Below are 72089 nucleotides of genomic sequence, written 5' to 3'. Positions count from 1 at the left end.
GCCCTGGCTATCCCCTACCCTGGCACTTCAAGTCTCTGTGAGGCTAGGCACTGCATCTCCCACAAGGCAGCCCAGCTAGAAGAACATATTTCACATACAGGCAATATCTTTTGGGCTAGCCACTGCTCCAGTTGTTTGGGACTCACATGAAGACCAAACTGCACATCTGCTACATATGTGTTGGGAGGCCTAGGTCCATCTGTTGTATGCTCTTTGGTTGGTGGTTCAGAGTCTGAGATACCCAAGAGTTCAGGTTACTTGACTGTGTTGGTTTTCCTGTCAAATTCCTATTCCCTTAGCAGCCTGCAATCCTTCCTGATATTTTTCTCTAAGAATTCCCAAGCTCCATCAATAGATACAGGTTTTATTATTGTTTCCTCAAAAGGTTCTCATGGGAACCTTAGATACATATCTCAATTAGCTGCTGTCTTAGGCTTAAGAGACATCATGACCAAGGCAATTCCTATAAAGGAAAACATTTAACTGTGGCTGGTTTATATTTTCAGAAGTCTAGTCCATTATCATCATGGTGGGAAACATGGCAGCATGCAGGCAGACGTGGTGCTTGAAGAGTCAAGAGTTCTGCATCTTGATCTGCAGGCAGCAGAAGGGAACTGGCTACCACACTGGTGTACCCTGGGCATGCACAACCTCAAACTTCTGCCTCCACAGTGACACACTTCCTCAATAAGGTCACACTTCCTTCAATAAGGCCACATCTCTTAATAGTGCCACTCCCTATGGGCCAAACATGAACACACATGCGTTTATAGGGGTCATTCCTATTCAAACCACTACAGATGCTATTAGAGAAAACTGGATTTTGAGAGCTAAGTGTGACTTGGGGTTAGTAGACAATAGCCATTGTATGTTGACTTCATTTACATTCCAAAGACATGAAAAGTATTGATAAGTGGATAGGCATCAGATGTACCACGTTCAACATATGTTTTTCATAGTAACTGAGGTTCTTGGTTAGTGGCCATGAATTTAGTATACGCAGAGACTTGTAACTTCTATTATATTGGTAAATAGTCATGTACTGCTTGACATCACCAAGAAGCTGGCACTTGAAGAAGGGTTTCCACCCTCCATCTCAAACCCAAGCAGTTTTGTTTCAAAGTGTCCTTCAAAGTCCTTTCTCAAGCAATGGACTGCCTCTTCCTAACACTGTGATAGGGAGGAGAGAAAACTGTCCTTGAGAAAAGACAGAAGGTGAAGCATCTCCAACAGAGGCCACTATTATTTTATCCCATGATATAATAGTGCCTATCATGGAAATAAGGAACTAGAAGCCCATCTCTGGGCAGCTCATTCATAGAGACACTAATCTGTTAGAAACTCCATCTGACTCCCTCAGCTCCTTCCCTTGGTTTCTGCTGGATGTTGCCAGTGTCTGATTTGATGATGTTATCTCTATTGCTCCTATTCTTTCACTTGGAAATCTCACCTGAGGAGACATTTTGTTCTGCCTGAGACTCTGCTGGGAACTCCAGTTGATTGTCTCAGTGGGGCTTCTTCAGAAAATTTCTGCTGGATATTTGTAATCCTTGATTTGGTGGTGTTATTCTTTGTTTGCTTTCTCATTTGGTTTGCTCCAGTGGTCTCTCCTCGATGTTTGTTTGTTTGTTTGTTTGTTTGTTTGTTTGTTTGTTTGTTGAGGCAGGGTCTCCCTATGTAGCCTTGGCTGTCCTGGACCTCTCTGTAAACCAGGTAGCCTTGAAATCTTTAAGATCCTCTTGCCTCTGCCTCTCAAGTGCGGGAATTAAAGCCATTTGCCATCATGGTCTGGTTTCTACTGGATACTTTACATATCCATTTGGTGATGTTTTGCTAGGTATTTGTTGCTCGCTATTTATTCTTTTATTTTGAATGTTATATACTACATAAATTCAGTCATTCCAAACTTAAAATATAGCTATCCTAAGGAATCACAAAGAATGAAATCAATTAGGAATTGATTAAAAGGCTAATTTGGATTCAGTAACTCTGAGGTAGGGTGTGTATTTTAACCAGTTCCTAGATGATGGATTCCTAACCCATATAGCAGCTTCCATTGCCCAGGGTGAACACCCAAAAGTAGACTAATGCTGGTAAAGATAGCAATGATAAGAACTATTGCAGCCCCTCTGAAAAGTCTAGAAAGTCTGAGAGAAGTTAAAGTAGGGCCGGCTTCAATTCTACAAAGGGGTTATATTTTCAGAAATTCATTTTTTTATACTAGAAGGCACAATTCAGTTCATATGCAAAGGATAGGAGTTGTGCTTTTGTGTTATTTCCTTAAGAAATTATCCCATCTTTCTTGTAGTAGAAACCATGTCTTATCAGTTTTGAGCCTAATTAATAAGCTTGGTGTGTTACAATGTAGTCCTGTACAGATTTGCAAGGCAAATTCTCTGGCAAGAAAGGACTGATGAAACTCTGCCCACTTCATCTATACAGCATCTCCAAGCCCATTAGTTCTCATTTTCCCAAACCCCAATGACTAAGTGAAGCATAAATTGTGACACTTTTCTTTAACTTCTTCATTTGTCAAATTAGGGGCGATATAAGGCATTCTCTGAGGTGTCTTCCAATGTTAATACTCTGTGCTCCTGAGAGAGTATCACCCTCTCTACATTACAGTCTGTGGATTAGCAAAGTTGTCTTTTCTGACACAGTAGTAGACTGCTTACAAAGACTTCAGACTTTCTTTCTTTCTTTCTTTCTTTCTTTTAATTTTTTAATGTATTCGCTCATATATCACATCCCAACTACAAATTCCCCTCCCTCCCATACCCCCAATCTTTTCACTTCACCTCCTCTTTCTTCCATTCTCCCGCTTCATGCACCATCAGAAAAGAGCAGGCCTTCCAGCAATCAACAAAATCTGGCATAGCAAGCTATAATAAGGCCAGGCACATATACTCACATCAAGGCTGGATGAAGCAACCCAGTAGGAAGAAAGGGGGTCCCAAAGACAGGGAAAAGAGTCAGAGACAACCCTTGCTCCCACTGTTAGGAATCCCACAAGAACACTGAGCTACACACCCATAAGTTAAATGTAGAAATCCATACAGGCTCCTTGATCTATGTGAGACCTCATGAGTTCCCTTCACAGATTCTGTGGGCTATGTTCTCATGGTGTCCCTAACCCCTCTGATTATTGAAAAATTTCCTCCCCTTCCTCTGCAGGACTCCATGAGCTCCACCTAATATTTGGCTGTGGAATTCTGCATCTGTTCCCATCAGTTGTCGGATGAAGTCTCTGATCACTCTGATGACTAATATGCTAAGCTCTGACCCCAACACTTCCTGCAGGCATAAAAAAACTGTAGGTCAGAGAATTTTTGTGGATAAGTTGGTGTCCCAATCCCTCCACTTGAGGCTAGCCTGGTTATAGAGGATGGCCAGTTCAGGCTTCCTGTCACCCACTCCTAGGAGTCTTCCCTAGAATCAGCTCATAGAATCCATAAGGTTTCCATTGCTTTGGATGAAGCTCTGAATGATTAAAGTAGAACAACCTTACTGTCAGTTAACATTGCATTGCGTGGATATCCCAAAAGACTTTAGCTGGGTTACCAGCGCATATTACCAATAGAACCCAGGGACACAAGCACTACTTTAGAAATAGTTATGAGATGGAAGTAATGACACTTCCATAAAGCATTTACAACTTAACTGTGGATTGTACACACCATAGTAGCAAGAGGGTGGAATGAGTGGCAGAGAAATACAGAAGATGAAGGAACTTCCTTTCAAATGAACTCGAAGGCCTACTCTCTGGAAGGCCCCTGGATATGGTGACCAGTGTGTCCTCAGATACTACTACAAAAGCCCATGCTCAACAAAACTGGAAAATCTGGATGAAATGGACATTTTCTAAACAAATACCAGGTACCAAAGTTCAATCAGGATCAGATAAAACATCTAAACAGTTCCATAACTTCGAAAGAAATTGAAGCAATCACTCAAAGTCTGACGATAAAAAAAAAAAAAAAAAAAAAAAAAAGCCCAGGACCAGATGGATTTAGTGCGGAATTCTATCAGACTTCAAAGAAGACCTGATACCAATACTCTTCAAACTATTCCACAAAGTAGAAACAGAAGGAACACTACCCAATTTGTTCTTTGAAGCCACAATTATGCTTATACCTAAACCACATAAAGCCCCAACAAAGAAAGAGAATTTCTGACCAATTTCCCTTATGAATAACAAAGCAAAAAGCTCAATAAAATTCTCACAAACCGAATCCAGAAACACATCAAAATGATCTTTCACCATGATCAAGTAGACTTCATCCCAGGGATACAGGATGGTTCAATATACAGAAATCCATCAATATAATCCACTATATAAACAAACTAAAATAAAAAAATCGCATGATCATCTCATTAGATGCTGAGAAAGCATTTGACAAAATTCAACACATCTTGATGATAATAGTTTTGTAAAGATCAGGAATTCAAGGCCCATACTTAAACATAGTAAAAGCAATATACAGCAAACCAGTAGCTAACATCAAACTAAATGGAGAGAAACTTGAAGCAATCCTACTAAAATCAGGGACTAGAAAAGGCTGCACACTCCCTACCTTTTAAATATAGTACTTGAAGTCCTAGACAGAGAAATTAGACAACAAAAAATGTCAAAAGAATACAAATTGGAAAGGAAGAAATCAAAATACCACTATTTGTAGATGATGTGATAGTATGCTTAAGTGACCCCAAAAGTTCCACCAGAGAACTACTAAACCTCATAAACACCTTCAGCAAAGTGGCTGGATGTAAAATTAACTGAAACAAATCAGTAGCCTTCCTCTACTCAAAGGATAAACAGGGTGAGAAAGAAATTAGGAAAAGGACATCCTTCAGAACAGTCACAAATAATATAAAATACCTTGGTGTGACTCTAACAAAGAAGGGGAAAATCTGTATGAAAAGAACTTCAAGTCTCTGAAGAAAGAAATCAAAGATCTCAGAAGATGGAAAGATCGTCCATGCTCATGGATTGTCAGTCCTAATATAATAAAAATGGCCATTTTGCCAAGAACAATCTACAGATTCAATGCAATTCCCATCAAAATTCCAACTCAATTCTTCTTAGAGTTAGAAAGAGCAATTTGCAAAATCATTTGTAATAACAAAAAACCCAGGATTGTGAAAAATATTCTCAACAATAAAATAACTTCTGGGGGAATCACCATCCCTGACCTCAAGCAGTATTACAGAGCTATACTGATAAAAACCTGTATGGTATTTGTACAGAGACAGGCAGGTAGATTAATGGAATAGAATTGAAGACCCAGAAATGAACCCACACACCTATGGTTACTTGGTCTTTGACAAAGGAGCTAAAACCATCCAGTGGAAAAAAAACATATTTTCAACAAATCGTGCTGGTTCAACTAAAGGTCAGCATGTAGAAGAATACAAATCAATCCATTCTTATCTCCTTGTACAAAGCTCAAGTCCAAATGGATCAAGGACTTCCATATAAAACCAGATACACTGAAACTAATAGAAGAAGAAGTGGGAAAGAGACTTGAACACATGGACACAGGAGAAAATTGGTGAACAGAACACCAATGGCTTAGCATCTAAGATCAACAACTGATAAATGGGACCTCATAAAGTTGAAAAGCTTCTGTAAGGCAAAGGACACTGTCACTAGGACAAAGCAGCAACCAACAGATTTGGAAAAGATCTTTACCATTCCTATATCAGATAGAGGGCTAATATCCAAAATATACAAAGAACTCAATAAGTTAGACTCCAGATAACCAAATGGGGTACAGAGCTAAACAAACAATTCTCAACTGAGGAATATCGGATGGCCAAGAAGCACCTAAAGAAATGTTCAACATCTTTAGTCATAGGGAAATGCAAATCAAAACAACCCTGAGATTTCACCTCACAGCAGTTGGAATGGCTAAGATCAAAAAGTCAGGTGACAACAGATGCTGGCGAGGATGTGGAGAAAGTAACACTCCTCCATTGGTGGAGTTGTACACTGGGACAACCACTCTGGAAATCAATTTAGAAGTTCCTCAGAAAATTGGACATACTACTACCTGAGAACCCTGCTCTACCACTCCTGGGCATATACCCTAAAGATGCTCCAACATACAACAAAGACATGTTCCACCAAATTCATGGCAGCCTTATTTATAACAACCAGAAGCTGTAAAGAACCCAAATATCCTTCAACAAAGAAATAGATACAGAAAATATGGTACATTTCCCCAATGAAGTACTACTCTGGTATTAAAAACAATGACTTCATGAAATTCTTAGGCAAATGGATGGAACTAGAAAATATCATCCTGAGTAAGGTAACCCAGTCACAAAAGAACACACATTGTATGCACTCACTAATTAGTGGATATTAGCTGCAAAGCTCGGATTAACCAAGATACAATTCACAGACCATATGAAGCTCAAGAAGAAGGAAGACCAAAATATGAATGCTTCAGACCTTCTTGGAAGGGGGAATAAAATACTCATGAGAGGAAATACGGGGACAAAGAGTGGAGCAGAGACTGAAGGAAAGGCCATCCAGAGACTGCCCCATCTGGGGATCCATCCCATATGTAGCCACCAAACTCAGCCACTATTGCTGATGCTAAGAAATACTTGCTGATAGGATCCTGATATAGATGTCTCCCGAGATGCTCTGCCAGAGCCTTACTGATACAAATGAGGATGCTTGCAGCTAACCTTGGGCCTGAGCACGGGGACCCCAATGGTGGAATTAGAGAAATGACTGAAGGAGCTAAAGGGGTTTGCAACTCCATAGAAAAACAATAATATCAACCAACCAACCCCCCTCCCCGAGCTCCCAGGGACTATACCACCAACAAAAGAGTACACATGGAGGGGGACCCATGGCTCTAGCTGCATATGTGGCAGAGGATGGCATTGTCCAGCAACAATTGGAGGAAAGCCCTTGGTCATGTGAAGCCTCATTTCCCCAGTGTAGGGGAATGCCAGGGTGTTGAGGTTGGAGTTGGTGTGTGGGAGGGGGAGGGGGAATGGGAGAGGGAGCAACTGGGAAAGGTGATAACATTTGTAATGTAAATACATAAAATACCCAATAAAATATACAAATAATAAAAAACAAGAGATTTGCTGACTACATATGATAGGCACCTCTAGATTGACCTCTTTTTGCCAGAGCACCAGGCTCATGTGGGCCATATTTATACACACTGTGACTATGCCATTACTCTGCTGGCAACTTTCTGGCATTATCCATTTTCTGTTACCAAGAATACAGATTTATATAGAAAATCGATTTATTACATCTGTGGAGGACCAAAGTTTAAGGAGCCAGGACTGGTGATCATCTTCCCTCCCTCCCTCTCCTCCTGCCCCCTCTCTTTCTCCCCTCTTCCACCCCCCCACCCCCATGGTCCTAGCTGACCTGAAACTCATTAAGTTCCCAAGGCGGACCTCTGTCTCTGCCTTTCAAGTGCTAACATTACAGGCATTCTTTTGCCACTATGCCCAGATAGCTTTCTTTATGGCAGTTCAGGGTATCATGTGTCAAGATACAGGTGCAGTGTGTGTGTGTGTGTGTGTGTGTGTGTGTGTGTGTGTGTGTGTAGTGTAGGGAATGTGGGATGGTATGTATGTGTGTTTCTTTTAGCTTCAGTTTTAAATTCTATTTGATTTTTAAATTTTCTATAGATTTATATAAGAATCATATTGCCTGCAATCATGCCCTCCCTTTTCTCACCCCTCCCTCCTCTCTTTTGTTCTCCTTATATCACTTCCACTTTCATTTTGCATGTACATGTATGTCTCTGTATATGACTTAAAACCCAGAAACTTCAAATGAGAGGAAATATATGATATTTGCTTTCTGATTCTTCCCCTCCTTCTATAAAGCCATCAGGATAATCATGGGGGCCTTATTTAATCCTCATCATCTGAAGAGCCCACCCCTAAATATCATAGTTGGATTAAATTTGATCCTCTTGTTACCTCACACCAGGGTCTGCAGCTCAAGAATGAAGCCCTAGGAGATAATCAAACCATACCCAGCCATAGCTATTGTTGACTATTTTAAATATTTCAAAAGACTTTATCACTGTGGAAACCATTGCAGACACACATTTCAGATAAGTGAGTTGGTGACAAAGGGTGAAAGAATTAGGTTTTTATTATTGGCTCTGTAGAAATGAATAAAACAGTTGATGAACTAAATGTTAGATATCTTTGGAAATATCACTTTATCTGCTAATTTTTCTTCACAACCAGCCATTGGCTAGATGGAAAGAAAGAAGAGCAAAACCCAGGAGAGCAATGTGTTAACTATGTTGCATCTTTAGCTAGATTTCCTCACTTTGATTCATAAGGATCCCCCTGCCTCACCCCCAACACACCTAAATTGTAATCTCTTGCATAATATTATATCTTCATTGTACAAAATAATAGGAGTCATTCTCATTCACATTTGCCTTTTCTTTTTAATGCAGGTTTTAAAAAAATTATTTGAGAGTTTCACATAACAAATTTTGACTACTTTCATTCCCCTCTCTCAACTTTTCAAAGACCTGCCCCCACCACCAAGACAAGCTTATGTCCTTTAAAAATATAAATCCCATAAAGTCCTGTTTATTCTGCCCAAATATTCTTAGATATGTGGTCTTCCACTGGACCACAGTGAAATTACTAGGGCCTATACTCACAGAGAAAACTGGCTCTCCTTCAGCAGCTAATGATCGTCAATACCTCCTTGGCTAGGGGTGGGACTTCATGGCCACCTCTGCACTCCATGCTGTGGTCTGTTGTAAGCCATGAATTTTAAGAGTTCTTCTGTCTCATATTATCTAGGATAATTCCAGAAAACGAGGATCCTTAAAGCTGAGCATCCACATCTTAAGGAGAACAATTTGGAAGAATTGTCACCATTATAAAACCATCTACTCCTTGTTTCTACAAATCTACATTCTAGAATTTTTCCTACAAAGACACTTTTACATGCACGAAATTACAAATATGTTTGTTATTTATCATGTCATTGCCGATGATAGCAAAATATTGCTCAAATGAGAGTGGGTAAACAAATGTGGCTGTGCTATGTAAGTGTAGTTAAGGATGAGGAACCATTTTAGTCACTGGTAGGGAAAGAACTTCAAGATAAGGTGTGTCATGTGTAAACACATGGGCATAGCAACCAATAGGCTACCATTTCTGATAACTGAGGATGGAATATTTGAAAGCATTTTGTAATTTCTCTGTCTGTGTGTAAACACTGCAGGAAACATATAAAGAAACTCATAACACATCAACCATGATCACCCACTTCAGGGTTAGGGAGATAAATATTGAGCATCATGAGACATTGATCGTTGAATAACTTTGCACTGGATATCATTTTCCATGCCTTTAGAGTTCTGAACAGTGAGACAGATTGGGGAGCATCAGAGCAAACCAATGTCTTCTGGACATAAGGGGCCCACTGTACTTACAAACTCATATCAGTGGTGGTTGCCTGACAAGGCCTATATAAGACCAAGACAGTCAACCTTCTAGCATGGAGGGAGAAGAGGTTCGTAAGCATCCTCCCTTAACTGAGGAGCTATGGACACTTGATGGTTTCTGGGGGAGGTATAATTGATTTTCTTTAAGGGTGTAATTCCTGGTAGGTCAATCATGTTCCACCAGATGTTCAGGATTATATGGACAGCACAAATTAGGAATCAATGAGTTATTTAAATGAAGAAAGAAGAGAAGAAAAAAGAAGGAGGGGAAGGAGGAGGAGGAGGAGGAGGAGGAGGAGGAGGAGGAGGAGTTTGGAGTTCAGAGCCCCACCTGGAGATCCAGACCATATACATACAGCCACCAAACCTAGACAATATTACTGATGCCAAGAAGTGTTTGCTGACAGGAGCCTGATATACCTTTCTCCTGAGAGGCTCTGTCAGAGCATGGCAAATACAGAGGCGAATGCTCACAGCCAACTATTAAACTGAGAATGGGGTCTCCATTGGAGGAGTTAGAGAAAGGCCTGAAGGAGCTGAAGGGATTTGCAACCCCATAAGAACAATACCAACCAACCAGAAATCCCAGGGACTAAACTACCATCCAAAGAATATGCATGGACAGATCCATGGCTCCAGCTGCAAATGTAGCAGAGAATGGGCTTGTTGGGCACTAGTGGGAGGAAAAGCCCTCGGTCCTGCCAAGGGTCCACTCCTTAGTGTAAGGGAATGTCAGGGCAGGGAGACAGAAAGGGGAGGGTGATTGGGTGGGGAAACTCCCTCATAGAAGAAGGGGAGGCGGGATGGGATAGGGGGTTTGTGGACGAGAAACTGGGAAAGGAGATAACATTTGAAATGTAAATAAAAAATATCCAATTGAAAGAAGAAGAAAAAAAACCTATATGAAGTTGTGGGTGCATAGGGAGGTCAGGGTGGGTTTGAAGAGGATGGGTAAAGGAAGAATAAGATCAAAATGCATGTGTGAAATTTTCAAAGTCTTAATAAAATACATTTAAATATTAAGTGTATAAGAAAAAATTCAATAAAATTCTAGTTATGGGGAATTACCTGGAATGCTTACTTTTTTAATGTAGTGTTCATCTCAATAAAATATTAGAAACTCTGTATTTTGCAACAAATCAGCCGGATTGATTCTGATGTAAGTTGGAGGAGCCAGCAATCTACAGGGCAGGGCTGGTGAGATGCTTCTGTAGGTAAAAGGTTCTTGCTACTAAGCCATAGAACTGAATTTGATCCCCAGGACCCACAGGGCAGGGGAAGAAACTGACTCCCGTGAATTGTTGTCTGGTCTTCTGCATGCATGCCTTGGTGTAAAGTCCCCCTAAATAATAATAATAATAATAATAATAATAATAATAATAATAATAATAACAATAATGATAAACCTGTATTAATAATAATAAAAGGGACTCAGAGCCACAGAGTGCAGTCATGCAACAGCTATTTTTATTGAACATTGGATACATGCACTTGTCCAGTTCATAAATTATGCTCTATTATGTCACAAAATAAGAGTAACCACTTATCGTCTAACACTTTGAATGGTTTTCTACGCCAGAGTCAAGATACTGTCACAGAGAGCACATATGATGGGAGAGTAGCATTGGAAAATTTTCTGGAAAAATCCAAATCAATCACAGAGCATACTCTCTACCAAGTGAGCTTCACCCGGTCACACAGTTACACACATGGCAAAGTTAAAAGGATCTGAGTCTGTTGTGTTGTGTTGTGAACTTCTTCAACATGAATCATTAATCCTAAGAGTCCAGACAAAACCAAACTATGACATTATTTACATTAAATCACACATCTGGAACTCATTCTGAGTTATTTAACCCAGAGTGTATTTTTCAAAGCAATAAATATTTATGCTAATATTAACAAGTTCAATTATAATTTACATAACATGTGTCTAGTATTTAAAACAAAACATAAAATAACACTAAAGGAACTTGTACTATGTAGCTTCACAACTCACTGGACTGTGTCATCTCAAACCTTGTATATCATTGTCATAAGCATATCAATGTCAATAGCTAAGGCCAAGGTAAAGAAAACCTTGAATTCTACAGTGTGTCTTCAATATTGAGGTCCTGTGTTATACTGAAAAAAAATTCAAGCTTGTCTGGGAGTTAATGAAGTCTTGAATATATGAAGTTTTATCATCCATTAAAACGATTCTCTTAAGAAATCATAAAGTTATGAAAGTCTCGCTATGTTCTATTATTCTGGGAGTGAATTTTGAATTTGGGGAAATATAAATCTTACCTTCTAGAAATGTGGAACTCAGGGAGAGTAGGAGAGACAGTGGGATCTGGGATTCTAGCAGAGCATCCAGAGCTATGCATCTCAGCTACTGATTCATATTTGAGTTCCTGGCCAGGTTCCTTAGTCCACAATGTATTGTTCTATTAGAGGCCATTCATGGAGCCTATGCCTCCAGGCTTCTAGAAATCAACAATTGCCATATCTTATTCATTTAGTGAGGAAGCTGGTGAGTGAGTAAATGGCTCTGCCTCTGTCCTGATATCCCTTCTCCAGTGAACCCTGCCATCAAAGAAGGCTACATTGTGAATCCTTGGGTCCTCTTCTCTGACTTTGTTGCTGAGTCTTTTATCATTGAGTTGGTTTTTGTTGCTATTTTGAAAGGATTCCTCATTGTGTAGCCTTGGCTGGCCTGGAACTTACAGCAGTTCTTAGGCACCAGCCTCTTGATGGCTGTGATTACAACCATGTGATTCAGTTGGTGCTTGCAACTGAAGTATATCTGTGGATTGGGATGAGGGTGTGAGCTCAGGGACTTCCCTGCTTCATCAATTTGCAATGCACCTTAGCCTTGGCTCTCAGTGAGTCCTTTACCTGTGTGCTTTGATTCCCTTTCAGTCTATCACTAGTTCAGGTCTTTGGGCAATATCTAGAGTACCGAAAGAGCTTTGCAATAAGTCCTGTGAACTTCATCTCTCACGCAGTCTGGATTTGGGAAGTGATACTGGGTGGAAGAAAAGTTCTGGCCTATATGTACATCCTGCTACTTGACTCTTTCATATAACCTTAGGATTATTAAGTAATGGTCTTGACCAGGTTCATATATGAATGCGTGGTGACATTACATTCCTTGTCTTCCATCACATTCAAAGCCACAGGACCTCATTCAGATGTTGGATAAATGTTACACATCTCATGACCATCGTTTCCCCCCAAGTATCTTGTCCTGTGTCTCTGCCTTCCACTTCCTTATAACATAGGAAGTTATTCCCACTTCTATTCAGCCAAGAATAACCTTACTGACTCTTTTATATCAAGGTAAGTAGACTCTGTCCTGGAAACCAGGGAAGCAATGATTGTCATTTTCACAGAATGAGCCACAAAGACTAAAGCATAGTTAATTCAGATTAGAGCAAATGGAAATCAGATTAAATTGCTGTGTGGATGAAGCAGGTTTTCTGTAGCTCTGATTTGGACAGCTCATGTTTCAGTCCCATGGTTCCATGGGCATTTTAATTCAGTGCTAGATGGTCATAAGCAAGTGAATTTAATACCTTCTAAATTCCCACAGTAAAGGATTGGCTCTTTGGCCAGTGGGAAAACCTTCAGTTTAATGAGGTAATGAGTGTGAGAATACTTTATAGACCATGAACATGAGGTAAATGCAATATTCTTTTGAATTAATCATGGATCGTAATAGTATAACCCAAGGTTTCTAAATTGAACACATGCGCAACCTTGAAACTTTATGAAAATATTTGAACTCCATCCAGTGCATTTCTAACATAAGAGGAAAATTTGTTCTTTGTGTGCTATTTGTTGACTGCTCTAGATAGATATTCTTCTGGAGCATACACTTGATCCTCCTTTATCTGATAAAGGATATCTTTGAAGGCCCAAATGATATTGTAAAACTTCTTCTTATTTCCTTTGTGGGGGGGGGAGGGTGGTTATGTGTGGGGCATGCATGTGCCATGGAATATGTGTGGAAGTCAGAAGAGAACTTGCAGGATAGTTCTCTCCTTTTACCACATGGGTTCTTTAGGTGGAACCCACATTGTCTGGCTTGGTGGTAAGTGTCTTTACCAGTTGAGCTATCTCTCGGATCCTGAAGGCCAAAGGCAGAGTAATAATGGAGCAATGTTTAACATGTTGTGTCTGTATGCTGTGGTAGAGGGGTGGCTGGGAGAAACAGTAATCCAGACACAGAAGAAAGCAGAGCCTAGGGTGGTTGTGTTGTCATTGAATAACATGTGTGTGCATGCAAACGGGGAGAGAGAGAGGAAGAGAGAGAAGAGAGAGTGAGAGAGATTGGTCCCATAAAAGTAAAGAATGTCTGCTTCCTTTTAGCTCTTAATTAATCCCATGAAATTGGGGCCACAGATAGATAAATTTTGTAAAATATTCTCTGTTCTTCCCAGAACGCCAGGCCTAATTCTAATCCATTTTCTAACAACAGCTTCTTCCTAATATGGATGGGAAGAGAGAATATGGCAGGAAAGTGTCTCTCTCCCCATTTTACCAAGATTCAAGGTACACTGTTCATTCAGTTCTCATACAGTCAGGTCTTCAGAGCAACTGTTTTTATCTGGCTTCAGGGGAAAGTGACTTAGCCACCTTTTAGCCAACGGATGAGGGTGCCATTCAACATGTCATTCTCCAAACAAAGATAATCCCTTTTCCTAGAAGCCATCTGACACATGCTGGGGCTCAGAAACCAATAATTAACTGTTCTTTTTGCAGAAACGAGAACTTTATAACCCAAGTTGCCCCATGTCCTATAGTCAAGCTCATTTATTTCTACTCACTGTGCACTTTCATAACAAGACAAGGTTGCTTCATCTGTAGCAGCTTTTGAGTAGTTTCCCTATGGACTATCCATCCTCCAAGATGAAGAACCAAATTATTAGTGGGGCAAAGACGCCTTGCTAATGAGGCAGAAAGCTAGATTCAGCAGGGAAGAGCAGCCAGAAGAACTGGGTTGAGCCATTCACATTTATGAGGAATCATAAAATCATCAGCAGGGAGGGACTTTGTCTGCACTAAGCAGGGACAATCATCTCGCTGTAGAATATCACTCCCAATGGCAGCTGGACCTTCCCTGCCAGCAGCAGCCCTTCCTTGGTGGGGAGACTGCTTTGTTTATTGCTTAATCTATCACTCTTGAGCTGCCCGCCTCAGGGAGTCTCAATTTAAGATAGATTGAAAGGTAGTATCTGTCAATTGAATAAACACAGATGGTTTTCCACAGCAAAAATTGATTCTTTTTCCTTCGCCAAAGACTTAAGTGCTAAACGTGATTATCTTTGGAAGCCAGGCATGAAATGTCTCGGTTCCAGTCCCTGTGTGTTCTGCCCTGGCAAAGAAGGGACGCCACATGGGTCTCAGGTTTTTCATCTGATTTTAGGTTCTTGATTTTAAAATAAAACTTCAGCTTCCTTAGAGAAGAGATGGGCCAATTACATTTTTCCTAATGAGAAGGTCTAGCTCAACCCATTATTTAATTCACTATATGTTTTATCAGTTTTGGTCACTGGCTGACAAAAACTCCCTCCAATTATTTGATTTACAACTCACAAGGAAGTAACAAGATTTGCCTTAGGATACATAGCAATACCCAGACCTTGATCTTCTCACTGTTTGTCTAGTAGCTAGTAAAGAGACACACGGTCTGTGCCCTGATGTTGACTGAAGGAGACAGGAAGCTGTACCCTGTTCCTAAATCATCTCTAGAAGCAGGTATAGCAGAGATGCTAAAACAACTACCTTAAGTTCCATATTCCAGAATTTTAGACATCCAGAATGCTGTCTATGTTAGCAATTGTCTAGGAACAGAGCCATTTGTGTTCAAGGGTTTTGAAGGATTGAATCAAAAGAGCAAAGTTGGTCTCAAGGTTTGTTGGACCCACAGTTGTTTCAAGAAAGCAGGTATATGAAAAGCTGAAGGAGAATGAAGAGCAAGAATTCCCTTTGACTAGTGAGAAGACCAGGCCACACATTTTCTTATGTATCCTTCAGCTCTAACTATAAAACACTGCAAGTTCATGGAACTTCATTAATATGAATGATGCCAAGAAATCCCCAAGTAGCAGAACAACCTAGCCTATTTTGTTCTGCCACATGAGTGAGCTGGAGCATGGAAGAATGGTTGGGGTAGAGGGGTCTCTAAAATTTTGTGGTTGTAAAAGAAGCAGAAGTGTATTAACTGTTAAGGGCTGGGGCACACACATGCTCTCAGGACAGAACTAGAGGAGATGAGGAAGCTTAGAGAACCTTAGCAAGAGAAGGGACGTAGCTCTCTCTTCTCATTCCTGGAAAAAGGAGCCTAGATGGGGAAACCAGATACCAAAGTCATATAGATAAAAGTGGGGTTAGGGTAGTAAGACATCGTGGTTCTTTACCTCCAGTCTGTCTTGTTTTTCAAAGAGTGCAATGTAGTTAGGAACTACAACGAAATCCAGCGTTTATAGTACAGAAAAGCCCAGAAAAAGTGAGAGTGGAGAGGTTTTTGACCCAACTGTAACCACAGATCTTTACACCGCCTTAGTCCTAATGCCTAAAGCTCCCTTGCCAGCCAGTACTGGTCCACGTCAAACAACAGAAGGCCTCCTTTCATGTGCTGTGTGCTTGCTGTTTATATCCCACCCAAGCAGAGAGAGCTTGAAGTAAAATTGCCTTAGGATTTAAGGGATACATACTAGGAGACACTTGGACATCTTGGATTTAGAGTCAAGTGGGTCCTCATATTCACAGTCTGTCAGGATTGGCCCATATTTGAGTTCAGAAACAGTGAAAGCAGGATTTTTCAAATAAGACAAGCCCAACTATACTACAGAGCCACTTCTATGACTTTACAATGAGATGGAGCCATTAGTCCAGTCTTTTTTTGCTGCATGTGGGCTATTTCACACACATTTTTAAGCGGAAACAGATATGTACCCTTTATGGTCAGTTCAACAATTTAAGATTTCTGTGGCTTTTTTTAAACATATGTTCAGACACAATGTCACATTAGTAAAATTATATTAATTTTCTTTGTGGAGGGAAACTATATATTCAATATAAACATGATTTAATTTCTTCACAGAAAAATTTATCTTTCTTGTATTGAGGCTACTGCAAAGACAGTTAATCCTAAGCAAATACACTTGATTTAAAACATGTACATCAAGAATAAATGTCATCCTTTACACATTTGTAATAGTTACTACTTTGATAAAATGAACATTTTTCTCACAAAAATGATCTCTCTTCTATGGTAGGATGACACTATAGTGGTCAAAATTGGGTTAACAAGAATCAGAATTTCTATGAAATAAGAAATACGAGAATAAGTCATTGCTCCTTTGCTGTACATGGATCATTTGGTTGTATTATGCCTTAACATTTTCTATTGAGTGTTTCTTCTGTGTCCTCAGCAACATCTTTGAAAAAGTCAATATTTAGAGGCTTATTTTATATTACACCAGCTTCCAATGTTATAAATGAAGTCCATTCCTCACACATGGGACTCTTTTTTAGAGTTGGCTTTTCATTTTAGGAATGTAAATAAAAGTTGTCCCTTGGTTTACATATTATAGATATTTCTGGGGGAAAAGAGCTAAGCCATATTTTGAAAGCAATCAGCTTCTGTTTAAAGAAAATAATTCACAAAGCAGATAGCCAATGCATGGTTTCTCTGCTCTCTGTGTTCATATAATTTCTAAGACTTAATTGATCATACTTGCTTAGCAGGGCTTGGTGCTTTGAATATTTTCCAACTTGTTCCTTGTTTTTTAAAGGAAGATTTGATCTCCATCAGAAGAAGTCCTCACAAGTTGAGGCGGAAAATGAACCGTGATGGCTTACTTTGAGATACAATGGTGATTGATTCATTTGGACATCTCTCTCACCAATCGATATCACTCAGCCTCCTGAAGGGTCTTTGGAAGGTATAGAGACAACAATCAATTTCAGGGATCCTAGATATCTGTAGAATAGTACCAGGAGTTCCTTAAGAGTCGAGGCTGAAGGTTTGTCTAGACATACCCCTCATGGCAGATATTTCCGTTGATGAGGCTGAAGGTAGCTGAGGGGTTGGTGCTCTTGAAGGAGGTCATGCAGGTGGTACTTCTGCCTGTGCTGTGAGACCTGTTCAACAGGCTGGGCTGGCAGCAGAGAAGTTGAGTGTTGAACTGCTTCCTGAAGCTCTTGCTCAGCAGATACAGGGCAAAGGGGTTCACACAGGAGTTGGTGAAGGCCAGGAGGCGGGCACAGATGCTGGTGATAAAGTGGAGCATGGAGGTGTCCACCTCAGAGTAGTGGTAGGAACGGTACAGGTAGATGACATGATTGGGGAGCCAGCAGAAGGCGAAGAGGCCCACAAACACCAGTACTGTCTTGGCAAGCCGCTTCCGGGATTCGATCTGAGCAGGAAAAGAGGCAGAAAGGGGGGCGGCGGTGTTAAAGATAGATGACACAGAGAGAGAGAGAAATGGGTGAGGGAGCAGGGCCACAGAAAGAGTGTAATTGGAGCTGATGATAATGAGAGAGGGGGAAGAGACAAAGACAGAGACAGGCAAGACAGACAGACATATACAGCAAGGCAGGGGGGGGGAGAGAGAGAGAGAGAGAGAGAGAGAGAGAGAGAGAGAGAGAGAGAGAGAGAGAGAGAGAAGAAGAAGCAAAAAAGACTCAGAAACACACAGATTGACAAGGTGGGAAGCAGAAACCTGTGAGGCAAAATAGTTAGAACATACTGCGGAGAACAGATCTTTAAACAAAGTTGATTACATGCTTGAATGGACTGCACAATGAAATTCTAGTAAGTGCCCTCTTTTTCCTCCAGAGAGCATTGAGGCAGTTTATCAGCCATTCTCCTTCATGCCTTTCTTTGCTCTACAGTTAATTATTTCTTATCCCTTCTGATGCTCGAAACAGCAGCCAGCTTTATTCTTCCTCATTGGCCAAGCTGAGATAAGCCTATATTATTATTTTTTAATCTCTAGCTATTTCTGGATGACACGGTCAGGAAGGTGATTGTGCGAAGTGGAGTGAACATCTCTTTTTGCACTTCATTCCCTTTGTGACTTCAGGGGGGACTTCTTTCTCCTTAAACAATTTGGGGTACGGTGAGTATTTGCTTACTGACAGGCTTTTCAAATAGGCAGCCAATTGCATCGTCAACTGCCATTTCTCCTTCGTAGGAAAAGAACTTTGAAAAGGGAGCTCTCTAAATGGGGTCATCTATTCAATTCCATGGAGTTGGAGGTCTTTTTGTTCTATCATTAAATATATTAAAGATCTACATGTAGGTAGCGGGAGGCAAAACAAACTGCCTGGGTTTGGAGAGATGGCTTACAGAGGGCCTGAGTTCAGTTTCCAGCACCCACATGGGTGTAAGGCTAGTCTCATGGGATTTGGTGCCCTCTTCTGACTTTTGTGGGTACCAGTCATGTTGGTGGTATACATACATTGCAAGTAAATACTCACATAAAATTAAAATGCATGAATCTTTTAAAAATTAAAAATACTGACAAGGAAAGAAAAGCCAGCACCCTTAGTTTCTACTCTTTCTTCCTCTAGGATTAAATTGCAGAGGTTTATGGAAGATAGGGGGAAGGATAATATATTGGGGTATCCTGCATGCTGTGACACACTCTCATAATTTTCCACTAACATTACAAAATAGAAGCTATTGCTGGTATAACAATGATAAGAAAATTAAGGTCTCAAGAGGAGAAATCAAATCTGGATTAGAGCCATCATTCTGTAAACCTTTCTCTTTTCCATTGATAGATATTCCTCACGCATAGAGAGGGATTTCATGGAGACACTGTTTTTCCAGCATGCCATGTCCTTTGACCTTAGTCGCCTCTCTATCTGTCCCTCCAGCACGAGCCTTTCCTAACCAGATACTCCCTTTTCTTTCACCTAGTCTCAGTTTTCTGCTTCCTCTGTTTATCTGTGTGCTAACTCTCTTCCTGGACAAACAAAGCGTTTGGAAAAAAAGAAGCATCTATAGAACGCATTGCAGTCCCTCAAATTATTTTCCTCACAGTTCTGGGGAACTGAACCCAGGGCCTTGTGTATGCTAGGCAAGTGCCCTATCAATGAAGGAAACCTTAATGAAGAAGCATCACCCACCTCCTAGAATGTCAAAGTCAAGCGATGGGGCCACTTCTACGCCGTGTTTGTCACTAAGATTCAAAATTAATGCAAGGTGCCAATTGCATAAGGAGGAAAATAAATCTATAGGAAGCACCCACCTGCTTCTTGACATGTATATTTCCTTCCACAGGAAGATTGTAGGCACTCTGAATCAGATTTCGGGCAATGAAGTAGTAGTAGACAGAGATGATCGACAGTGGGATAATGTAAAAGACCAGAAAGGAAGCCATGGAGTGGATTTTAGGGTGCAGCTCATTGGAGTGTGGGTAGGGGGCACAACTAATGAAGGTTTGGTTGGTATCTTTCACATGAAAGGGGTGAAGGTCCGAAAATACAGCCTCTGGGATGGCCAACAGCATAGAGACGATCCAGATTAAGGCAGCTTTGAGACAGATCTTCATCAGGGCATGGGATGCCTGGATATCCATTGGCCTGACGATGGCTTTGTACCTATGGCAGCAAAAAAGAGAATGATTCTCTGTAAGTTGTTAGACATCATTATGGATGATAGCGAAGAAGCTGGTTCCAGGGTGTGGCAAGTAGCCTGCTGAGGTGCAAAATTTAAGGAGGTGCTCTCCCTTAAGTTCCTGAAAATGTTCACTCTGAATTCTCATGATCCCCAAAGTGAGTACCTTCTGAAATTTGGCACTCTAAGCATGTTCCTTGCCGCATTCTGGTTGCTCTATAATGCCTTATGAAGTAACATTCTATTCTTTTGCCTTTCCCCCTTTTGTCTATCCTTTCTCTCTCTTTTGAGTTTAGAGGTCTAAATAATTTTATGTACATTTCCCCTATTTTCTTTGTTTAAATTTTTATATAATGCAATTTATATCATTTTCTTTTCTCCCTTCCCTCCAACCATGTAACCCCCTCTCATGTGTGCACACATGCACATGCCCACACACATACACACACACACACACACACACACACATTTAAATATATAAGAGAATGTGCTGAGTCCATTTAGTGTTACTTGTATGTATATAACTTGAGTGCTGACCACTTGGCATTGAATAACCAATTAGGTGAAGTTTTCCCTAGGGGAGTCTATCCTCCACCCCCAGTATTCCTTAGATGCTTGGAGTTCTTTGTCTATGTGTGGGCTCCCATGAGATTTCCTCTTTAAAAATTATACATATTTATTTATTGTATACAATATTACATTTCAAAATATGTATACATTATATAAAGGCTAGATTGAGTAATTAGCATATGCATTATTTCACAGTTATCTGGTTTTGTTTCTGTGAAGCCAATTAAAAATGACTCAGTGATTTTCAAGTATATGATACATTGTTAACAACTGCAGTCACTGTGCAGCACAATTCACACTGTCTCTTGATTTTAAATTCTCAGAAAAGCTGATGTTCCTTTCATTTTTCTTAATAAATTTCAGAAATGAAAAACAAAGCAAATTGCTACCTAAATAGAGAGATGGAGACAACGAGCTTGTTTTTATTTTGTAAAATCTTCATGTTTGAATATTCACACCCAGTTCTAGGAATCTGAAGTCATTAGACATTTTCAATATTTCTCTTCTTTCTTCCAAAGAATGAGAATGAATAAACCATTGAGAATGCTATACACAAACGGAGGCCAGTAATTAACGAACTAATCTTTGCTTCAGCTTCTTACCCTCTTCCTTCTTTCTTAGACCCCTACTGCTTTGTGTCGTACTTCAACCTTACTGCCTTGGGTTGAAGACTCTGGGAAACCAACACAGGTCTGAAGTCAAAGGTACAAAGGTTTATTGGGGGTGGATACCCGAGCTAAACCAGCTGATGGACTATTTACTCAGGTAAAAGAGTTTCTTTTTCTCTCAAACATTTATCCAGAAAATATAGCTAGTTAATGATTGACGATGAAAAGGTTTTACTGTCAAAGAAATGATCAGAGCAGCTGTGCTTGAACTCTGGAAAAGATAAACAAAGTCGACAGACTGGAAGGTAAAGAGAATGAAGTAGACCAGAGAAACAGAGCCGATATGGTTCTGTGTCATACAGGGTCCTTGTATTCTGCTCTGTGAGCTACATTTGAATATGTAGTCTCATGTTATAATCTGAAGTGTTCTCTCATTGCCTTTTCTCTTGAATTACTTTGAGTGGGTTCTGTTCTTTGTGACCAAAAGAGCCTTAAATGAGACATTTGACAATAATGGCCATTTGAAGTTGTCACTATATCTATTTCCAGGATTGCTTCCCATGTGTCATTTCCAAACCCTTAAAAGAGTAAGCTACCTCTTTAAATTGTACTCAAGGGATAGGTACCCAAGTGCTTATGTCTCTCCATTGTACCTCTGCTTCCCTCTTTCTCTTCGTGCTCTATCCCACAGTCTCCATACATGTGAAGCCAATCCTTCTGTATCCCAGCTTAAGTGTCATCTTCAAGATTTTGCAGGCAAATTGATGCCTTAAACTGTCCCATTCATTCTCCCAATCTATCTAAAATTTTGATAGGGTTATCAGCTCTTATCATAACTATGCACTGTCTTTAGATAATTACCTAAGATCTAGGGTACTGAGGATTAACCATTAACCCAAGACTTTACTCATGTAAGCTACACAAGCTCTGTATAAAACACTAGATTTCTTTTTAATTTTCATTTTGAGGCAGTCCCTATAAATTTCCTAGGTTTGTCTTGAACATTGTGTAGCTCAGGTAGGCTTGGAATTTTGCAACTCTCCTACCTCTGCCTCCACCCCCATTTTTATTGGATATTTCCTTTACATACATTTCAAATATTATACCCCTTCCCAGTTTCCCCTCCAGAAACTTCCCATTCCATCCCCCACCCCTGCCACTCCAATGGTGCTTCTCCCTACCCACTCCCTCCAGCCTCCCCACCCTTGCATTCCCCTACACTAGGGCATCAAGCCTCCACAGGACCAAGGGCCTTTCCTCACACTGATGCCCAACAAGGCCATCCTTTGAAAGCTATATAGGCTGCAGCACCCAGCCAGACTTTAATTTATTGTTTGCTAATGTTTTATTGGAATGACTTTTCTATTTGATTTTTTTTTAAATCAGCTTTCTGAGGTCTGAAGATTCTGGCTTCTCTCCATTTTTTTCTATATCATGTAGAATGTTTCAAGTCTTCCTTTTGTACATGGTTAAGTAGGAACTCAGCAAATACTTGCTATTGGTTGCCAAATATAACTTCCAGAAGATTCTTTTATTACCACATTCTCACAAGTGGGGGCCGGGCTTCATTATTACACACATAGTAAGACTCATTCTTCTCTACATGGGCAAATTTACTTTGCGCAAGACAATTCTTTTCACTGCTCAAAATACCTGGGCTTCATTTTTCTGGTACCAACATTGGAATGGGAGAAGGATGGTCTTCACAAAATTAATGTGTCAAAGACTCAAACTGATTGGCTCCTGAGTCCAAGATTGGAAACCTTTGTCTGCAGAAAGGCATGGCATTTATTCAAATGGTCTTTTGTTTCATTATTTTATTCAAATAGTTCAGGCCTTGCTTGTCTATAATTACCTACCATAGTCAGTAGGAATTGTTGAATATCAACCCTTTAAAACTCCCAATACAAACCAAATGTTCATTCTACAGGGAAGATTGGTCTAGAAGAAAACAAAATGAGCAAACTATTCTCTGAGCTAATTGACACGTTGCATGCATTTAAATGAGAATCCTCCTGATAAACATTGACAAAACTCCAAAAGCCTGGATTTATATTCCCTTGAGAATAGCACCTATAATCCCCTTGAAGAAATGAGAGGCTGTCATTAATTGACTTGTAAGATGCCTGCAACCAAGAGCACAGAGCAATGGAATCTTTACAATTTTTTTCATAGAATATATTCTGATAATGCATTTCCTTCCCTCAACACCTCCCAAATCCTCTTCACATCCCCCTTTGAACCATTTTAGCAAACAACTTAGTGGTCCTTGAAGCAGATCCAACTGTTATGTTTTAAATATGTGATTCCTTACTGTTATCCTTTCCTAATTTTTCTTCAGGTGGTCCTTTCCATCCCATCTTAATATACTGACTCATAACATAGATTTGTGATCAAAACAGAATCCCCAGTGACATGGATGGATGGTGGGAGGGGTTGAGGTTAAAAAAGAAAAGGACACAAAGAAGCAAATTGGAGAAGAATGGAGAAGGAAGTAGGAAATAGGAAAAAAGTTGGGTAACTGGAGATGAAATAAAGAATAGTCTGACTTGGAGGTGGATAGTAGAGAGTGAGGAGGGGACAAAATTTTGTAAGGTGGGAGAGAGGAGGAAAAAGGAGAATCAAGATGGAGAAAGATGACCCAGATCTGGGTGGTCTTGAATGGCCAAGGTAACTGGGATGGATTTCTGTAGACAAATTTATCTTATCTAGTTGGGCAGTTTATATCCTTATCAATTAGTTATAAGTTCATTTCATTGTGTGGATGAATTGCCAATAGAGAATTTAACATGTAAATGTAATTGCTCAATTACAAGTTTCTGGAACTTTGATTTTACTGGGCTAAAGAGGACAGTGTGTGAAAGAAATGGCTGAGAGGCAGTTGGAGCATGCGGATCTGGTTCTGTTGCCTGCGTGCAGGGCTCGCAGAACAAGTTCTCTCTCTCTCTCTCTCTCTCTCTCTCTCTCTCTCTCTCTCTCTCTCTCTCTCTCTGTGTGTGTGTGTGTGTGTGTGTGTGTGTGTGTGATTCATGGTAACTACCACCTAGGTGACTGCATGGAGATAGCTGGTAGTGGGCAGCTTGTGTACAGAATGGCAGAGTAACAGCCAGAGCAAGCAGATTCGGCTCACAGGAACTGATAGAAAATGTTCCTTTTTAAATTTTGACTGCAACACTGATTTTTTAATATGACTCTATTGTTCTGTCATACCCTCACCAATGTATTCACCTGGAATTTGTCAGTGTGCCTTGCTGCCCCTAAGGAAGCTAGCATCAGAGCAGTAAGTAATTGAAGGGGAATTGTACACTTAGAGGAAAAGTACCTGTGTTCTTTTCTCAAGAATTGTTAAAGTGTGAGCAAGGTTGTCACTCAAAAAGTAGTAACTCTCAGTGAAACACGACTCCACCATGTGAAATACATACCTTCCAAGCAAGCTATAGGCGTTAGGAGCACATGGCTGAAGATTCTGAATATTTGCACACTTGATACAATTGTATACCTTGTTTCCCTATCCAAGGCTTGTTAGAAGTGATATGAACAAAGAAAAGTTGAGCATAGGGTTGAGGTCAATCTTTCTTCCCTACTGTAGAAGTACCAAAGAAGATTTTCATTCACATTAAACAAAAGATGATGAATGAAATGACACAAGGACGCACTCAGCTTCAAATACACAGTAAAGGCACTCCTCATGTGCTAGTTGGGAACACCACTCACTTGGTACAGAAAAATATGAACATGCACCTGTGTTATTTTATTTATAAATAATATACATGTACAGTAAGAAAACGTTAAATTTATACCCACTTTGAAACATAGATAGTCTTGAACTGTACATCTGAAGTAGAAAATGTATAACAGGAACCTCAAATACATTATGATGCCAGTCAGAAGGAAGTCTTGGAGTATAAGGGATTTGTATATATGAACATAGAAAGCACATTGAAGAGTCTTCCTAGGACAGTTTTAGCAATAAAATTAGAGCGGTGGTAATACATAATTCACTGAATTTAAAGCTATTCATAAATCTATACCATTTTTATTATTTGTTTTTTGTTTTGTTTTATGTGTACGAGTGCACGAGTTTATGTGCCCCATGTGCATGTGAGAGCCTGTAGAGACCAGAAGACAGTGTCAGAGTCCCTGGAGCTGCAATTTACAGGCAGCTATAAGCTACCAGACATAAGACCCAACTCAGTTCTCTATAAAAAGCGTTGCCTGAATGAAACATATTTGCAGCCTTTCTTTGAAAAATAATGAACAAAAGAAACAAAGGCCAGCTCATAAAGCAGAAATATGTCTAGATGATGCCCATTTGTAACCATTTGTAATCATTGATTTAGGTGAAAGTAGTAAAGCCATTCATTGGGTTAGAGGTTTGGGAGTGACAGGATATTCACACAATGTGCTCACCAAGTTACAAGTGGGAATTTTTTTCCTTTTTGAAAGATGAATCTGGAAGTTAACCCATAATATATCAAATGTAAGGGCAATTATTCCTTTCAACAGAGAAGGCACATGATACAATGCTTATGGCACTCTCAGAGGTCCAGAAAATACTTTATTGTATTTAAAAGTTTGAAAAATAAGACTGATCTCATTTTTTATATATACACCAATGCACTCATGAAACTAAATCTTCGATTTGCAATCCTCCTGTCTCAGGCCCTGAAGTAGGTCCTGAATCATCAGATTGGCTACATGTATGATCAGTATTCTTGGTCAAACCATTTAGCCAGAATCTAAACGTTGCAAGGGGAGGTAAAACAAAATTCTGGCACATTTTAGAAGATCATGTTCATTGCAACTATAACTAAATGGCAAGAACCTACTGCTAAAGAGACCACATACTTTGTCGCAGAATATAGAGAAATAAAGCTTGACATTTTCTCCATATTGCCTAGTTTTCTACTGCCAGAGATGACAATGTAGGCCACTTGGATGAGGTGGAGTAGGAGCAAAATCATTAGAAGAATTACCCAGCATTGAACCCTGTATGGCACAGTAACCTGGCAGACAAGAAGCCCCCACCTGTGCAATAATGCAATGACTGTCACAGAGGTAACCAGCCCTTTTATGATTGAGTTCGAGGATTGCTCCACAGAAAGGATTCATGCCTGATACTATAAACCTGGTCAGTAGTTGATGGTTGGGAAGATCATGCACCCAAGAGAATGTATTACTCTTTTAAATAGATGTGTCAAACTACCATCTAAATATGTTTGAGGCTGGAGAGATGGCTCTGCAATTAAGAGCACTCACTGCCCTTACAAAGGACCAGGTTTGTTTTCCAGCACTCATATGTCAGGTTACAACTGTCTATAATTCCAGGTCCAGGAGATCCAGTTCCATGGGTACTTGGCACACAAGCAGTGTACATGCAGACAAAACACTCAGACGCATAAAATAAAAATAAATAAATCATTAACCATGTATTTACATTTATATCCATAGGTCTGTGCTGCTTTCAATCTTGGTCAGTAAAACTTCTTTTTTCAGTGGGTTGCACTCCATGCAGAGACTTATAACTGACAAAAGGGTTTGGAACAACTGTTGGATGTTCAGCTCTAAATGGGTCATCTATGTTAACTTCCACGTTCAAGTCTCAAGGGACATCTCAGAAGGTTTAAATAATATAGGTAGAGAATGCCGTGAAATGCTGACTTCTGGATATGAGATGGCTGTTGCACTCATGAACTCATAGAAGTTGTGGTGATTGGTGCAGGATCAAGCCAATCAAAATCAGGAGAATTAAGAGTTCAAACTTGGAGACACGTTAGGAGTGCATGGGGCACAGGGGCCACAGGGCGGCCTAGGACAAGACCCTGCTGGACTCCATCTGTGCCCAGAGCTGGGGTTGTCTCACAGCCATAGGACACAAAACTTGCCCACAGAGAGCCAGCCTGCCAGGAGTGCTCTCCCTCCTAGGCCTTCATCCCCCAGATAGGACCCCACTTTCTCTCCATTGACTGTCCAAGGAGAAACCTGCTGGAAGCGCACAGGGTTCAAGAGCCACCAGGCAGCCTGGGACAAGACCCTTCTGGTCTCCATCTGTGCCCAGGGCTGTTCTCAGACAAAAAACATGCCCTGAGAGAGCTGGTCTCCCAGGAGCACTCTCACTCCTAAGATTACAGCCTCACAGGTTCACAGACCCAAAGGAAGGACAAGCTCCAGTCAGAGACAGCAAGACCAACTAACATCAGAGATGGCCAGATGGCAAGAGGCAAGCACGAGAACATAAGCAACAGCAACTAAGACTACTTGGCACCATCGGAACCTAGTTCTCCCACCACAGCTAATACTGGATATCACAACACACCGGAAAAGTAAGATTTGGATTTAAAATCACATCTCATGATTGTAATAGAGAACTTTAAGAAGGACATAAATAAATCCCTTAAAGAAATACAAGTCAACACAGGGAAATGAGTAGAAGCCCTTAAAGAGGAAACACAAAAATCCATTAAAGAATTACAGGAAAACAACCAAACAGTTGAAGGAATTGAACAAAACCATCCAGGATCTAAAAATGGAAATAGAAACAATAAAGAACGCACAAAGGAAGACAACCCTAGAGATAGAAAACCTAGGAAAGAGATCAGGAGACATAGATACAAGCATCACCAACAGAATACAAGAGATAGAAGAGAGAATCTCAGAGGCAGAAGATACCATAGAAAACATCGACACAACTGTAAAGATAATGTAAAATGCAAAAAGTTCCTAACACAAAACATCAAGGAAATCCAGAATACAATGAGAAGACCAAACCTAAGAATAATAGGTATAGAAAAGAGCAAAGATCCCCAACTTAAAGGGCCAGTAAACATCTTCAACAAAATTATAGAAGAAAACTTGCCTAACCTAAGGAAAGAGAGGCCCATGAATATATATGAAGACTGCAGAACTCCAAATAGATTGGACCAGAAAAGAAATTCCTCCCATCATATAATAGTCAAAACACAAAATGCACTAAACAAAGAAAGAATATTAAAAGCAATAAGGGGAAAAGGTCAAGAAACATATAAAGGCAGACCTATCAGAATTACACCAGTCTTCTCACCAGAGACTATGACTGCTAGAAGATCCTGGACAGATGTCATACAGACCCTAAGAGAACACAAATGCCAGCTGAGGTTTCTATATCCAGCAAAATTCTCAATAAACATAGATGGTGAGACCTAGATATTACATGACAAAACCAAATTTATACAATATCTTTCCACGAATCCAGCCCTACAAAGGGTAATAGATGGAAACCTCCAACACAAAGAGGGAAACGACACCCTAGCAAAGGTGAGAAACCCAAAAGAAGATAGCCACGAAAACAATTCCACCTCTAACAACAAAAATAACAGGAAACAACAACCACTATTCCTTAATATCTCTTAACATCAATGGACTCGATTCACCAATAAAAAGACAGAGACTAACATACTGGATATGTGAACAGTACCAAGCATTTTGCTGCATATAGGAAATGCACGTCAGTTACAAAGACAGACACTAACTCAGAGTAAAAGGCTGGAAAAAAGTTTCCAAGTAAATGGTCCCAATAAACAAGCTGGAGTAGCAATTCTAATATCAAATGAAATCGACTTTCTATCAAAAGTTATCCAAAAAGATAAGGAAGGACACTTCATACTCATCAAAATAAAAAAAAAATCTACCAAGATGAACTCTCAGTTCTGAACATCTATGCTCCAAATGCAAGAGGACTCACATTCATAAAAGAAACTTCATTAGAGCTCAAAGCACACATTGCACCACAGACAAAAATAGTAGGAGACTTCAACACTCCACTCTCATTAATGGGCAGATCATGGAAACAGAAACTAAACAGAGATGCAGTGAAAGTAACAGACATTATAAAACAAATGGATTTAACAGATATCTATAGGACATTTCATCCTAAAACAAAAGAATATACGTTCTTTTCAACACCTCATGGTAATTCTCCAAAACTGACCATATAAATGGTAACAAAACAGGCCTCAATAGATAAAAGACTGAAATATCTCATGCATCCTGTCAGATCACCATGGACTAATAAGGCTAGTCTTCAACAACAACAACAACAACAACAACAACAACAACAACAACAACAACAACAACAGCCAAACAAAAGAAAGCCTACATACACATGGAAGCTGAACAATGCTCTATTCAATGACTACTTGATCAAGGAAGAAATAGAGAAAGAAATTACTTTTTAGAATTTAATGAAAAAGAAGGAACGACATACCCAAACATATGGGATACAATGAAAGCAGTGCCGAGAGGAAAGCTCATAGCTCTGAGTGCCTCCAAAAAGAAACAGGAGAGAGCATACACTAACATCGTGACAGCACACCTGAAAGCTCTAGAACAAAAAGAAGCAAGTACACCCAGGAGGAGTAGAAGGCAGGAAATAATCAAACTAAGACCTGAAATCAACCAAGCAGAAACAAAAAGGACTATACGAAGAATCAACAAAACCAGGAGCTGGTTCTTTCAGAAAATCAACAAGATAGATAAACCCTTAGACAGACTAACCGGAGGGCACAGAGACAGTATCCAAATTAACAAAATCAGAAATGAAAAGGGAGACATAACAACAGAAACTGAGGAAATTCAAAAATTTATCAGGTCTTGCTACCAAAGCCTATGTGCAACAAAACTGGAGTATCTGGGCGAAAAGGATAATTTTCTAGACAGATACCAGGCACCAAAGTTAAATCAGAATCAGATAAACCATATAAACAGTCCCATAACCTATAAAGAAATAAAAGCAGTCACTAAAAGTCTTCCAATCAAAAAACATCCAGGACCAGATGTGTTTACAGCAGAATTCTATTAGATCTTCAAAGAAGACCTAATACCAATAATCTTCAAACTATTCCATAAAATAGAAAGAACACTGCCCAATTCATTCTTTGAAACCACAATTATGCTTATACCTAAACCAAAGACCCAACAAAGAAAGAGAACTTCAGACCAATTTCCCTCACGAATATTAATGCAAATATCCTCAGTAAAAGTTTTGCAAACCGAATTCAAGACTATATCAAAAGGATCACTCACCATGGCCAAGTAGGCTTCATTCCAGGGATGCAAGAATGGGACAATATATGGAAATCCATCAATATAGTCCGCTATATAAAAAAAAAACTCAAGGAAATAAAAAACGGATGATCATTTCATTAGAAGCTGAGAACCATTTGACAAATCTCAACACCTCTTCATGACTAAAGTGTTGGAAAGATCAGAAATTTAAGGCCCATAACTAAACATAGTAAAAGCAATATATAGTAAACCAGTAGCCAACATCAAACTAACTGGAGAGAAACTTGAAGCAACCCCACTAAAATCGGGGACTAGACAAGGCTGCCCACCATCTTCCTACCTATTCAGTATAGTACTTGAAGTCTTAGCCAGAGCAATTAGACAAAAAGAGGGAAAATGGATACAGATGGGAAATGAAGAAGTCAAAATATCACTATTTGCAAATAATATGATAGTATACTTAAGTGACCACAAAATACCACCAGGGAACTCCTACAGCTGATAAGTTAAAGAAAGTGGCTGGATGTAAAATTAACTCAACAAATCAGTAGCCTTTGTCTACTCAAAGGATAAAAAGGCTGAGAAAGAAATTAGGGAAATGATACCCTTCAAAATAGACACAAATAATATTAAATACCTTGGTGTGACTTTGACCTAGCTAGAGAAAGATCTGTATGACAAGAACTTCAAGTCTCTGAAGAAAGAAATTGAAGATCTCAGAAAGTGGAAAGATCTCCCATGCTCATGGGTTGACAGGATTAATATAGTAAAACTGGCCATCTTGCCAAAAGCGATCTACAGATTCAATGCAATCCCCATCAAAATTCCAACTCAATTCGTCCTAGAATTAGGAAGAGCAATTTGCAAATTCATTTGGAAAAGCAAAAAACTCAGGATAGCAAAAACTATTCTGAACAATAAAAGAACTTCGAGGGGAGACAGCATCCCTGACCTCAAGCAGTATTACAGAGCAATCATGATAAAAACTGTATTGTATTGGTACAGAGACAGGTAGGTAGATGAGTGAAATAGAATCAAAGACCCAGAAATGAACCCACATACCTATGGTCACTTGATTTTGACAAAGGAGCTCAAAGTATCCAATGGAAAAAAGACAGCATTTTCAACAAATAATGCTTGTTCAACTGGAGATCAGCATGTGAACAATACACATTGACCCATTCTTATCTCCTTGTACACAGCTTAAGCCCAAGTGGATCAAAGACCTCCACATAAAACCAGCTACACGGGAACTAATAGAAAAGGAAGTGGGGAAGACCCGTGAACACATGGGCACTGGGGAAAATTTCCTGAAGAGAACACCAATGGCTTATGCTCTAAGATCAAGAATCGACAAATGGGACCTCATAAAATTGCAAAGCTTCTGTAAGGCAAAGGATACTGTCAATAGGACAAAATGGCAACCAACAGATTGGGAAAGGATCTTTACCAATCCTACATCCAATAGAGGGCTAATATCTAATATATTCAATGAACTCAAAAAGTTACTCATCAGAGAATCAAATAGCCCTATTTAAAAATGGGGCACAGAGCTAAACAAAGAATTCTCAACTGAGGAATACCAAATGGCAAAGAAGCACCTAAAGGTATGTTCAACATCCTTAGTAATCAGGGAAATGCAAATCAAAACAAATCTGAGATTTCACCTTATAGCAGTCAGAATGGCTAAGATCAAACTCAGGTGACAGTAGATGCTGGTGAGGATGTGGAGAAATAGGAATGCTCCTCCTTTATTGCTGGGATTGCAAGCTGATACAACCATTCTAGAAATCAGTCTGGCACTTCCTCAGAAAATTGGACATAGTGCCACCTGAGGACCTGGCTATAGCACTCCTGGGCATACACCCAAAAGATGCTCAAACATATAACAAGGACACATACTCCTATGTTCATAGCAGCCATATTTATAAATGGCCAGAATCTGGAAAGAACCCAGATGTCCTTCAACAGGGGAATGGATACAGAAAATGTGGGGTATTTATATAATGGAGTAGTAATCATCTATTAAAAATAATGACTACATGAAATTCTCAGGCAAATGGATGGAACTAGAAATTATCAGTCTGGAGAGGTAACCCACTCACAAAAGAATTCATATGGTATGCACTCATTGATAATTGGATATTAGCCCAAATGCTTGGAATACCTAAGAAAAAATTCACAGATCATATGAAGCTCAAGAAGAAGGAAGACCAACATGAGGATGCTTCCTTCTTTTTTAGAAGGGAGAACAAAATACTCATATGAGAAAATACAGGGACAAGGAGTGGAGCAGAGACTGAAGGAAAGGTCAACCAGAGACTGCCCCACCTGGGGATCCATCCCATATGCAGTCACCAAACCCAGTCACTATTGCTGATGCCAAGAAGTGCTTGCTGACAGGATCCTGATATGGATGTCTTCTGAGAGGCTCTGCCAAAGCCCTACTGATACAGATGAAAATGGTTGCAGCTAACCATTGGACTGAACAAGGGGACCTCAATGGAGGAGTTAGAGAAAAGACTGAAGGAACTGAAGGGGTTTGCAACACCACAGGAAGAACAACAATATCAACATACCAAATCCCACAAGAGCTCCCAGGGACTAAACCATCAACCAATGAGTACATATTGAATGACACATCACTCTAGCCACATACGTAGCAGAGGATAACATTGTCCAGCATCAATAGGAGGAAAAGCCCTTGGTCCAGTGAAGACTCATTGCCCCAATTTAGGGTAATGCCAGGGCGTTGAGTTTGGAGTGCTTTGGTGGGAGTGGGAGCATCCTCATAGAAATAGGGGGAGGAATGAGGATGTATGGGGGGAGGGGATAACATTTGAAATGAAAATACATAAATTATCCAAAAAAATACAATTTTTAAAAAAGGAAGACAAGACATGAAGTGGGTGGGGGATTTTTAGGGAGGGCCTAAAGGGAGTTGTGTGGAAATCTGGGGATGGATACAATCAGGATACACTGTATGCATGTATAAAATTGCCACACATCAAATTTGAAATATTCTTAAAATAGCACTGTTATTGCTATGAAAATAATCAAGACCAAAGAAAATTTTATCTTGAAGGTGATGAAAGAGATATAAAACATGTAATGCATAAGTCTTTATTTGATCTGTAATTATTAAAAAGTAGCTATAAAAGACTTTTAAAGGACAATTGGACACATTTTAATTATGCATTAAATATTAGATGTTATTAAAGAACTATTTTTAATTTTTTTCAACATGATACAATTGAGTATGTAGAAGATTGTCCTTGCTCAGAGGAAAAATGATGAAATTCACAGGAGTAAAAGCTTAAGGTGTTTCCTTTTCAAAGCTCAACAAAACAGAATACAGGAAACAAATGTAAGTACGCGTGCTCATAGTCACATGCTACACGGCAAAGCCAAACTCAAGGAAACAGTTACTATTGAATGAAGTGGGTATTTTAAAATATACATTTTTAGAAATTATCTAAGAGTAGAGAAAAGGGGTAAAATAATGCGTGAGGTTTGAATGAGGATGGCTCCCATCGGCTCTCATATTTGAATGGTTCGTCCACAGTTGGTGGAATTGTTTGGGAAGAATTAGGAGGTGTGGCCTTTTGGGAGGAGATGTGTCGCTGGGAGCAAGCTTTGAGGTTTCAAAAGCCCACACCAATTACCTCTCCTCTTTCTTTCTCATGGTTATTGTCTTAACATGTAAGCTCTCAACTATGGCTTCAGCACCATGCATGCCTGCAGGCCTGCTGTCATACTCCCTGACATGATGATCAAGGACTCATCCTCTGAAACTATAAACCTAATAACTCTTTCTTCTATAAGTGGCCTTGCCCCTGGTGTTTCTTCACAATAATAAAAAAGTATCTAAGACATAATGTCATATATTTTATTTTATATCATTAAAGAAAAAACCTTTGCCATATGCACAACATTATTAAATTATAATTAAAACATGATTGAATGCTTTATATCTGCTCAACACCTACACCAAGAGCAAGGGATAGTCAATGCTCTCTTGGGTTTGTGATTTTAATATCATCTACAACCAGTGAGGTTTTGTTGTGTACTTTTTTGTTTTGTCGGGACTATTTTTAAGCCACTTGCTCATTTGAGGAGGCTAGTTTAATTAAAGCTAGATTATATAAAATACACATCAGTTTATAGTGGCTGGATATGAACTGAGAGATCAGGGAAGAGTGCAGCTGCCATTGTGAATGAGGGCACTGTTTCTGATGCCTAAAGGACACTTAGTAAGGGATACTGGGATAGAGCAAACAGGGAGTGAACCTCAGTTTGAACACTAATGTTTAATTCACCCTTCCATTTAAATAGAAGCCAATATAAATAGATGTCTTGATACTTTCCTCTCTTACCCATTAGACAGGTCTCAACTCCCTCTCCAGGCGGCTGATCTCCACTTTGGCATCCATTGTCCCACGTGAAAGTTCCCACAGATGAAATTAAGGTTTTAGTGGACTTCCTAGGAGTCTTCAGCAGAGATCTTCCCAGTTTGGGGAGAAGCAGGTTTTAAGGGTCATGGTCCATGTTGTGCAATGTAATTGGACTTTTGATTTTTCTCGAAGAGACCAAGAAACAAATTGTGTTTGCAGGCAGAACCCTTGTATACCCTGTACAATTCTAAAGTGGTTTATCTGGGGGCTGCAATTTCTCCATCTGATCCTCTCCTAGTGTGCACCCAGTATATCCTGGAGAACATAGCTAGGTTTGGAGGTAGGGATGCCTTCTATTTGCTACACAGAACAATGGAAGTCAGTGTGTTCACCGTCTGCTATGGGAAGAAGGCTGTTTCCCAGCAAAGAAATTTTTAAAATCTCTCCATTGTTTGGGAGCAAGGGCAAATATATCTACAAGGCCATATATCTACCTATTTACTTTCTGCTTCAAAGTCTTGCTTTGCATATACCACGTGGGAATTTTTTAAAATGTGTATCTGTATCTGTGTGAATTTCTGTGTATGTGTTCATCTGTGTACATAGTATGTAGAGGTCAGAGACACATGTCCATGTCTCCCTCAGTAGCTTTCCACCTTGTGACTTAAGACAGAATCTCTCACTAAATCTGGAGCTTAATAATTGAGCTAGACTGGCCAACTAGAAAGGCCAGGGGATCCTGTCTCTGCTACCCTAAGTACTGGAATTACAGGTACAGGAAGTCATGCTTGGGGTCCTGAATGTGAGTACTGGGGATTTGACTCATATCAAGCCATCTCCCCAGCCTCCATTAGTATCTTTGCGTGTGTGTGTGTGTGTGTGTGTGTGTGTGTGTGTGTGTGTGTGTGTTTAGATTTCTGAGGAATATAATATTTGTATATGGGTTTTGATTAGATTGACTCAATAAGGAATCACCACCACCATAATAGCTGAAGCTTGTGAGCTACTTGCTATGGATCGGGCACTTGTGCTATGATTGATTGGGCTATGCTTTGATTAAATGATCATGTTTTGTCCACACACCAATCTTGGAGGGCAGACACCAATATTAATGTTCTTTAACAGCTGAGTAAACTGAGGTTCAGTAACTTACCTAAGTCCACCAATGTTAAACATTAGTATCGAAATTTGAGCCTTTTCAAGATGACTCCTAAGAATATCATTAGGCCAGATAGCTTCTTAATCTGATGTTGCTGTGTTGACCATCAGACCTGGGACTCGAGTGTGCGTGCATGCGTGCGTGCGTGCATGCACGCAGGCGCACACACACACAGAGAGAGAGAGAGAGAGAGAGAGAGAGAGAGAGAGAGAGAGAGAGAGAGAGACAGAGACAGAGAGAGAGACAGAGACAGAGACAGAGAGACAGAGACAGAGACAGAGACAGAGAGACAGAGACAGAGACAGAGACAGAGAGACAGAGAGGGAGAGACCCATATGTCCTAAGGCTTAGAGTGAACTCTGAGATCTCTTCTATATTTAGAAGCTCCAGGGCCCAAAAGGGTCGTCTGAGTGAGAGCTTGGAGTAAGGTTTAAAAAGAAAAAGGCATTGGCATCAGTGAAGAACCAGAAGCCTCCAGGCTAGAATGCACCTGGGATGATGCCAGGAATATTTCAGAAAGAAAGATATTGATTCTGAGAGATGAGGCTGAGTGTGTAGCTCAGCTGTGAAGCACCTGCATAGCACATGCAAGGCCTTAAGTTCAATTCTCAAAACTATAAAACAACAGCAACACAGCCCTCTGATTCTAGGCTATAAGAGCTGTCAAATCTTAGGGATAAAGTGGAACTAGAGAAGTACTCAGTTATCAGACATCTTATAATGCTTTCTCATAAGGAATTGGACACCGACTGAACCTTGGGCCAAAAATGAGTTTCATCAAGATGATCTAATTCCAGAGTTCAATGCTAATCTTATAAGGGAGCCTGTCAGAAGGGGTATAAGCAGGCTGAAATATTGCCCTTGCCTTGGTTATGTTTAAAGTGACAAAGGAAAGCAGTTATCCAGTTAAACTTCAATAGGTACGCAAGCATCTTGGCACAAGCTGTTCATGGATCATTTTTCAAAAACTTTATGGAGGGATGAACATATATTTAGATCTTGTTACACTTCTCAAGAGTTTATGAGCCCCAGAGTTGGATGAACATTTCCAGATTTCATTTGCACACATAGAGAAATCACTGTACCTTGCAGCCTAGAAAATTCACAGAACAAGACAAAGTCTGAAGACAAAGTTCACCCGTGTTCTAGGGTAGAATAGATCACTGATTCTGGGTCATAGATTGTCTTCAAAACTGGTCATTCATCCCCATACAGGTTCAGAGGGGAGATTGGGATTAAGTCACCAGAAAGGCCTGGGAGAGCATGGAAAGTGAGACAGGAAGGGAAGAAACAAGGACCCCTGAGAGTGTCAGGAACAGGTTGCAGAACTGGGCCAGCCAAGAACAAAGTGACAGCACTTACCCACCAGTCCCTAACCCTCTTTGAGCCCTATGGGCTGAGAATTGCATAGGGTGTTCATTCTGGGATGGCCACAGCCTGCCCCAAACCTCCCTTAGGCTCAGTAATTAGCTTTACTCTAAGAAGAAAAGCCTACGTCATCCAGGGCACACCAGGGAACACAGCCACCACCTACAGCATAAATTCTTCTCCTGGTCAATTTAGTTTATTTCACATATATTTAAACATTGAAATACCACAGACAGTGTTTAGTTTTAAATACATTTCATATTATAGGGCTAAAAATAGAATTTCTAAATTACCTTAATAAAATGTCTTTCAACTTCTTTTCCAAAACAAGATGCATTGAAGGTCAAAACTACCATCATGGCTCACTGTATCTAATTATAAACGTTTATATATTTAAATACACTTTGATGAGAAGGTTGAGAAATAATAAGGGGGTGACCAGCTTTGTAACTTCTTAGGTTGGCATTGTTTATGGTGAGGAGGTATAAGTTTGTAAGGAAGAGGTCTAAGGCAAGGACAGAAGCAAGATGACGCCTAGGAACACTAGACTCTACTTCCTTCATTAGCAATTTATTTTGTTGTTATTGGGTTTCTTTTTTACTGTTTTGTTATTCAATGAAAACTCACATTGCACATACTGTGTACCTGGCACAATTCTCAATTGGTTTTAAGAATTAACTCAAAAAAGAAGTGCTCGATTGACACTAAATGATAAAAAAGGTCTCTAATTTGAATTTTACAATGTAAGAGATGAAGAGTCTTGAAATGTTTTCTGTCATTAAAATATGAATCTAATTTTAATGCAGTTATGCCTGTATCTATTAGCATCCTCAGTCAAATGACTTTGGACCTCATGCTTGAGAAAGAAAGAGCATAATAGTCTATGAAGTGCTTTTCAATAGTTACTCTTACCTTTTATAAAATCCTTATTACAATAGAAGGTTATAAGTACTGTTTAGCATTTCTCTTTCCTCACTTCATTCTCTCTGTTTCTGTCTCAATCTGTCCCTCACTGTCTCTCTGTAACTCTGTCTCTGTATCTCTGGATCTCTCTTTGTCTCTCTGTGCCTCTGCTTGCCTCTCTCTCTCTCTCTCTCTCTCTCTCTCTCTCTTTTTCTCTCTCTCTCTCTCTCCTCACCCCCTCTTCTCTCTTACAGCTCTTATAAAGGAAAGAACTGACAGAGTCACTAACTTTCCCAAGGCTACATTAACAAATGACAGAGCTAGAATCTGAACAAAGGCCATCTGGCTCCTGAAACCAGGCTCAGATATAAAGATTTTAGAGGCTCCATTTTCTTCATTGGGTTCCATCCCCAGTCCTCCCAACCAACACATATATACATATATAGCAAGAACCAACTGACATAGTTGCCTCGAGTCAGTAAAGAGATCAACAAGGAAGGTGGGTGAGAAGCAGTAAGCTAATTAGGAGGACTTTTCACTTAAAACAACACAGGACAAGAGTCCTAAGAGCTTAGTATAAAACAACTAGAAAGTGAAGAATCCTACAAATAAGACAAGAATCACTCGGCAGTCTTATACATGATGTTTTGATACAATGTCTATGGGTATTTTTGGTCTTCTTTTACAGGATGAAGGATAGGCCATCCAGAGACAGCCCCACTTAGGGACCCATCTCATCTGCAGACACAAAACCCCCACACTATTGGGGAAGCCAGGAAGTGCTTGCTGACAGGAACCTGATATGGCTGTTCCCTGAGAGGTTCTACCAGCACCTGCCCCATACAGATGCTGATAGTCACAACCAATCATCGGACTGAGCCTGGGGAGCCCAATGGAAGAGCTAGGGGAAGGACTGAAGGAGCTGAAGGGGATTGCAGCCCCATAAGAAGAACAGTGTCAACTAACTGGACCAGCAAGCGCTCCCAGGGACTAAACTACCAACCAAAGAGTATACATGGAGGGAGCCAGGACTCCAGATAGAGATGTAGCAGAGCATCGATGGCCTTATCTGGCCTTAATGGGATGGAAGGAAGGCTTGATGCCCCAGTGTAGGGCGATGCTAGAGCACTGACACAGTAGTGGGCAATGGATGGAGGAGTACCCTCATAGAGGAAAAGGGGAGGGGGGAAGCAAGAGGGGAAGGGAGGTGATGGAGGGGTAACTGGGAAAGAGGATATCATTTGAAATGTAAATGAATAAAGTTATTAATAAAAAAGAAGAAAATTAGGGCAAGAATGTGTGTGTGTGTGTGTGTGTGTGCGCGCGCGCGCATGTGCACACTTATGAAGAACAAAATTATGCCCCCGCCTTGGAAAAATGAATGGAAATTGTAAAGGCCATACAAGGATAAATAAGCTAGTTTCAGACAAAGATTAGAAGTTTTTATTACACGTGGATTATAGGTGTTTTATGAGACATAAAAATAAAATAAAAGAAGAAAGGACCATAGAAGGAAAGTGAGGGAACCAGAATAGATGATAGATGAGTGAGGATGAGAACAGTATACTATATACATTCATGAAGGAAATCATAAGAAGTTTATTATTTTATGCAATCAACAAAGAATAGTAAAAGGAAAGAGTTACAGATATTAAAGTTAGTGAAAAATCACACAGATACATGTTAGATGGTATTTGTTTCTCCTTCTTTATGATTGCAATAAAAGATGTTAAATTTCTGTGCAAAAGTGTCAACTTTTTTGTATCTTTTAACATCAGTATGTCATGTACACATTTTGTGATATAACACAGATGCCCCTCCAAAGATCAAGCCATACTCTGAAGATGCTAACAAGCCTCTAGCCAGTTTTTCCAAGAAAGTCTGGTGATCTCTACTTCTTCATGTGCCTCCACCAATTAGGTCAAATGAAGAAAAACTTCCACAACTACCCAGAAAGCAGCATGTCTGATAACGCAAACATATCTTAAGTATCTACTTTTGCCGGGCCCTGTACTAGCAATGAGTTAATGTAAATGGATCCACAAACCTGAACGCTTAGCTATGTTTTTCTTACTTCGTCTTGGAAATTAAGAATGATGATTCAGGCTTGCAAGATGGCTCAGTGGTTAAGAACACATGCTGCTCTTCCAGAGAACTTGTGTTCAGTTCCAAGCACCCATGTTAGGGGACTCACAGCCATATGTAACTCCAGCTCCAGGAGATTCAAAGCCTCTCAACTATCCCGTCAAAGTCTTATGAAACATTGTTCTGAATACCTTACATAGTCCAGATGTTTCCTACTTCTCTGAACATTTCAAGTCTTCAAAATTACTAGGGATAACTAAGTAAGTGATCTAGCCAGGCCCAGTTCCCTCCCCATTACTTTTTATAACTTACTAAACCTGTTCCATGAGTTGGATGGAAAGACCTTGGAGAAAGCACAATGGTGAAACACAAAAAGAGAGGGAGAAGCAAGAAATATGGCGTGTGCTGGAATCCAGCTAAAGCTTTGTCTTCCAAAGCCTTTCCCTCTCCCTATTTAAACTTCATATCACAGACAACCAATAGCATGCAGGAGGAAATAGCTGACTGGTTTTGCTCTCAGTTCTACTGTTTCCTGATCATGTGCTGCAGAACCCCCACTTTACCATTTAAAAACATAGATATTAGTGGTTTTTAATAATCTGAAAAACTTGGGTGTATGCTATGGCAGAGCCTCAAACCATCACAGTACCACAGAGATATAGAACTCTCTCTCTCTCTCTCTCTCTCTCTCTCTCTCTCTCTCTCTCTCTCTCTCTCTGTGTGTGTGTGTGTGTGTGTGTGTGTGTGTGTGTGTGTGTGTCTGTGTGTTGGGAGTTCCTCCTCAACTACAGTTCACTTTGCTATTTGAGACAGCATCTCTCACTAACCTGGAGGTCATCATGTAGGCTAGGCCAGCTCTCTAGTGAGTTGCACTCACGTCTCTGACTCCCTAAAGGTGACATTACAATTTCATACCACCATGGGCAGTTTTTCATATGTGTTCTAGGGGATCCAACTCATGCTTGCAAGACAAGCACTTGACCATTGAATCATCCCCACCCCCAGATATAGGGATTTTATATACAATATTCCTTAGGGCCTCTCTCCTGGTTAACTGGAACAGAAGTGTGGGTTTTCCTAGGCATACTCCATTTAAACAAGAAACTCTCACTGTTAAATGGTCGTTGCAGAAAGTACGCACACACATCTTCATCATGGACAGGAAACTATATGGCTCTCATTGATCAAATCTGGTCTTCTGTCTCTTTTAGTATGGCTATGAACTAATAATGTTTTTTACATTTTAAATGGTTGGGAAAAAGTCCAAAAAGACAAATATTTATGGGATGTGTGAAAATTACACAGAATTCAAAGTTCAGCATCCATAAATAAAGTTTTACTGGCACACAGCCATGCCCATGTGTTACACAATATCTATAGCTGTTTTCATGCTATAAAGCAGAATTTAGTGGTTGCATTTGAGACCCTATGGTCTTCTGATCCTCATGTGTTTATCAACTGGCCATTACAGAAATATTTGCCAAGCTCTGGCCTATGTGCACTGAATATGGGAACACAGCTAATGTTCCTGTGTTCTCTGCTTGTCCCCGTCAAAGCTGTTCATTCCATCTTTAAATAGAAGTAAGCCTGCCTTCCATCACACAACACTGCTTATTAGCCTTATTACCTCATAATAATAAAGACAATAGGCTAGAGAGCCCTGCCATTGGGTTTCTAGTGCCAAGCTATCACTACTCAGCACACTTGGTTAATTTAGCAGTGCACTGAAGTACTAAGTTGGTATTTCAGGCTCTGCTTCGTACCATGAATGTAAAAGTTCCTGATCAATGAGGATTTAAACTCTCAACTAGAGAGGAAAAATATGTCCAAAAGAAACCCTTAATGAACATAGCAATGATTTCTACATAGATCCTTGTGAAGAGCTCTTAGAGTTGATGATGGCAGTAGATCGATATGTGAAGTGCAACTACAATACAGACAAATGCATGCACCGTTCTAATTACAAATCTCTCTTCTATGGAACTGTAGACCTGAGAGCAATTCAATCATCAAGTATAATTTCTTTCACTTGAAGAAGACGTCAAAGCTAAGAGAAGTCCTATAATCAGTTAGCTGAATCTCCCCGAGCCTCAGGCTCTGGATGCCAAATCAGTGATGAATTCCTACGACTGACCATTGTTTTATTTTTGAAATTATAATATACTTACATTTCTCTCTTTCCTTTTCTCCTTCTAAATCCTCTCATATACCTCTTCTTCAAATTCATGGCCTTTTTCATTAATTTTTAATTCATGAATAATATATTCATTCAATAATATGTTCATTATATATATATATATAATATTGAATAAGATATATTGGATAGGAATATATAATATAATATCCTAAGTATAACCTGTTCAGTCCATATAATGTTCTGGGGGATACAAACTTATATATATGTTGTTTTTAAGGCTGACCATTTAGTCCTGGACAACCAATTGGTGTGTTCTTCCTTCCCTGCAGTAGATCACCTCTCCAACTTCCAGGTTTTCTCGGCTGCCTATAGTCCTTCGTGTAGGCTGAAAGCCTCAAAATCTTTTCCCTTTCCACCTTGGCTGCCCACATGTTCTACTCATGCTTAGACGGGCATGTTGGGAAGACTTTATGGGTGTAGCATCAGATATTTCTAGGAGACACAATCTCATAGCAAACTACCCTATCCTCTAGTTCCTACAATCTTTCTGCCACCTCTTCCAAAATGTTCCTTGAGCCTTAGGTGGTGTGAGTGTTTTATAGAAAATATGCATCTTGATTATGTGTGGATTTCTGTAATGGATGTAATCTACTGTAAAGAGAAGTTTCTTTGATGAGGGGTAAAGACTATACTCATCTTCTGCTTATAGACTGTGGCTATGGATTAGGCTAGTGTAGTAAATTAGTGATCCCCCTCTTACAACCATGATTTAGTAGTCTTGAGTAGTTAGCTAATATCCAATACCAGGCATGGTTTCCCTCTTGTTAAGTGAGTCTTAAGTCCAATTAAAGAGCTGTTGGTTATTGCCAAGGTATGCGTGCCACTACTGCACCTTCAGTGGGAATGTGCTATGATAGTCATGGATGTGGTTCATAGGCATCATACCGGAGTAGGACTGTTGGCTGCCTCCTTACTCTGGATGCTAGCATGGTGCCTTCTGGTGTCATAAAAGCCAGTCCCCAGAGAAGGGACAAAAAGCATTGCTCTTTAGACTCTCATATTTTCCCTTAATGCACAAGTAAAGGATGCTTAAATACTGACTATGTTTATGTGCATCCTGTGATACAGTCTTCCTTCACACTATCATTTCAACCTTCAAATCCATTTTTGTTGACAATCTTGGAAAGAAATTTGGCTCTAATTTTTCTCTAATGTGTTTGATCATCTAATGTAAGAATAGGAAATATCTCATTAGATAATCACCCAATAATGAGATTCCTTTAAAAATTAGTTTGGATCACCATATTTTCAAAAGCATCCTAAAGACTAAAGAGATGGCTCAGTGGTTAAGTGTTTGTGCTGCTCTTGTAGAGGACCTGGGTTCAATTCCCAGTACCAATACAGTGGCTCACCACCTTCTGTAACTACAGTTCAAGTGAATACAACACCATATCTGTGATCTGAAGCCACCGGCCATGTAAGTGGTACACTCACATACATAGATACAAAACATCCACACACATAAAAAAGAATAAAAAAAAACAGTATTCCCTATATATTTTCATGGGGGAAAACTACTGTTGTTTGATTGTAACATAATTTTTATTGTTCTATAAATTATGTTTAAAGTACTTTTCATAGCAAACATTTGACCCAATTATGACACATCCTAATGCAAAAGAACAGAGCAGAATAAAACAAAATTAGCAAATGGCAAAAAGAAACTTGGAAAAACTTCCACATGACCTACAGTTCTATTTATATGGAGACAGTGTGAAGAGACAAGTGAGTCACATAGACATAGACATTATCAGAGTAAGTCCTTCTGATTGAAAACAAATGTCGTCATGTGCTAAAGGTTTGTATTTCCCCTATTCTTCATAATCTTCAGTAGTTTTCACTGCCCTATTAGCCTGAGTAAAGTGCAAGAGACAGGGACAGAGGTAATAAAAGCAGATGGGGTAGAAAAATAGGAAGACAAGGAAGAGAGGAAAATAATAAAGAAATAAAACTAAAAATAGATTTTCCATAGAACCCAGCGATGCCACTCCTAGGAGTTCACCCAAAAGAACTACAAGCTAATATATCACAGAGCTATTTGCACATCAGTGTTTATTGCAGCACGATTCAGAATAGCTAAGTGAGAGTACTAACTCAAGTGACTCAAAGGAAGAGATAAAGAAAATGTGATGTATGATATATATATATGATATATATCTATCATATATATGAATTTCAGTCATAGGAAAAGAATGAAATCATATCATTTTCAGGAAAATAGGTCTTAGTTTCTTTTCCTGTTGCTGCAATAAAATACTTAGGCAAAAACTACTATTTTGTCTTATAGTTTTAGGTGAGAAAGTCACAGTAATAAGAGCTTGAAGCAACCTATCACATTAAGTCCATAGTCAGAAGGCACCAATGAAAATGTGTGTGCTGCTTCTCAGCTCCTGTTCTTATACAGTTCAGGATCCCCTGGTACTACCCATAGTGGGGAGGTCTTCCCACATCAATCAATGTAGTAAGATAATCCTTCACAGACCTTCTCTGAGGCCCTTCTCCAAGCTCATTCAAGATTGTGTTGACAATTCAAACCAGTCATCACACATATTAAGCAAATTAAGCCAGTGTTGCAAAGGTACCATGTGCTTTCTCTTTGATGTGTTTCCTGGATTTTTATTCGAGATAACATAAGGTCACACATGCGTATATAATATGAAACTATAAAAGAAACTATGAGAAGAAGTAGAAGGGGAGATGAAGGGAGTCAAGTAGTGTAGGACATTTGCTTAACATGCAATTTATATTTGTATGAAGCTGTTTTAATATAATCCACTATTATGTACACCAAGGATACACAGTGGTTTTAAAAATCAAACTCAAACTAGTCAAAATCTAGAGAATAAGTGGCCATATGGCCACCAGCTTCAGTTGGTGCATTTACATCTCAACCCCCCACACACCTCAGGCTCAAGGAAATGGAAGCATTGCAAGATCCAGAGGACCAGAACATCACTATGAGACAGTGTCTTCTAAACATGAGAAGCTTCTGAGAGAGAGAGAGAGAGAGAGAGAGAGAGAGAGAGAGAGAGAGAGAGAGAGAGAATCGGTTTTCTCCAGGGACAAGCTCCCCTGAACTGTTATCCAATCCGAAATAGTGAGCCTTAGACACATGGACATATGGACAATACTAATTCAACTCAGTAAGATAATGTAGATTATATATATATACATATATACATATATATGTGTATAATATGTATGCGTGCACATGTATGTGACAATCATAGTTATAGAAATAGAGGTCATAAATTTGAGAGGGATTTGGGGGCCACAGGAGAAAGAGGGAAGGCTTGAAATGATATAAATACAGTACTCATGTACGAAATTCTCAAAACTATTAAATAATGAAATTTAAAGAGACATATTTTAGGACCATTCTGGCTTTTTTCTTTCCATGGAATTTCAACTGTTATGAACTCATTGTGTAGCTAAATATCAGTTCCAAGTCCTGTTCACTGGGCCGAGAGTCCTGGCCTAGTTTCAGGATGCCTGAGACTTTGACGAGCCTGCACCCTCAGCATAGGCACTCCCGCATACCTCTGCTGAGATTTCTGACTGTCTCACTCTGAAGTGAGCCACAACTCAGTTCTCTAATGCTAAGTTGCTGAGACTCTAAATGCTGACCTCACAGACCCAACTAGGTTGCTGGAAAATCCTTGTTAGCAGACCTGGGCTGAGTCTTCAAGGGCAGCAGAGAAGGTCTTTCAGAGAGGTGGTGAAGGATTTTCCATTCTTGATCAGGCCAAACTAGTTGATGGCCAGGCAGAGCTTCAGAAACAAGATGTTGGAAAAATCTCTTTGAAAAAAACATCAGAGGCATACCAAGGAGATAACAATGGGAGACGCCTGAATCCTGGAGAGAAATGAAGTGCAGGCAGGAGACTGGCATTCAGGTTCATATTTTCCTCTTGAGTCCTTTACAAATTTCAAGCAGCTTTAGGGTGAAGAAGAATAATAAGTAGAGTCCACAGAGGTTAAGTTGAGATGCCCAGAAATGTAAACTTCAGCAGAAGAGAAAAACTGGAAAAGGACCAGGTTATAGCTTGGATATGAAGTGTCCACAAACACAGACTAACTCTCACAGATGCCAAAGCTCAGCTTCCAATCTTCTCAGTTTCCAGATAAATCTGATACAATACTACCTTCCAGTTGCAAGCAAGAGCAAAGGCTAGCATTTTCTGGAAGGTAATGTCATCCAAAGTCTCAACTTGTCTACAGTTTTTCATACAAAACAAATTAGGCATTCAAGCAAAAATTACTTGGTCTGGTAGGAAACAAAAGATCATAAAATAAGAAGGGAAATTTCTAATAGAAATAGATCGATAGGTATTCCAGAGGTTAGAATTTGCCACACATATATTTTTTTAAAGATTCATTTACTTATGACTTATGTGTAACTTGTATGAGTTTATGTGCACGCATGTAAGTGAAGAAGCACCAGGAGGTCAGAAGAGGATTTGAAGTCATAAACAGTCATGAACTATCATGTGGGTTCTATGAATTGAACCTGGATCTTCTTCAACAACAGCCAGCACTCTTAACTACCAAGCTATCTTACCAGCTGCCACAGAAAGTTTAAAAAATATATTGTGAACCAAATAGAATTTCTAGAATTGCAGTAGAGAAATGGGAAAGCATATCTATAAGTCATGACAAAATGGTTACAGTAAAATGTGTTTAAAGTAGTTTTTATCTCCAGCACCCCAAAATAAATAAGAAGCTCCATACAAATAAAAAAAACATTTCTTTTAGTGACAGAGCTGGCATGAAATTTCTGGCCTTAGGAACAGTGAAAGGGGAAGACTTTAAAGATGCAAAGTTGGCTTGTGTTATTCTATACGAAAGTATAAAGATAAGAGAGAAAGGAAAGGAATTCATGCTTGAAGTTGTAATGATTACAAAGTTCCCCAAGCTGACAAAAACATTCAGGCCCCAGATTAAAGAAATGCTATGAACCGTAAGCATGGGAAAGAAGGATGGAAAGAAAATAAGGAAGGAAGGAAGGAAGGAAGGAAGGAAGGAAGGAAGGAAGGGATGAAAGAGGGAGAGAGGAAAGAAGAGAGAGAGAGAGAGAGAGAGAGAGAGAGAGAGGTCTATAAGCAACGCAGTAATATGATGCAAAGACAAAGACGAGGGGGTAAAGAAAATATGCTGAATCAGAAAAATAACAACAGTCACAACACTATGTTGTTAAAGGAACTATAAAAAAATTTGACTTCACAGAGGAATTCAGAGGATGATGAATGGCAGCTGCAAAGTGTCAAAAGATAGAAACCCTCGTCGTAGAATTCTGAAAATATTCTCCAAAATAAACACAGAATAAGACAGTGTCAAGCATAAACTGAGAGGAATCATCACTATTGGACTTAGTAATAAATAGAACTCTATAGGGAATTCTTGGATAAGAAGAAATGGTTTTTGGTGAAAAGCTACAGAGATGCAGACAGGAGTGGAGAATACCGGAAAAGGTAAATCAAAATCTAGACTTAAATATTACATAAATATGTGAGTAAACATAAAGAATGTACAAACAAGACGAATGGTGTGGTGTGGGTTATAGATACACAGAGAGAATTAAATAGAACATACAGGGGCCAGCATGATGTTTCACTACATAAAAGAGCTTGCTGCCAAGCCTCATGACCAGAGTTCAATCCCTGAAACTCACATAAAGGTGGAAGATAAGAATCACATACGTACCTTGGCACACAACAGCCCTTCCCCTTCCTCAGATAAAATAAAAGGCAAAGGGGAAGGAGGAGTTTTAAATGAAGTCGAAGTGTTCTCACAGGCCTATATTGTGAGGAAATTAGAATTTGTAGTAGAGTCTAGTAAGTCAATAACACACTTGTAAACTTTAGGGATGTACCTAAATGAGTAGTGAAAATAAGGATTTCTATATTAACACATTCATGGGGGAGTAAAATTTAATAATTAAAGTATTAAATTTACTTAAAATTTGTCTTAGGGTTACTATTGCTGTGATAAAACATCATGGCCAGTATAGCAACTTGGGAAAGAAAAGAATTTATTTCACTCATAGTTACACATAATAGTTTAGCATTGAATGAAGTTAGGAGAGGAACTCAAGCAGGGCAAGAACCTGGAGGCAGGAGCTGATGCAGAGACCATGGAGGGATAATGCTCACCGGATTGCTTGACCTGCTTTATTATAGAACACAGAACAACCAGCCCAGGGATGACACCATTCACAATGGGCTAGGTCCTCCCCCATTGATCATCAATTAAGAAAATGCCCCACAGGCCTGCTACAGCCCGATCTTATAGAAAAGCATTATTGATGCTCCCTCCTCTCAGATCACTCTAGCTTGTGCCAAGTGAATATAAAAACTAGGAAGCATAGAAAGGAAGAAAAGAGTAAATTATAGACCAGGTGAGGCCAATAAAAAATCAAATAATAAAGATATTTGATTTAAATATATACATAGAACTGAATTTACTAATGTAGTTTGTAAATTGGCCTGTGACCAAATTACAAATATCAATTCACTTGTGTTCTACATAATGACAAAGTACCAAGACTGAGGAAGATAGCAAAGGGCTCGTAGTAGGTGCCACCATTCATCAAAGAGTCCTTAAGTTTACCCAAGATGCAAGAAAATGGAACTGCTGTCATTTATAGGAGCCTACATAGGAAACGAATTTTGGTAGTGGTTGCAGTGGTTTGAATGTCTGTCTAAAAACCTCATGAAACTTGGTTGTCATTCAGACAATACAGTGTCAAATGGTAGGACATCCAGAGGGTGGTCAGATTAGGAGGTCTCTGCCCTTAGGAACAGACTAATACCATTATTGCAGCAATACATTACTTATACCAATAGTGAATGGCTACTTGACTTTTTTATTTATTGAATTTAGTTGTATATTTATTATGAGCTTTGGGGTGTATGTATAATTGTGCTTTGCTCATATTTTCCTCCCTGCTATCCACTCCATTGTTTTCTCCTCCCGAAAAGTTCTCTTTTTGTTTCCCTGTCATATGTATACAATAAACAAGAGGGTCCTCAAGAAAATAATAATTGCAGATTGTACGTATTTGGGAGAATAGAAGAGCTATATCCACACGAAAACTGTAAATGAGCATGTACGCCAGGTTTGTTCATCACCATCCCAAACTGAAAACACACCTACTGATCATGAACTAGAAGACAGATAAATAAACCATAGCACATAGGTGTTATGAATACTACACCACAAAATAGGAGTGGGTTATTTACACTCGTAATACAGTGTGTTGAAAGGAACCATGCTGTATATTATCATTCATGGGACACCCTAGAAAAGATCAAGGTTTCTAGGAAGTGAGGTGGAGGTTGAAGATCCATAACACTATAAAGGGATAAGAAGGAACTTTGGGAAGTGAAGAATAATTTTCTGTTATGAGTATGTATGTATGTATGTATGTATGTATGTATGTATGTATGTATGTATGTGTGTGTGAATGTGTGTATATCTATCATCATTTTAACATCATGTATCTTTTTAACATCTATGTATTTATGTATCTATGTATCTATCATCTATGTATCTATCTATCTATCTATCTATCACCTATCTATCTATCTATCTATCTATCTATCTATCTATCTATCTATCTTTTAAACATGAGACAAAGTGTGATAGTTTGTCTTTCTCCTCTCCCCTCCTCTCCCCTGCTCCATGACCTTGTCTGGTTCCCCTTCTCCTCAGTAAATTGCTGGGTGTCTTTCACACATTTTATTTCCTTTACTCCATGTCACTGTGCAGCAGTGGGACCCTCACCACCTACTGGTGTTTTTTGGATGCCACATCTTCCAGAATAATGAGCTAAATACATTATCATCTTTTTAAATTTATTCAGTACTATTGTATTGTAACAAGAGACAAGCAAGATAAAGCCAATAGTTTTCTAAAACTTTATAGTTCTAAATGTCTTATATGACAGGCTCAATATGAGCTGTGAAATTGGATGGAAATTTTTTTAGCATTTTTATTAATTTTACATCCTAATTGCTGTCCCCCCAACTCCTGGCTCCCCATTCACAAATCCCTCCGTCTTCTCCCCATCCCTTTCTCCTCTGAAAGGGTGGAGGCTCCCTCTGGGTGTCTCTGAGCTCATCAAGTCTCTTCAGGGTTAGGCATGTCCTTTCCCATTGAGGCCAGACAAGGCAGCCCAGTTGGGAAACAGAATCCACAAACAGGCTACAGTTTAAGGATAGCCCCACTCCAGTTGTTCAGGATCCACATGAAGACAGATCTACACATCTGCTATATATGTGTAGGAGGCCTAGATCTAGTCTATGTATCTTCTTTTGTTGGTGGATCGATCTCTAAGAGCCCCCAATGGTCCAGGTTAGTTAACTCTCTTGGTCTTTCTGTGGAGTTCCTATCCCCTTCTGGGCCTGACGAAAGCTTTTCTAACCTCAGGTAAAGTGCTGGATTAATTAACCATGATAAAACTCAGCTGCATCCTTCTGATTTTTTAAAAAAAAATTTCCTCATTTTAATGCCTTTTTTTTTCGTTTTTCAAGGAAATGGTAGCCATGAGGGTTCTCCTTTTTTTTTTTTTTGAGAATTTCACACATGAGTACTGTATTTATATCATTTCCATCCCTTCATCTCCCCCTCCAACTCCTTCAACTTTTCCCCCAATTCTTTTCAGATCCATGACCTCTTCTTCTAGAGATATAATTTACACACACTGTGCATATGCTCATATAAGTACAGCCTGTGGAATCCATGTGTTGCTCTTGTACATGTTTAATGCTGTCCACTTGGGAATGGATACGTTACCAGGGAACTATTCTGGGGAAGACTAATTTTAATTTCTTATAGCAATGTCTTATCAGTCTGGGAGTGTGGGTCAGCTGTAGAGTGTATGTTTAGCACATATGCATTAAGACATTCAGTGCAGTATCCAGAACTTTAAAAAAAAAACAAAGGAAAGGAAATAAGGATGTCTGAATGATGGATCTTTTAAGAGGAGACAGATGAGGATGGGGCCAAAACATTTAAGAAAACAAGCATGGTAAAGGAGAGTGAGGAAGCTAGTTTGCAGGTATTATGGTACTTTCCTAAATCATATGATGACTATGGAACTTATTAAATCTATTTAATTTGTAACTCATTTGATTACCAACTGCACTGTATAAGTTTTAAGTGATTTTAAATATTTGTTTATCTGCCTTCTGTTGAAACTTTTGTTTGGTTTTTCTTTTTAAAAGCACTCGTGGGTTTCCACAGAATCTAGCTCTTGTCATCTACGGCTGGAACCATTGTTCTGCTAGTGCTGCTCTGTGAATCATCTAAGGAAATGAACATGATTTGTAGATCATAATCAAGTATTCTAGGTTCATCCGGTATGAGCCATCTGAATGCATTCACTCCTTTTTTCTTTCTTTCATGCATATTTATTTCATCTGTTCAGCAAAGGATATCTTGAGCACTCAGTACAGGCTACATACTGGTCTAGTATCAGAGAGTATATTAATGAATGAGATAGATTCCTACTTTGTAGGTGTGCATTCTCACATGAGCAGAGGCCAGCAGTTGACATTGATGGCTCTCTATCTTATATTTTGTAACGCGGTCTCTCACTGAACTCAGAAGTTGACAATTGAGGTTGAATGGCTAGCTAGCAAGCCCCCGATAACGTCTATCTCTATTTCTCTGTGCTGGAATTACAGGCATGTTCTGGGGGTCTAACTCAGGCCCTCAGATTAGTATGACAAACACTTTGCCAACTGAGTTATCTCCCCAAGCTCCTAGACTCCTGTGTGTCTTATAAATATACAGTATGACATAACAAAACAAATGAACAAGGAAACTCTTGAGAAAATAAACATAGATTATGGGTACCCACGAGGACTGAAGACATATATCCATATTAAAATTATAAATGAGAAATGATGCCAGATCTATTCATCCTCATCCCAAGTGGAAAATGGTTCTACTGATTGTGAACTGGAGGACAGATAAACAAGCCTTGACACACCAATGCTGTGACTACTACATAGCAAAATAGGAGTGAGTTACATAAGTGTGACATGCAGTACAGTGTGCTAAAAAGAACCAGGTTGCATGCTACATATTCATGGGGCATCCTGGAAAAGAGCAAGCTCTCCGGAAGCTGAGGTGGAGGTAGGGGTGCACTAAAAAGGGATCAGAAATAATTTGGGGGGATGATAGACATGACATGTATTTGGGCTATGTTGGTGAAGGTGATGTGGTAGTGGTAGGAGTATCTAAGTCCATAGATGTGTTCCCTCCCCCCAAGAACTTACTATATACAACGTACATTCCAATAAGCCTAAAAAGGAAAGAAATGGTCAGTAGGATCCCATTGCCCATTCTGTTAGCCTGAGTGGCCGAAGAAGGTCTCTTAGAGGAAGTGACTACTGTACAAAAGAAACCTCTGGGATGTCCCCCTTTGCTTTTACTTGGAGGTGAAAAGGGGGAAAACTTCCGTTTTATTCTAAAAGCACGTGTTTTAATTAAAGGAGAATTTATGCAACCATACACACTAGGAAGATTTATAAGCGCAAGGATGCAAATTTAGTCTATTTTTAAAGAATGTTATTGACAGGCACAGTTCAAAAACCCTCACCAGGGAGCCCTTCGTGAGACACTGCCTGTTTCATGATGAAGCTTGTGCTTTTCTCCCCTTCGTGCATATTAAGTTGCCAGAATGATACTTAATTAATCACATGAAAGTCTGACACTTGAAAAAATAATGTGTGAGAGACATGGAAGTTCTTTGTTTCCCTCTTCTCCTCTGCCACTGCATTCCAGTTGAGAGCCCGGGAAAGCCCACTTCCATAACACCTGGCCTCTGTTCCTTCCCAGGAGCTACTGGCAGCACTTCTGGGTCCCTGTGGCTGTGGACAGACACAAGGTGAATTTCCTCCCAGAGTGGTAGCACATGCCTTTGAAAAACCAAACTAGTTAGAACTTAGGATCTGGCAACCTACCCAACCTCCTCTAACTGAGGAATTTTATGGGAGGATGCTCTATAAGGAACTAAATTGCGTCTTTTGTGAGAAAGAGATCAATCTCTTCAGAATCCAGAAAGCTAGACATGGTAGCCTAAGAGCAGTTAACTTGACCACGGAAGAACCCCTTCCAAACTGATCTGCCTTGGGTCACTTAGCCAAAGTCTTTTAAAATGGCCATATTTTGAGTCTGGAGCTCCTTGTCACGAGAAGGGAAATGGAATCAGACTGTATTTTGAATGAGGCCATGTAATAGCATGTATGAAGACAGCAGTGTGTGTATGAGAACAGAGACTGCAAATGGAGAGAGAAGACAGGGACTAAAATCAAAGGTACTTGAATGTGAACCTGAAATTCATAAACCGTGGTAATCCCATGGTTCCATTTAAAATCCTTGAAATCCCCTTTTTGGGAAGGTGACAGTGGTATAAAGTTTTCTAGAAAAATGTTCTTAGTGACAAAGACTCGACCTTGCTCATACAGGGGGCTGCAGAAGGGTGACTAAGATAAATACTGGCTTTGTTTAAAAAAAACCTACAATGGGTGGGCATGTATGATTACTGTTATGAGCCCCAGTCACATGTTGGAAACCTTATTAAAGTAGCTTAGGGTAGGGCCTAGGCTTCTGTTTCAAAGCCCCCTTTTAGTTCTAATGGTTATCCCCATTGGACAGTCTTGTTCACCTTTTTCCCAAGTTACCAAATATAGAGGCTCAGTTGGAAACTGACAATATGTACTAAATGTATGCACTAGTAACTTAAGCATTTCAGAATTGAACGTACACCTAAAAGAAATAAATTCTTATGTCAGCCAAAGGATGCAAAGTTTCCGCCCTAACCAAGAAGCTATCTGTACTTGATAGCTGCTGAGAGAGGGAAAAACAGTTTTCTTCAGTGAAGTGACACTGGAGATACAGGGTAAGACTAATGCTCAGGAACAGTTGTCCAATACAAAATGGCCTCCATGTTAGTTTGGTTTTGTGTCTGTGCGTGTGCTTTTGCTTGTTTGTTCACTATTTAAAAAGAGAAGAACATGCTGGGTAGGGATGAGATAGGCTATGGGACGAGTTGGGGATAAGTAAAGAATAGCATCAAAATATATTGTATGAAATTCTAAACAAACAAACAAACAACAAAATCCAGAAAAAGGTTATCTGCCCCAAATCAGAAATACATCATTATTTGTCAGGATAACAGGAAGTCTTTTCCTCCAAAGGGACTCTGCACACAATCGAAAAACCACTGCTAAACATGCCGACATGGATTAAAACCATAAAATAGGCCAAGCATAAGAAGGCAAACACAGGGGCTGGGGATTTAGCTCAGTGGTAGAGCGCTTACCTAGGAAGCGCAAGGCCCTGGGTTCGGTCCCCAGCTCCGAAAAAAAGAACAAAAAAAAAAAAAAAAAAAAAGAAGGCAAACACAAAGTTGTCTTTGCTGTATGGTCTCATGGATACGTTCAAGAATTGCCATAAGTAATGTTGGGTATATGAAATCACAGTAACAGTTGCCTTTCTTTAGGAATATTAAGTAGAAATGGGCAACATATTGGGACTCAATATCCACAATATTATAGTTGCACAGTTACACAGATATCATGTAAAATGACGAGCTGTGAACTTGCACTTTTTACTATGTACATAGATAACACATGGTTGAAAAGTTTAGGTTTCACATTTACATGGCTAAGCCTATAAAACCTTTGTAAGAATCTTGTGGCTTTCAAATATAAGATAAGTAGAAAAGTCTAGTTTTGTGTTATCGAACTGGCTGGGCATCTATTCTTGTTGAAGTTAGTGTGATGTACCACCTGTCATTCCAGTGATCCATCAGCCTTTACAAGGCAAGGCCAATTACAAAAAGTTAGTGAGGACACACTGCAGCTGCGGTAGCATTCAACTCAGCTTTGCACAGAGCTGTCCCTGACTGCTGATGGCGAGCTCAGTCTGGTCTGGAACTCCAGGAAGAGGGTCCCTGCAGCTGCAGTTTTCCATTCCATGCCCTCCCTTTCCACTCTGTTCGCCTCCCTGAGGAGACAGTAAACACCATCTGGACCACTGCATTCACCAGCCCGGAAACCCAAATCTCTTCTTCTATCAAGAAAATTATGCTCAGCCTGACGTGCCCTCCACCAGTGGGAACCAGCCATAGAGCTTCTGCCAGCTCTGAAGTTTGCTGGCCCTGAACGAACACAGAAAGTGTCTGTGGTCATTAGTACCTGGAAGGCCAATAGGCAGGATGCAAGCAAGATGAGGGTGTGTGGAGAAACCAGGTCTGGTGCACACAATACCCTCATTTCTGGACCATTGCTTTTCAGTCTCTGAGAATATCATCTGTACTGAGCAGTGTACTTTAAGTAGCTTAGAACAAACACATGGCCGCAAATGCTGATAACACTATCTTTATTTGTCCATTACTTATGAAGGCCAGCTCACCTGAGGACAGTTTGTTCTTTTATAGCAAGAGACTCAAGCACCACAAGTAGTAAAATATAGGCCATTTTCTTCAGATTCTAAACTGTAAAGAATTGCAGCTATAGTTTCTCCAGTATATACTCTGGTCTTCTATACCTTTAACATATACCATACAGTTGACTTAAGACAACAATTTGTAATCTCTGGTCCACTAGACCCATTTTTCTTAAATTAGCCATTTATCATATGTTGTATCTGATAGTCTAATCATTTCTGTGTTCAGTCTTCAGAACATAAGATACAATCAGCAACGTGTGTGAATATCTGTCAAATATATCTTTACTTGCTTGTTTGAGCATGAGTATTCTTTTTTAACATTATTGATATTTGATAAATGCAGATTTTAATTATTGTATCAATATAAATCATATATATATTATATCACACATGTGTCTTCCAGATGTGCATTTTTCAGAATAACAGGGGAAACTCAGCCTCACCGAGCTACAAAGACATTGTACATAGAAGGACATTAATAAAGCTATTAAAATTATAAGTCAACCTTGAACTTGATTAGTTGGGCCAAAGGGAGCAATGATGTTTAAAGTCACTGAAGGTAGACTTAGAAAAATCAGCACACAACTGTTCTGATCAGTCACACACCCAACTATTTTTTGTTGTTGTTCTTTCTCAAAGGAAATTATACAAAGGGTCAGTAGGAACTTCTCTGTTTTTTTGAAAGATTCTGAATTGCTTCTAAGAAACATTAGCCTGAGGTTAAAACTATGGGGTAGGATTGTCCTTCTCACTGTTCAATTAATTTTTCAGAGAAGATGGGGAGACGCAAAGATTTTTCTTCAGAAAAATGCCCCTCAGTCTCAGGCTTAGAGATTTAATTCTCATTTGTCTCCTCGGGTCTCCACCATTCACTCATTTTTCTTTTCTTAAACTAATATGCCAAACTCCAGAAGTAATTTCCAGAACAAAACCGTGCCTGGAAGGGAATGTGAGTTTGAGTAAAACTTCCTTTCAGGCAGACAGCGCTCCCGTGTTATTCACTGAGTGGTCCATCACCCCAAGAGAAGGTATAACTTCCAATGAGTACTCACCTGTCAGCTGACAGTGCCGTAAGTGTGAAGACAGACACCCCCACTGAAGTAAGTTGTATAAAGGGGATCAGTTTACAGCCAATCCTGCCAAATAGCCACCTGTCAGCCAGGTACTTGCTGGCATCCACAGGGGCGCATGTAACCAGCAGCAGTAGGTCTCCCAATGCCAGGCTAGAGATGAACAGGTTTGGCACGTTTCGCATGGACTTGACCGTACAGAAGATCTTGATCAGGGTGATGTTGCCAATGAGGCCTATCACGATGATAAGCCCATAAACTGCAGGAATGACATAGATGATTCCCGGGTGAAACCAGTTGTCCATCTTGGGGGGATTCAGAGTTTGATTGAAGGTGTTGTTGCAGGACAGGAAAGGATCCACTTCCAAGTTCAGGTGGGAACAATTATTTGGATCCATCTCAAGACTTCTCTCTTCAAATGTGCCTTCAGGATGCTACTTTGTAACTTCTTTTCAGTTAGGTGATGAAGGTAGGATCTGTACGAGGCTTTTGGTCTTCCTTTAAAACAGTCTGAATTCTCTCTCTCTCTCTCTCTCTCTCTCTCTCTCTCTCTCTCTCTCTCTCACACACACACACACACACACACACACACACACACACACACACACGTATTCCAAACTCTAGCTCAGTATGTTGATGTTAGTTCTGTCCCAGCCTTCACACCACCAGCAGGCAATACATCTGTAAATTCACTGAGTGAACAAGCAACAGAAACTCAGCCTGAAGAAAAGCTTAGAATTAAGTCCACTCTGTCTCAGCTCTTCATACCTCCACCCTAGACTGAGTCTCTCTGGCTGCAGTTTACTAAGAACTTTTGGATTGCTATTCTCACACAGCATTTCCCCGTCTTCCCTGATTTGTAGAACCTGAACGTTTAAAGTGGGTAGAAAAAAACTGCACCAAGAAAGCCTCCAATCCTATAGGCAGGATGCCTTGGACGTCACTGGCTTCCCCAGCAAACGGCAGCTCTCCTGCGCTGCCGCTCTGAAGAGGGAGCCAGGAATATACAGCGAATGCCGGCCCCCTGCTGGACGCTTCAATCACTGCCCAGCTGCCTGCTTTCTCCAAATGGGAATCAGGGAGCAGATCGCCACTCCTAAGTGGCTTAGCAGATATCATTGCCTTTTCATTCAAGCTGGCAGCACCTATAGTCGGCATTTAATAAATACTGTTCGCTGCAAAGTCTGGGGATATCTCTGATACTATCTCCATGAGCTCAGATGTGACTCATGACTCTCCTGGTTCTAATCTTTAGTAATATATTAAAACGGCACATCTGGGTTTGTGTGAGTTGTCCCAATTAGTTCCCCTGGAATAGGGACTGCTATGGAGAGTTGCATGCACCGGTCTCACACCTTAAACCTACAGCAACAGACTTCAGGAAAACCAGAAGCGTGGTGCACATGTGCTCTTTCTGAAAAACTTCCCAAGCCTCTGTCTTAACCGCGTTTCTTAACCACGGAGCCAGCTGCATGCTCAGTACAGATAGATCAATGATCTTTTCCAGACCAAAAAATAGTACATTATATTCTTCTGATCTAAAAATTATATGAGCTGGATTTTTAGTGTAGCTTTTGCATTTATTTTTAGCAAGCTTTCAATTTCCTCTGCAGTGTACAACAGTTGTAGATTCTCCTAAGAAACAGGAAACGGGAGACAGTAGTTGGGGGTACTGGTAAAAGAATTGAGTTATAATCAAAGGAGTGCTGAGAAAGACTATTTAAAATGCTATCAGAATGAGGCTTAACCTTTAGCTAGCACTAATAAATCCATCATACCTTCATGATGTCTATTGACCCAGCCCTTTTAATATGTGTCAGAAAGCTAGTTAATAGCAGACAGTGCTAGGGAAAGGCTCATGCTTCAGGACCCATAAGAAATAAAGAAATGTGTGATTGGTACTGAGTCAAGGCCCACCAAGAAAACTTCCAAATGTGTTACCATGGACATTTGCAGCATTTGATGCCCCGGTGGCTGCAGTACCCTTTTAGTAATATGAAAGGTTCCTTTGAGGCTGCAGTCAGAAGACTAATGTTATGTGCTTGCAGGTAAAAGAGTTTCTTAGTGGAGTTCAGCCCTGCCAGGACTGAGTCAATAAACATGAGTCTAATGGTGTCAATCAGTTGCTAGAAGTACAACTTATTGATGCAGGACATGAGCTTCAGTCCTGACAAACCCTCCCATTTATTAGCTTGGCACATTGCTTGGGCAAGTTGCACATCTTCAGGTTCAAGTTCTTTATTTGGAGAGCAGGGATAATTTATGAAGTTCAATAAAAAACAATCCCTGGTAAGATGGTATAGTATTAATTCCATTTGATTAATTTTAGCTACTTATCACTATTACCATGATTACCATTTGGGGATTGAAGGGAAAAGATTTGCTTTGGAACAGCTCAGAAGACTGATTGATCTCAAATCAATAGACAGGAGTTCCATACACACACCAGTGAGTCATCAACTCCTCTGTTTACTTAAGAGAAATATACAGTTGCCACGCACTACACATGTGAGAATCTAGAGAGTGCCGCTGATGGGGTGGTCACTTGTTAGACCCATTCCCTTTCTATCATGGAGTAACCTTTTTCTTTTTTTCAGAAAATGTGACACTGACATTGAAGATTTCCTAAGTGTGTGCCAGGGCTTTGGAACAGAGGAAAAACAGCATGCGCTTCATGGCACAAAGAAAGCAGGGTAGTATTGAGCAAGAGAACCACTATAAGCCCCTTTATAAAGGTCACTCAAATTAGCAGAAACAGGGCAAGGAAAGTACAAGATGAAACACAGCCAGAGTCAGTTGGATGAGACAGTGCTGAATCCCTTGCTATTGCTATGAAGTTCTTCCTGTAGAGTCTGAGTACACAAAGAGTACTTTTGGGCATTATTTCTTCTCATCTGTCTGTCCTTGTGCTGAGTCAGTCTCACTTCTTAAGTCCAATTAGGCTACTAGTGTTTCTTCCCAAGCAAATGTGGACAGGTGTTGATTTCTCAAAGCTGCCGTTAGCATTGTGCCTTCCACAGCCATATAGAAATGTTCTAATGGTAGTTTAAGAGTGAATGTATATTGAGGCTCGACATCTACTATTTGCTACATTAAAATTCTTGGTAAGGAATATATATATATATATATATGATGAATTAGCTATAGTGACTGTGTCCAGAACAAAGAGAGATAGCAAAAGGGATGGGAAGAAGGAGAGAGGGAAAGGGAGAGAGAGAGAGAGAGAGAGAGAGAGAGAGAGAGAGAGAGAGAGCGCAAAGTAAAATAAATGACATTAGATCCATCATGGAAGACTTTTTATTTAAGATTTTAGGTTGGCATTGCCCTATAAGATACAAATCTTTAAAAAAGAAAAGACAGTCCTAGAAAGATGGTTCAGAGGTTATGAGTGTATACTACTCTTCAAGAGGACCTGGTTTGGGGTTGGGGATTTAGCTCAATGGTAGAGCGCTTGCCTAGTAAGCGCAGCGCAAGGCCCTGGGTTCGGTCCCCAGCTCCAAAAAAAAAAAAAAAAAAAAAAAAAAAAAAAAGAGGACCTGGTTTTAGTTCCCAGCACCCACGTCTCACAAACTACAGCCCTAGGAGGCATCCAAAGTCCCTGACCTCTGCAAGTATATGCACTGACAAGCATGTATCCCCACAGAGATGCACACGTACACATAATTGACAAAAATATGTTTTTAAATAAGCAAGATTGTCAGGGGCGCTTCATAAAAGCACAACTTCTGAGGTCTTATCCTCTATTACTAACTTTAAATCTTCATAAAAGAACCCAATAATGATTCTTTTTCCTTAGGTCCCTAGCGGGTTCTAGTACATTGTTATACTGGGAACTAATGGCATAGACTATAGGGATCATGTCAACGTGACAGTCCATATTCTGTCCCTTCTCGTGAGGGAGGAAGGAAGGGAACTTATATAAAAATCTAGATTGCTGCTATGTGTTCTTGCTACCCAAAAGTAAATCCTTAAGCCAGCAGCATGACCTCAGGGTTTACTAGAAATATAGAGTCACGGGCTAGTGGTGTTGCTCATCCTGTAGAGGCATTTGCTTACTCCATCTGTGAACCCCACAAGGTGGCAGGAGAGAACTGACTCCAGGGAATTGTCCTCTGACCTCCATGTTATGTGGCATGTACATGCCCTTGCATGCTCACACACATACAAAAATAAATAAGTACAATTTCAGAAATTCAGGATCCTAGGCACTACTCTAGTTCTAATAAGTTGCATTTAAAAGAAATAACCCTCACTGTAACAAGATGTCCAGGAAACTCATATGCAGGTTAAGGTCTATGATTACGTGATGTAGGCATCCTAGGAACAATGGTTTAAAAAAAACAGAATAGGAACAGGAAACTAGGCTCATGGGGGTAGGGGCAACTAGAGGTTCAGGCTCAGCATGAAACCAGCCAGTGGACCACCTCAAATTTGATTAAGAACCACTGCAGGCCTGCAGCTCAGCGTAGTAATGTGAGACTGTGGTTCTAATACATAGGAGTCTGAAGCAGGAGATCCAAGAGTTGCAGACTACAAAACAAATAGACAAAAAAGTAAAACACTGCACTGGGGCTTCTTCATATCACTGATAATGGCTAAGAGTTGTTCCGGTGTCTTAGGCTACATCACTACACTAGGGTTAAGACTCTAATCACAGAGACCCACCGGCCTCTGCCTTCTGAGTTTTGAGAATCATGGTATGTGCCGGTTCACCCATAGGATGGTGATTGTTTTCTTTGCCTTTAGGGATATCACTCTGAGACTAAAAAACAAGGACAAGATGGAAGTCACTCCAGAGGGAAATTTTGAGCCTGGTCTGGTACAAACTGAATTCACTATAGGAACAAAGGAATCACTGGAAATTAGAGATGAAGACAGAGAGATGTGTAATGAAGAGAACTGAGAACCAGATGCTGAACGTCAAATAGTCCAAACATAGGACAAAAGAGTCAATAGTAGAGTGACATTCATCTTTGATGACAAGGTAATGTGCTGAGGGTCAGTGGGCACTGGAGATGTGAGAGCTGTGGCGACAGAAGGGAGGAGCTGAGTAGAGGGCTGCAGCAACTCTCATTTGAAAAGATTCAGAGATGTCAAATTTTAGTACTGCAGCAGGAACAGACAAGGCAGATGATTCTATCCAGATCCTACAACGCTGGGATTGTTTCAAGTTCCCTTTTCTGCTCTCAATACTCTTGACTTTTCATGGGCAGGAAACTTCTGGAAAAGATGAAGTGTTCTCAAAGAGTCAAGTGTCAGTTTGAGCCCTACAGAGATGTAGAAACAGATGCTGATGGTCAGAGAAAGCCTGAAGAGGAAGACCACATTGTTAACCCACCTCAAAGTTAAAGGAATGTCCAATGTTGTGGCTTTTAAGTCCATCTGTTCTTGATATGTGTGGTGGATGACCTTGATTGTCCACTTGGTGGGCTTAGTGCCACCTTGGGAACAAATCCCTGAGCATAGCTAGGAGGGATTTTCATGACTAGGTTCATTGAGATGGGAAGGCCCATCCTAAGTGTGGGCAGTCCTAGTCTATGGGTGGTGGTCCTGTAATGAATATAGAGAAGGCAAGGTAATCACAAGAATTCACGGCTCTCTTTTCCTGACTGTGATGCTCAGCCACCTCAAGCTCCTCAAACTGTAACTTCTCCTCCATGCTGGACTGTTCCTAGGAACCGTGAGCCAAAATAAATGTTTCCTTTCTTACGCCATTTTTGTCAGCTCATAGCAACGAGACAAGCAACATGGAATGTGTCTACTTAGGAAACCAGGGTTAATTTTCTTTCTGGTGGATATGCGCTCTACTCAGTGTCTTGATTCTAACAAGTAAAAGGATGAAGCAGGCAGTGTACAACTCCCAAGACTAGATGGTGAACAAACCATCATAGCAACTTCTTTGGGATCATTTGCTCTGGGGGAAACCAGTCACCATGTTATGAGGACACTTGCTATGGTTCGAATGTGAACTGTCCTCTCATAGTTCCATATATTTGAATGCTTGGTCAGAGACGGTGGTGCTTTGGGGTAGCAGTTATGGATGCTTTGGGACATGGGCCCTTGCTGAATGATGTAGTCTGACCTTGAAGGATATCCTGCCTCTAACTACAATCTGCCAAGATGTAGCAAGCAACCTCAAGGTCATACAACCTCAGACTAAGCATCCCCCCCATCATGATGGAAGATACCCTCTAAACCATAAGCCCAAAAACTCCTCTCTTCCTTCAAGTTGCTCCTCTCAAACATTTTGTCACATGCTAACAAAGTAACTAATACAACATTCAAATGGCCTTATGGATAAGACTACTTGTAGAACTTATATAGCTGTGTGACATTTTAGGAGTGGGACTCTCTAGAGCATTGCTTCTCAACTCTCCTATTTCTGGGACAACCCTTTAACACCAGTCCTCATTTTGTGGTGACCCCCAACCAAAAAGTTATATTCATTGCTATCTCATAAATGTTATTTTACTACTGTTATGAGTCATAATGCAAATACCTTGTAGGCAGATGTTCTTAGATGACCCCCGTAAAAATTCCTTCAACCCCCAAAGGAGTCATAACCTACAGGTTGAGAAACATTGATCTAGAGCCAAAGCTTTGGCTGATAGGTGACTGCAGCTTCATGATAGCCACTGACTCAGGACCACACAACCAACCAATTCCTGACCACCAGAGACTGTGAGTTAATAAATGTTCGTTATTGTTAAACCACTGGTTGATGATAATTTGTTACACACCAATAGAACACACTTAGTCAGGACAATGGATGGACAAAAGGAAAAAACACAAACCATTGAAAAAGGAAAAAGAAACAAAAGGACCACAAGAGGCAAGTGCTGTAAGCCTAAGTTGAATCTTGAGTGTTTAAACAGGGTGTTCATTGACATGAAAATCTGGTCAGGTCTGAAGAAGTGATGCAGCCTGTAAACCATTTGTCATTCAAGAACATCAAGGTTTCTTATCTGGATAAGATATATGTATTTTGAAAATAGTATAAATGAGCTGAACTAAACTGCTCAGCCGCCATATATCTGGAAATTAGACAATTTATATGTCATCTCTATATCTGCTCAGTGAGCTTGGGCAAGTCAAATCAATTCAATGAACATTATTTGTTTCTGAAGTGCCCTGTGCTGTGCTTTTCCATCTGGGAAACACTGGGACATTTCCCCCTTGCCTTTGCCCCAGGACAACATGAGGCATCAGTCCCATCCAGCAACAGTTACAGCATGCAAGAGAGGTACCGTTCTAAGATCAGCCATTTCTTCCCAGTCTTCCCTTGCCCCGAAAATGCTAAATTCCCTGAAAGGCATCATTGGGTTACTTCTGCCTATCCATAATAGCTGTCTGGAATAACTTTAGATTTCAAAGACAGGGGAAAGACTGCAAATGTATCCATCACCCAACTCACCATAGTGTTAACATTTTACAAAACTCAGAGGTTCTCATTGGTACAATCCTGTTGCACAAACTATAGACTTTAATCAGACTTCTGGTCCTTTTACTGTCATCTTCAATTTCAGGGTCCAATCCAAGATGTTCTGTGGTACATAATCATTATGATCCTTTAGGCCACTGCTGTATGTGTGTGTGTGTGTGTGTGTGTGTGTGTGTGTGTGTGTGTGTGTGTGTTCATTATTAAATATTGAGCCCAGTTTTTCCTGTAAACTAGTTTAACATGTTGGCCGTGAATTCACTCTGTAGCTCATACAGTCCTCAAATGTGTTATCCTCCTGCCCCCATCCTTCTGAGTCTCTAGCATTCCAGACCTGTGCTACTAGACCTAATTTGATCTTAACACTATTTAAAGGCGTATAGTTCAGGTACTTTGTAGAATACCCTTCAATTTTGGTTTTCCTTATCCTTCATTATTAGACTTAGGAGATGAATGAATGGAGAGAAAGAACATCAAAATCTTATCAGCGACTTGTGGTAATTTCTTCTATTACCAAGGAGCATCACTGATGGTATAAAAGAAGAAGAAAGGTTTGTTCACTCTCACATCCGTGTCCCAAAATTCTGAAAGGAGCCGTTAAGACAAATTCAAATTGTTGTTCAGGCAGGTACCTTCTGAAGGCTCTTGGGAGGACTGGGCCTACTATTCCCTTGGCTTACAGCCATACTACTCCAGTCTCTGTTTCTATCATCACATTGCCTTTTCTTCTTTATGAGCAAGTCTTCATGCCTGCCTCCAACTTATAAGGATTCTTGTGGGACATTGGCTCTACTGAGATAATCCAGTATAATCTACATCTTAAAAATCATAATTAATGCTTGATAAAAACTCTTTGTCTACAGAGTTCATTTGTCATGTAAAGGAATATAGTCACACTGTATATAGGGCCAGGTTTTGGATACTGTTGGGAGACATTATTAAGTCCACAACAGGGTATTTGATGCTCAAGTCATTCCTCAGGGGCAATACTAAACTTGATCACTTGGTTAAAGTGGTGCCTGCTAGGATTCTCCATTGTGAAGATTTAGTGTAATCAGTTGCTCTTAATTACTAGAAACACAATTTTAATTATATAGATATAGATGACAGATAGAGATAGAGACAGAGATGGATAGAGATAGATGATAGATAAGGAATGGTGTTAACATTATATAGCCATTCAGTGTTACATATAAGAAATGTCATATTCCTTGCCAGATCTAGTTCTAGGTCCTGGAAACACAAAAATGATCAAGCAGTGGGCCCTGCTCCTAAGGAGTTAATTGATTTCTGTGGAAAACATTTTAAATGTCCTTTTAAAAAATTATCTCATTAGTCAGTATAAACAAGCATGCCCTTTAAAGAATCTGGAATTTGCTTCAGTAATGAACTTCAATTGTTTATGGGTTTCAGGTTATATAAAGGTGGCAATCAGGGGCCGAAGAGATGACTCAGTGGTTAGGTATGTGTAATACTCTTGAAGAGAACTAGAATTCAATTCCCACAGCTCACATCAGATGGCTCATAACAATCAGTAACTCCAGTTCTAGGGATCTATGCTTCCCTTTGGCCTTTTCTGGTTGCACCAATGAATGGTAACAAAACTGGGTGTTACAAGCTCTTAATCTTTGAGTTTGTAAGGATGAGGCAGGAAGATCAGTAACTTTAGGCTATCCTGGGCTACATAAGAAGATTTTGTCATAAAATAATAAATAAGTAAATAAATAACAAATGAATGTATCATCCTTAGAGTTTTTAAAGTATTATTGAACATACTGTATCTCCTACTTTTATGTGCTCTTTTGGATTCTCTTCTCAAATATAGACTATAATTTCCCAGTTATAAATTCCAATGTGTTTCTTCTAAGAAAAAAAATCTATTTTTTATTTTGTTTGTAGCAGGTTTTAAGGAATCAGGCTGTGCCTACAGACACTAGGTGCTCATGGAATTGAAAACAGTCCGAATCTTGCATTTCACACCCTGCCCCAATCTAGCCTGTAAAATAACACACCATGTTCTTCTTGAAGGAAGATGCTAGAAACGGCTTACCCATGGATTTTTTTTTCTCCAAATACCAGTATAGCACTTCAAACTCAAAGTGGTTCCATAGGAACTCTCACTCGATATAAAACTGCTACTACTTTTACTGCTTGAAGGAGGCTTGCCTTAAATTAACTCCAAGTCATGTCTGAAATATATTTCCCATACTAGCTTTTTCAAGTCAAATACTCTTGACACGGAGCACCTAAGAAACACATGGGAATTTATCAGTCACATATTACAGGATTCACAATTCTCTATGCCCCATCATATGCAATAGAGGCATCTTATTCAAGTGGTCTTTGAACCACCTGCCTTTGCTTATGTCATTTTAAAATAATATTTTATTAAGCCTTTGAGAATTGCATACAGGATTTCTGATCATATTCATCTCACCTCCTATACCCACCCTATCTACCCAACTTTAAGTTTTCTTTTATTAAAAAAAAATAATACATCGGGTCCAATTTGTGTTGCTCAGCTACTCTTGGGAGTGTGGTGGGAGGGGCTGCCCTGGAATGTGGTTGACCTACTAGGTGTCAGGCTATTAAGACAACAGATTCTCTGTCCTAGTAGCTGTCAGATGCCAATAGTTCCTTAGTTTGTGATAGGATCTCATGCCCACCTCTGTTCCATTGGAATATCTTGTGGACATCCTGTCAAGGTGTCACAATCCCTATGAGTTCCTAAGTGCAACTACCCTGCTGTGACCAGAAAAGTTTCCTTGAAGCTGGTCATCATCTTTGGCTCTTACAATCTTTCTCCCCCGCCCCCGCCTCTGCTTTCTTGAAGATCCTTTAGGAGTGGGTAATATATAAAATCCATTTAATTCTGAGCAGAGCACAGTTTCCTGTTCTCTTCAATTGATCAGTCAAGGGTCATTCTTTTAGAAACTCACTACGCTTCCATGTTTTTGCATACAAAGGGAGTTTAAAGAACATTATGATTCGGTTTTCTTTCTGACACTCGCTTTGCAAGATTCAAAGGGAAAAACAAATAACAAAGAATCTGAAAATGTATAAATTCATAAACAATCTCAAGTGACTATGTTGTCAAGTATTATCACCTTCTAGACACGATAATAATCATGATTGTTTTTTAAAAGCCATTCTTTTTATTGTTTAATAAATTAATAATTTTTCAATTCTTTTTGTTTAAAGCAAGCCTCAGTACACTTTTTTCTTAAAGGGACAAAGTGATAAATATTTTGGATTCTGTAAAGCCTTAAGCTGACTCTGGGAAAGAGCCAAGAGATCATAGGGAAATGACCGAGTGTGGCTGCATTCCAGGATACTTCATTTATAAATGGCATGCCAGCCCACAGAAACTTGCTGGCATATCTATGGCCAAAATGCTGTGATCATCTGGACTTGTTTCAACATCATATGGGAAGTGGAGAAATGCACAGGGACAAAAACAGAAGTAGTTTCACAGTTCCTTAAGACTAGTTGTACCTAGGCTCGTGCTCTGCATGTGTCTCTGTATGTGCTTGAAATGCTCCATTCTAAATAGGCTTTTCCTGTGTCAGAAATGCAATTCATTATGAACATGGCTCATAGCACTGTTCACAGAACTCGTCTCCCAATGTGGAGATCTCTGCTGAGTAGGAAGAATGGAACCTCCCCTGAAGAGTAAGCCACCAGTCCACCCTCTAGGTATTCCACATCAGTCAACCTTGAGAATGAAGTGGCATGGACAACATGTGATTTCATAGTGGCTGATGACTTGTCAGCCTGGGGAAATGCCTCATAGATCCATTGAAATTTTTTCATTTTTACTGCCCTCCTACTCAATCCATTTCACTTTTCCATTTCACTCTGTAGACATTATATTTTATTTCTGAGGCATGTTCTTGCTATATATCACTTGGATGACCTTTGTAGCCCAGGCTAGCCTTGAACTCATGTCAATCCTACTTCATCCCCCCAAAAAAGCTTACACTAACATGCATGGTTCCAAATGAGTATGTTTCAAATCTGTTTGTGTTCAATACAAGCCAAGCTAACTAGCTAGATAACAGCTAGTGCAAGATCTGTGGAAAGAGGACAGACAGAGAACACAGTACTAGAAATAACCAACATCAGTTCTCTTCTGGAGTCTTTAAAAGCATCCAACAGTGCAAGGCTATCTGCACTACTCTTCCAGGAGGGGAGAAAGGGGAGGAGAAACAATATGGCTGCATTCCCAGTTCATGGCTGAAACTCTGGTCTTTACATTGAGAGCTCAGCCATCAGTTCACACTTCTTTTCAAGCTACAAAAGGTAGAAATAGGAAAATAGCCAGGACTCAGAGTTCTCCTGTGAAGTCGCATGAACAACAAAGAATAAAGGGGAAAATATATGCTGAGACACAAGTTAGTAGAAACTATGGATAAAGAATTAGGGAACCTGAACAATTGGAGAGGGAGCTAGCCCCAAAACGGTTCTCTGACTGTTTTTCTAGCTGGGCTGCCTTGTTTGGCCTCGGTGGGAAAGGGTGTGCCTTACCCAGACTTTAAATGCAAGGGTGGGGAGATAACCAGAAGTGGGGAGAAGGATTTTTGGAGGGGGTGACTGAGAGTGGGAGCAGGGAGTGGGATGTAAAGTGAATAAATAAAAACAACAATGACAAACAGCAAAATAACATACAACAACTACAACAACAACAAGAAGAATAAGAACAACAACAACAACAACAACAACAACAACAACAACAACAACAACAACAACAAAGAATTAGGGAGCCGAAAGCAGAGCCAAGAAGAACAAGGTCAATAAAAATAAGATGGAGAATCCAGCAGCTGCAGCTCTGATTTCTTCTTCAACAAAACCACATTTTTGTTCAGTTTCTCTCTTTGTGGGACTTTTAACCTCTGGGGAAATAAACATGCTGCTCATTTCCAATCTCATGTCTACAGTCACATTTTTTTTAATATCAAAGTAATTTAAGATAAAGAGTCGAAAGGCACAGAAGCTCGCAGATTCCCAATGGTGACAGGACCGCGGTTGTGCTTCCCTTTGCAATAAAGAAGGTGAGACATCCTCCCGGAAACACACGGCGAATTATGCCATATTTTGATGGAAATGCTGCTACGTTTCTGAGTGACTCATAACAACAGCCATGCCCCTAATTCCCATCTCACAGCAAAGAAGCTTCTTCTAAGACTAGAACAGAGCTTGATACAGGCTGTTCATTTTCCTCCACTATACCCTTACTCCCTGTCCTGACCAAAGTCCTGCTTCTGCTTGCCAATGGCGAGAAGGCACCTTTCTAAAAGGAGCAGCCAGTCTGCTGTGGTGGGCTGACAGCTCACCAAGCTATTCAGCTACACTCATTCTGGCCGGAAGATGTAGCTCAATGCTTGCCTAGTACATCCAAGCCCTCTAAACCAAACTGTATGCTTTTCCTCTTTCCTAGCCTCTCCTTTTTCCATTACTAGGATCTACAGGAGTCTTCTTTGAGTTTTGTACCAGTGAACCAACTATTAAAGCATGTCCGCTTTCTTAATCAAGGTCTGAAAATATGGGAACCGTGGATTTGAGAAGGAATTAGTGAGGACCCCCCCCCAACCCAGACTGTAAGGCCAACTTAAAAACGAGGTCTCTTTTCATCTGTAACAAAGAAAACTAGTCTGACAAGCATGCGAGGCTAACAGAACAAAAGGAACTGTGCAAGTTACAGCAGATGATAGTGTTTGTGTGCTTCCCTAGTATTTTGTTTGGGATTCAGTGACTTCAAATGACTGGGGAAGTAAAACACAATTAATTTTTTTAAAAGTTTTCAATTGAAAAAAATTGTTGAGCTGAAAATAATCAGGTCAGTAAAAGAACAAGAAGAGGCTTTTGTTACTAGGCAATCCAGAAAACAATACAAACTGTACTTTGGAAGAAAAATGTCTTCTACCCGTTCCTAGAAGCCAGGGCTTCCTCATAGATGGAACTGATAATTTGCTGAAAGTGGATGCACTCACCTCTTTTAAAAGGGGTGTGTGTGTGTGTGTGTGTGTGTGTGTGTGTGTGTGTGTGTGTGTATGTGTGTGTGTGCATGTATATAAGACAGAGAGAGCGAGAGAGCGAGAGAGAGAGAGAGAGAGAGAGAGAGAGAGAGAGAGAGAGAGAGAGAAAGAGAGAGAGGTGAAGTTACAGATGGATGTTAGCCACCTGATATGAATGTTGAGAACCAAACTTGGGTCCTCTGTAAGAGCAGCCAGCAGTCTTAACTGCTGCTCCATTACTTTAGCTTCTGCTTGCCTTCCTTCCTTCCTTCCTTCCTTTCCCGTCCTTTCCCTTCCCTCCCTCCCTCCCTTCCTCCCTCCTTCCCTCCTTTCTTCCTTCCTTCCTTCCCACAGGTTCTCAGGTAGTTAACTTTGAACTCTCCACTTAGTCAAGGGTGACTTCAGATTCTGTTGTCAAGCTCCTACATTAAAGCATCGTAAATTCTCACTCCAAGCTCTGGGTCTATTCTAGAATATTTGTAAGTATAATGTTTCCAAGTTCGTGTATTTTTCCTGAAAATTTTGTAATTTCAATTTTTCTTTAGCAATGAATAGGATTCCATTACATATATGCATACATATATACATGCTGGAATGCTATTCATCACTATATCAATATCAAGTACACACACACATATATATGTATATATATATACACTATATATAAATAAATAAAATTCTCATTATCCATTCATCTGTTGGTGGACATCCATGTTAATTCTGATTCTTTGCTATAGCGAATGAAGTAGCAATAAACACAGGAGTACAAATATCTCTGTGGCAGGATACAGAGTTTTCAGAGTATATACCCAGGAGAGAGAAAGGTGGGTCATATGGTATTCCCATTTTTAATTTTTGAGAAATCTCCAAACCGATGTCCACAATGTTGTTTGTACTTCCCCCGAATGGTGATTGAGGGGTCCTTTCTCAACACTGTGTACTTAATAGTCACTTTGGTTCCATAGGATGCCTTGCAGCTGGAATCAGACTTTTTAAATTTCAAATGGACCCTAACTCCTTCATAACTGAGAAATCTGAGACTTAGAGAGTTCAAGAGACCATCACAATCAATGAACTTTGATTGTAAATTTAAAAAAAAGAAAGGTTTTTGTGAGCTTAGCTATATTTCTTCCTCCATTTCCATTCCAGGATGCTTTTTTTCTTCTTTCATTTTTTTCGACACAGAGTTTCACTGGTTGTCCTGGAACTTGCTCTGTAGACCAGGCTGATCTCGAACTCAGAGATCCACCTGTCTTTGTCTCCTGAGTGCTGGAATTAAAGGCATGCACCATCACTAGCCAGCTCTGGGGTGCTCTCCTAAGAGGCATTTCATTAGAAGAACCATGACACCACCAAAGATGCGTCACTCAGATTGCACTTCAAGACAAAATATATTGTCCAGCTGAGGTTCTACAACTGTTATGTGCTTTCAAGACATACCCCTGCTTTCTAGTTAAAGGGGTTTTACTTTTCCTAGGAAGTTATCAAAGACTCAGCATGGAAAGACATACCAAGACCTGGTCATTTCTTCTCAGTGTGGGCCTCTCCTAATTGATAACCTTGGGCCAGACCTCCCGTTGGCATGGGGAAGTCATTTCCTGAGCTGCTTTATCATTCCAGGCTCTCCATGGCTCACTGTGCTTCATTCTCCCTTTTTTTTTTCTTATAGGATATTTTTTTTCTGTC

The 72089-nt window shown here is 39.9% G+C and overlaps 1 protein-coding gene across 1 annotated transcript; it reads right to left on the bottom strand.

Moving 5' to 3' along the window:
• Nucleotides 1–17391: 17391 nt before the first annotated feature.
• On the bottom strand, nucleotides 17392–57399 carry Grpr (gastrin releasing peptide receptor). The gene is given in 3 exon segments (NM_012706.2): nucleotides 17392–17881; nucleotides 19724–20075; nucleotides 56934–57399. Coding segments are annotated over 3 exon segments (1155 nt in total). The 5' UTR covers nucleotides 57350–57399; the 3' UTR covers nucleotides 17392–17494.
• Nucleotides 57400–72089: the final 14690 nt, after the last annotated feature.

The sequence above is a fragment of the Rattus norvegicus genome, chromosome X, assembly GCF_036323735.1.
Source record: "Rattus norvegicus strain BN/NHsdMcwi chromosome X, GRCr8, whole genome shotgun sequence".
NCBI classification, from domain to species: domain Eukaryota; kingdom Metazoa; phylum Chordata; class Mammalia; order Rodentia; family Muridae; genus Rattus; species Rattus norvegicus.
This window is presented reverse-complemented; position numbering and strand designations above follow the sequence as displayed.